Below are 72,089 nucleotides of genomic sequence, written 5' to 3'. Positions count from 1 at the left end.
AAGGCTTTAAGATGTATCTTTGTGAGATACATTGATCAAAGAAAGGGCTAGAGATGCCAACACCCATAAAATGGAATATACACATTTCTCAAAATTGTAATATTTGATGAAGCGTCATCTTGGTGGTTGAAGGATGATGTAGTCTGTTGGATGCAATTATCAAAGAAAGGGCCAGAGATGCCTAGACCCATCAAGTGGAAGGATGCGCGAGCCTCGAAATGTGATCTTTGATAAGGCATCATCATAGTGAGCAAAGGATATAGTCCCTTCAGATTCACAACAAACTTGAAGACTATGTTTAAGAGAGACTCAAAATGGAAGAGCTACAAGCAGTAGAGCTGTCTATTAGTAAACTTGAGAATATGAAGTGCGACAAAAATCAAGGATGATGGATGATCATTCATTCAGTCTAGTGGATTGACAAAACGTGTTATGATATTCCCGAAATCTTTGAAAAATGGATGAAAATTCATCATAGCCGCAATCAAGAGAAGAGATGTGGCTATCAAAATTGGAAGATGATATAAAAGAGTGCTCATCTCATTTATATAGCTGCCGTGAGTTCGAAGGCTAAATCCAAAGTTCATGGATGTGACATAGGAAATGTGTAACATGTAATATTACATGACCAATTATGCGATAGGATGAAGTGTGATAGAACTCAAGAGTGGTGGATGATCATTCATTTGGTGTTGTGGATTCGTAAAAACATGCTAAGATCGATGCTTATGAAACCCTTAGAAAATGAGTCTAAATTTATCACATATATCAAACAAGGAAATGCGACTTGTTGATATATATATATATATATATATATATATATATATATATATATATATATATATATGGATTTTTAATAAAAAATATTATATAATATATAAAAAAAAAGGTTTGCAAAATACTTTTTTCTTGTATTTTGGGAATAGTCCCACATTGGAAAATGAGAAGAAAGTTTTTGAGCATAAATGTGGAGAGTAGAGTATTATAATATTTACCCACATGGTCCAAGGAGTATGGAGCTTGCGTGTTCCAGTGTGTTGCACTGGAACCCCGTGCTTAGGCTTGGGCACGGGCTCGGTGTGAGGGCGTGGGCATGGACATGTAAGGCAGTGTGGCTATAGAGGTGCTAGTGGCACACTTCGTGTTGCAGAGGGTCGCTCCTTCTCAACCTTAAGCGAACCGGCATAAGATGAGTGCGACAGAGAGCTAAAGCAGATGGCTGGCTGGAAGTCTAAAGGACTGAATGAAGTCCCTTAGAATATATAGAGGCTAAAAAAGGAGTTGTTACAAGGAGTTGTAACTGCTCATGCAATTGATTGTTGACCATGCAGAAACTGCTACATGTGGCTAGCCCAACAACTAGAAATGGCTAGCCAGTGTCTCATAACGGTCAAAAACAGTTACATGCAGTAGCCATTACATTACATGCACAACAGCTAGAAACCTCCAATAACGACTAATTTCTCCTAACAGCTAGAAACCGTCAATGGATTTATTTCCCTGAACCATAACTCCCAGCCACCATTTCCTATATAAACTGGGCCTAGATGGGTTTCTAACAATCACAACTTACTCTAGCAGATTTATACAAAATATAGCCACTCCTATAGACCAAAAATTCCAACAAGACAGCAAGGTTCATTTGAACCATTGCTTGAAGATCAGACCAGCAGTATGGTCTAGAACGGTTCATCTGAACCATTTGCAGAAGGACTGACCAGTGCAGTGGTCTTATTCATATTTCTTCTTCTCTTTTTCCATCTAGGATTTTTCTTTTATTTTCCACTAGAAATTGTGTAATAGAGTTCTATTAGTGGATTTTGTGCTTGCTAAACGCAGATCCACATCAGGCTTATCATATCCTAGAAATGATTTGCCTGTAACCTTTCAGCATACTCAATCTAGTTGAGTAGGGGCAAATTATGATTTAAGGACAGCGCTTCATATCCCAATTTCATATCTTCTGTCGACTTTTTATAATTTACAAAAAACCATTATTTTTATATTATTCTCAACAATCTTAAAGCGTAATTTTGATGGAAGCCAATAGTGTATCATCTATCAAGTTGATGAATCAAGACTTGATTTGTCTTGATCAGTTCAATGAAACCAATTTTACCAGATGACAAGAAAAACTCAAGTTTCTTCTTAAATCGCTAAAGATCTTCTACATCTTAGATCCAAATTTGCAGCCGTTGCCTGAAGCATCTGAGAATGACACACCTAAACAGGTTGCTGCCTGCACCAAACGAGCTGAAGACAAACTCATGTGTCGTAGACACGTCCTAAATGTGCTATCCGACCGTCTGTACGATCTGTACACACAAACATCTTCGGCGAAAGAAATCTGGACCACTCTGGAGTTCAAATACAAAGCTGAAGAAGAAGGTAGTAATAAGTTCTTGATAGCCAGATACTTTGACTAAGCACTACTAGCCCAAATCAAAGAATTGCAGCTAATAGTTAACAAAATCAAAGCTATTAAGATTGATCTTCCTGAATCATTCTAAGTTGGGGCTATTATCGCTATGTTACCCCCGATGTGGAAAGATAATAAAAAGAAATTGTTGCATAAGATTGGAGACTACACACTGAAACAAATCTAGAAACATCTTAGAATTGAGGAAGAATCCCGCAACCACAATAAAAAGAATGATAACGGGAATTCCTCGTCCAAAGTACATGCAGTAGAAAATACAAATAATAACAATACTGATTAAGACGATTCCCTAAAATGCAATAAAGGAAAATTCAAGAAAAGCACCCAAAAGAAGAATAAAAAGTTCAAAGGCCCATGCCATGTCCGTGGGAAAAACAGGCACCATGCTCGAGTCTGCCAATATCGCAAATCTAAAAAAGAAGTAAGTGCAGTAGAAGGCGATATTGTGGCGATGATCACTGAGGTGAATACCATCCAAGGAAGGGTTCCCGGTTGGTGGTACGATACTGCCACTACCATACATGTGTGCTACGACAGATCAGCCTTTAAAACTTATGAGGAATTGACCGGTGGTCAAGAAGTCTAAATGCGTAATGAAGTCCGATCGAAGGTTGTCGGCAAAGGAACCGTCGAACTGATATTCACCTCTGGGAAGAAAGTGATTTTAACAAACATCCTACACGACCCAGACATGAGGTGAAACTTAATTTCTAGGAATCTTCTGGGCAAACTATGAATAAGGGTGGTGTACGAGTCAGGAAAACTGATTCTATCTAAGAATGAGAATTTTGTCGGAAAGGGATATGCTTGTAACGATATGGTCAAGTTTTCTTTGAATGAAAGTAGCACTTCTGCATATATAGTTCAATCCGTTGGACTATGGCATGATAGACTAGCCCATGTAGGGTATAATACCTTGAAGTTCATGGCTAAGAATGGTTTAATCTCATACACAGAAAATGAAACTGATAAATGTGACGTGTGCATACGATCCAAAATGACAAAGAAACTTTTTCCAAGTGTCAAGAAATCATCTCAAGTATTGGATCTTGTACATAGTGATATCTGTGAGTTAAACGGCATTCTTACTCGTTGAGGTAAAGGTATTTTATAACCTTTATTGATGATTGCTCTGGATATATGTATGTGTACCTGTTAAAGAGCAAAGATGAAATATTGAACATGTTTAAGGTATATAAATCAGAAGTAGAAAACCAACTAAACAAGAAGATAAAAATTCTTCGTAGCGATAGAGGAGGAGAATACTTCTCTAATGAATTTGATAACTTCTGTGAAGAACATGGACTAATACATTAATGTACTACGCCATATACACCTCAACAAAATGGAATAGCAGAACGGAAGAATAGAACATTAGTTGAGATGGTCAACTCAATGCTAATACGAGCAAAGTTGCCACTTAGTCTATGAGGTGAGGTGCTACTTGCAGTGTGTCATATATTAAACAGAATTTCGTCTAAGAAATATAAAACATTTCCATATGAAACATAAAAAGGTAGAAGATCTAACTTAGGATATCTTAAAGTGTGGGGGTGTCTTGTATATTGCACAATTCCTGATAAAAAAAGAACTAAGTTAGGACCTAGAGCTATTAAGTGCACCTTCGAAGGGTATGCATAGAATAGTAAAACTTATAGACTTCTTGATCTAAAGTCTAATATCATAATAGAATCAAGAGATGTCGAGTTCTTTGAGAACTCACTATCCTTGGAGTCAAAGAATAATGAAATCCAAACTCCTGATAGAGAACCAGATAGTACAGCTCCACAAGTAGTGGAAGCTCTCATTGAACCTCGTAGGAGTCAAAGGACAAGAATAGAGAAGAGTTTAGATGATGATTATATATACTCTCAACGCATCTTTTTCCATTTTGTAGAAGGCGATAGAGAAAATGTTATAAGAAAAATACCTATAGTAATGACTATAGAAGATCCTAAAACATATAAAGAGGTTGTATCCTTTAGAGACTCAGCTTTCTAGAAAGAAGCTATTAATGATGAAATGGAATCTAAAATGTCAAATCAAACATGAGAACTAGTAAACTTACCTCTAAGTTCTAGACCCATAGGTTGTAAGTGGGTATTTAGGAAAAAATATCACCAGAGCTGGGCATGTCTGACCCGATCCGGTTGATCCGACCCGATTAGAACCGAATCGATAGCTTGGATCGATGCAGATCTAGTAGCCATTCAAATCCGACAGTTTTTCGGATCTAGTTCGGATCATGGTAAATCCGAATCGATCCGAACCGAATGGATCCGATTCAGACCGATCTGATCCGAATCGAATGAAAATCAATACTTCTACCTTTTCCTGTGGTATGGTCCACTTGAGCTTTGGATATGCATCAATTTTGGGTTCAACCACTAAAATGATCTGGAAAAATGAATGGACGGTGTGGATAAACCACATGCATTCACAGTGGGCCCCAACAGAGTTTATTCAGTACGATAAAAGAGCCATTTGTTGGTGTACCACACACCAGGTATATAGTTGCTATAGGTACGTGTCGTGTAAAGACAAGTACTGACGCTCCTTGAGCTTCGATTTGTACGAACGGTTCAAAGGAGATCAAAGTTATATGGGCCCACCATAATGTTTATTTTCCATCCAATCTGTTCATAAGGTCACAAAGACTTGAATTAAGAGGAAAAACAAATTTCAAATTGATCCAAAACTTCTGTGGCCCCAAAAAGGGTTTCAATGGTAGACGTTCAATCCCCCACTACTTTTTTCAGTGTGGTCCACTTGATAGTTAGATCTATCTTATTTTTCGTCTCAAGCCTTAAGACGAGCTCGCCAAATGGATGGATGGTTTGGATATAACACATACCTCATGATCCATGATCAGACCTACAAAACTTGCTGACATCAATATAACAATGCACACCTGATACCAGCTGCACTTTCGTGTTGTGGCCTGTGCATGTCTGCACTTTTGTGTACTGCACGTCAAACAGCTGTGGAGATATGTGTCGTGCAAAGACGAACGGAGACACACCTCGAGCTCCGAGTTGTACGAGCGGCTCAAATGAGATCAAAATTACATGAGCCCCACAATGATGTATTTATTATATACATACCGTTTATCCATTTTTCGTGATTATTTTAGAGCATTAAAAAAATGAATCATATCTAAAGCTCAAATGGACCACACCAAAAATAGCAGCGAGGATAATGATTTTCATTGTTAAAAAATTCGATCCTAATCGTACCCAACCCGATCCGACTCGGTTTCACTAACCGAATCGGACTCGATACGGGTTAGGCCAATCGTGTATCGGATCAGTTCGAGTCAGATGTCCCAGACTCGGTCCTGGATCAGATCAAGTTCGGGTCAGCCCATGTAGATTTTGGACCGAATCGAGTTGGACCCAATCCGATCCGACTCGGTCCGATACCCAGCTCTAAATTTCACACTAATGGGACTATCCAAAACTTTAAAGCTCGACTAGTAGCTAAAGATTTTAGACAAAAAGAAGGGATGAATTATTTTGACACATATTCTCTTGTAGCTAAGATAACATTCATTAGGATATTATTCTTCACATCCAACAAATGGATGTAAAGACCGCATTTCTGAATGGTGACCTCAATGAGGAGGTATACATATGGAACAACCTGAAGTACTCATTCTACCAGGAAATGAAAATGAAGTATGTAGATTAATCAAATCTTAGTATAGATTAAAACAAACACTAAAATAATGGCATGAGAAGTTTGATTCCAAAATACTATCTGATGGTTTCATACATAATGTAGCTGATAAATGCATATATTCTAAAGTAGATGGTAACTGTATAATTATTATTTCCTTGTAAGTTGATGACATGTTAATAATTAGTAATAAAATGGAAGGTATGACTGAAACAAAGAGGTTTTTATCTTCCATATTCAAAACGAAGGATCTTGGACAAGTAGATACCATCCTAGGTATCAAAGTTAAAAAACATTGTGGGGGTTATGCTTTGTGTCAATTTCATATGTTAAGAAGATACTAAACAAGTTTAACCATCTAAATATAAAAGAAGCAAAAACCCCATTTGATTCAAGTATCAATCTAAAAGAGAATAATGGAAGAGCAGTTGCACGATTGGAATATGCGAGTGCTATAGGGAGTCTTATGTATATTATGCAATGCAATAGACTTGAAATCGCATATGCTGTGAGTAAACTTAGTATGTTTACTAGTAACCCCAGTACTGAACACTGGAATGCAATCAATAGATTCCTTGGCTACTTAAAAGCAACCAAAGACTTAGGACTATTCTATTCAGAGTTTCCTACTGTATTGGAAGGATATACCGATGCGAGCTGGATATCGAGTGCAGGGGACAACAAGTGTAAGGCCCGTATCCAAGACCGTACCATTCAGTAGGCTCCTGCGGTCCTTTCGGTAGAATTTCAGCAACCCTCGACCCGTATCCGACATCTGTGCGTAATCCTAAGCCGAGTCTTACATACCAAAGTCAGCTTGACCCGAAACTTGTACTCCTGCGACTGCGCCGTTACCGCGGTTCCAATGCCGTGAATCGCGCACCGACCAGATACCCATGTCAGAAGATGTGGGCCCACATTTATTCTCAAGAAACGCCGCGCGTTGCGAATTTCGAGAGAATCTCTATAACATGTCCCATCAATCAATCAATCAATCAATGTCAAGTACAAGTCAAGTACACTCCATACCTCAAGTAATAACACCCATCCCTCTTTCTCCACAAAGTCAACTCTCTCTCCCCTACCTATCCCTCTTTTACAAAAGTTCCAAACAAGACCTTACCTTCCCATTCCCTTCCTTACAACACCCATCCATATCATCCTATCCTCTCTCTCTCTCTCTCTCTCTCTCTCTCTCTCTCTCTCTCTCTCTCTTATTTCTCAAACCTCCCAAGCAACACCCCACGTCCAAGCCTTCCTAAGCTCTCCCAAAATAACAAGTGTGGCCCACCTCTCATCTCTCATCCCCACCATCAAAACTCCATCATCCACCGTCAAAAGTTGAGCATAGGAGCTAAGGAGGCTAAAGGACCAAGAAAGAGGCCAATAGGTGGGTAATCTACTGTTGATTTGCATTTGAGGGCCCACTTATACATGGGACCCATTATGATGTATGTGTTGTAAACATGAGGGGCCCATAGTGGCAGGGCCCATCCATCATTTCTATCTCTCTCTCTCTCTCTATTTTCCTATTGCTGTCCGCCTTGAAGAATGGTTTAGATTCACACCGTGGACAGTGGAAATCCCACCTTAATGTATGATCCATACCATCCAGTGATCAGGCCTGGATGGAGTTAAATACAAATATCACCTTGATCCAACACGTGTGGCCCATTGGATGTGGGACCACCATGATGAAAATATTTTATCCACCGTCCAGGGACTGGAAGGTGGGCATTTAGTGATGTTTATATTATATTATATTATATTATATTATATTGAGAAAGGGAGGTGGGATGGCCCACCTATGTGGGACCCACTGCTGGCATATATGTTGTAACCACACCATCCACTTCCGGACGGTGTTGGATGGCCACACGTGATGCATGGTTTCATTCACGCCAACCACCCATCTGTGGGCTCTACCATGAGATATGTGTTTCATCAAGCCGTCCATCTGCCTTGATGATGGGCCAGCTACAGTAGCAACACCAAACTGCACGTGGAAGTGCCCTCCCAGCCGTCCGTCTATCTGTTGGAACCCACCATAGTGTACGTGTTTCATCTACCATGTACGGCCCCACCATGGTATGTGTGTACCTGCACCGTCCATGCAGTGGCCCACCTTGATGTTTGTGTCCAACCATCCATCCAATTGTGTGGGGCCACCATGATGTATGGGTCTTGCCACACCATCCAGTGCGCTGGACGGGCGAGACCCACTGCTGAAGTATGTGACATATCTAAGCCGTCCATCCATTTGCCAAGCTTGCACCAATGCTGGGAAGGAGAAATAAGGCAGATCCAGATATCAGATGGACCACACCACAGGAAACAGTGAATTGAACGCCCACCATTGAAACCACTTTTGGGATACAGAAGTTTTGGGCTAATATGATATTTGTTTTCCCCCTAAATTTTTAACTATGGGAATCATTATCACCACTGCTATTTGTGGTATGGTCCAGGTGATCTTTTGATCTGATTCATTGTTTGGATAATGCTCTAAAATGATCTCTATAGTTGGATGAATGGTGCGGCCTAAGTAGTGCGGTCTACTTGTTGTATTTGAGAGACCTAATATGACATATTCGGGGCCCATGGGTTGAGGCCCATTGTGATATATTTGGAGCCCATGGGTAGAGGCCCATAGTGATATGTATTAGGCCCATTCGACCGGCCTAATTGATACGACCCACTTGATTCAGCCCATTTGTATCGGCCCATTTTATATGCCCAATTGATTTGGCCCATTTGGTAAGCCCAATTGATTCGACCTTAATTCGGCCTATTTGATTCAGCCCATTCAACCTGGCCTATTCGACTTGGCCCATTCGGCTTGGCATATTTGACTCAGCCCATTCGACTCAGCCTATTCGACTCGGCCCATCGATTCGACCCATTTGTATCGGCCCACTTGATTCGTTCCATTTGATGTAATTGAGGCTCATGATGATGTATATTTGGCCCTTGTGCTAGGCCGTGGGCCCCTATCTGATTGGCTCTTTGAGTGCCATTCCTTGGGAGCAATGTTGGTTAAAGGTCTACATTGATGGGCAGTGATGGTTAGACATCCACATTGTGACATTCCCTTAGGCCTTGTTAGGCCTTTCCTTATCATTTTCTAGTGGGTTAACCCAAACGCTTGGGCCCTATTAATTTTAATTGATCTATCATCGTCCGTCCATCTATGGACCCCGCCTTGCGTCGAGGTTGATTATCGATGCCGATTATCGGTGCCGATTGCCGATATCGGCTACCATTGCCGATTATGAGTTTGTGACAGCATAGCATCGTGATACATGCTCATTCGCATCATCTGTATGTTTGTTATGAGATTTAATTAGCCATTGCATATGCCATAGTGCAGGTGGTTTATGGAACTCCCTGATAGGCGGAGTTATCCCACGTGAGCACGCTGTATGCATAGGATTGATGCATGATTGGACTGCATGACTCATGATCTTTGTATTTGTGTGATTGTGATTACTGTATGCCTTAACGACATTAGGGCCATAACCTCCACAAACACATTGTGGATGGACGGATTTGGATACCGAAAATACTGTTTCTAGAATCGGTGCGCCATAGATGTCCCTGGGTGAAAATCTCTAAACCTAATGGTACCAGAGGATGACTTCAACGTCGAGACCGAGTGGATACATGAGCACGCGAGGGTCGTATACCAGTAGATCGCGTCTCCCACTGTATCGTGGTCGGTTGGAAAGGGGTGTGACCTTACCCGCCTAAGTGAGGGAGAAATTTCTAGGTTGAGTTTGACCAGCTTGAGGAATAAATCCGCTATTAACGAGCCGGGCTTGATATTTGCAGGCGGATAGTGAGGTCTCTTCCACTCTCCCAGTTGTGCATTCGGATAGGGGCGGCAAGCTGACGTAGAGTGTACTAGACCCTGGTAATTATCCAAAATGAGAACTGTACTGATATTTGATGAGTTGTATGAGGATTTAGATGAGGATTGACATGCTTGAGTTGCATCTCGCATCGCATGGTCTTGATATGGCCAATAGCATTCATATCTTGCACCACATAACCTTGGTATGGCTGATTGCATTCATGTACCCATCAGCATGATTCCGCATTACTCTGACATTACATTCTGAGCACATGTACATTACACGCACACTTACACCACCCTCTAAGCTGTCTATAAGCTTATGCATGATTGATGTGTGCAGGTGACTCCAGGACGCAGCCATACTCTCGCCACAGTTAGAGTGTGCATTTGAGCTTCTGGAGTTTCTTTTACTTTCATTATATTGTATTTTCCTTTCATACGTATTGTACTAAAAGTTTTTAATCATAGTGGATTTTGTGATGGTGTTCTTGTGGTTATTGTTTGTGGGTTATGCTTATAGTTATGCTCATTACGAATCAAATCATGTTTGAAATCCTCCTTATAGGATCCTAGGATCAAAACCTAGTAAATGGATGCTGGGAGTCGAGAATGGGGTTCTACGGAGGCTGTTGGAGCTGGATTCAACAGTCGAAAATTTTGTGAGCCCGGTTTCCAAGTTTGGGGCATGACAAAAGTTGATATCAAAGCATAACTTGGGAATAACTTAGAACAACATCACATATCTAGTATGATATTAGGTCAATTAGGTTTCGAGTTTGTAACCTTCTGATTTAGTCCCCTAACGTGCCTTCGGGAGTTTTAAAAGATCGATAGGTGCCTTTGTTCTTTTCTATAGGACATGTCGCGCAAGAGAGTGATTCGATCGACTCCTGCTCCACCACCTGAGGCTCCAGCTTTACCACCTGCGATTTCCGCTCCACCCCCAGAGATCCCTTCTCCTTAAGCAGAGGATATCATTCCTCCACCTAAGACCGATGCAGATTCGACCATACCTGTGAGTGCCTCTCAGTTATAGTAGATGTTGCAGGCTGTGACAGCTGTGCTTCAGGGATAGGGCAGGCATCCAGTTGTTTCACCAGCCCACATAGAGCAGGAACGTGCGAGCGCCCTTCTTCAAGATTTCAGACAGCTTGACCCTCTGCGTTTCCAGGGCGAGTCAGATCCAACTGCAGCTGAGAGGTGGCACTCCGATGTGGAGAAGATTTTTGATACTATGACATGTATGACCCAGCAGCGAGTTTGATTGGCTGTATTTCTTCTCTAGGGAGAGGCCGAGCATTGGTAGACCTCCATTACCCGTGTTGTAGGACCTGATTATGTCTAGACGTGGGAGGATTTTTGTTGAGGGTCAAATATTGCATATCAGACCCAGTTGTTGCATAGAGTTACACACATGATACTGTTTATCGGACTAATTTAATCGTGTTTGTAATGCAGGGTGTGTTTAAGAGCCTGGACTGAAAAAGGGTGGTAAAATGCATGGATTCGACGCTCCAGAAGCACCAAGGCAAGGCACGGACTCTAGAAGACCAAGAACGAAGGAATTACTCATCAGGGACCCAAGAAAATCAAGGAATTGAAGCTCAAGTGGCCTGAAAAGTGTCCATAATGCAAGATCATAGGGTTCTCACCACCTGATCAGTTCGAAACTCCATACGTGGCCTGAGGACCATAAATGAACCGTACACGTGAAATTTCATCCATTGGATCCCTCTGGAAGTGGTCCAATGCATAGATTAGCCCCTTTAATCGTTATGTGGGACCCGCCTGATATCTGGATATGCTTCAAAGTTGGTCTAGACGGTTAAAATGAGATGAGTAAACGGATGGACGGATCAGATTTTACTCATACGTCACCTTGGAACCCAAACACGTGACGTGTGTATACGAGGAGTGTATAGACCGGGCGTGCACCGAATCAAGCCGATCGGGTCAGCGACCTTCTCGCAGGCGGAAACAGCAAACGGACGCTGTTCGTCCGTTTTCGCGTAGTGGGCCCCATCAATTACAGCTCTCGATGATCAGAACCGTCCATACGCTCTGCAAGGTGACCAACATCGTCGCCTAGCTTTTCTTTTTGGCCCATGCACACACACAAAGGCAGAGTACCTGATAAACGTCGGATAGACGGCGGACTAAGCAAGCTTGTGGACCCCACCGATTCTCTTCAAAAAATACTCAATTCCTAAGGGTTTTTCGTCCTGAACCTAGTGGACGGAATGGATTTCTCAAAATACATCACTGTGGGGTCCACCGACCATCACAGCGTTCAAACGTGCAGGCTCTGTTTCGCAACAGAGCCTGCGGTGGATCGTTGTGGGCCATCCTCTGATGGGTTCGGGTCAATCTGAACCGTCTAGTGGATTCCAAAGAGGCTTGAGACCATCACCTAGGTGAAATTTTCCTAGGAAGTAACGTGTAGCGGATTTTGATCGCCGAAACTTATGATGGACGGCGGAATACAGCATCCATCGGGCCATACAAGAACCTGCCAAAATCACCCTGTCCTGACTGGATTTCCACGAGGATACCAATGGACGGCGTGGATCTCGTTGACAGTCCCGATCTTGGGCCTCACCAATCATCAGCGGAAAGCATTTTCTCTTTTTCTACGCGAACGTCTGATCGTGTCCCAGCAGCCCACGAACGCAAAAGAGGCAGAGTTCCACCAGGAGTCTGCTGCGAATGGAGAGGAGCAGAGGCGGACAACTGCATAAGAGGGGGAGGCTTTGGGACGTGGAGAGTATCGGATCAATTGGGAGGGACGTGGCTAGCGGTTTTGGTTGCTGCTGCACGAGCAGGGTCGTGGGCTGGAGGAAAAAGGGGAGGAGAGAGAGAAGCACGTCCTGGGTGTTCTGCTGCTACGTGGAAACAGTGGGGTTCGGCTGCTGCTACGTGGAAACGGTGGTGTTCTACTTCCTTTTTCTTTTATTCCTTTCCTTTAATGTTTTTTTTTCTTTTTTCCTTCTTCTTCTTTTTAGTTGGAATTTAACCTATATCATGCTCGGCTAAACCTTTTAGCTAGGGCTAAGAGGTGAAGCTTGTAAAGTGATGGGAGTCTTTATTTATGCCTTCTTTTGGTTTAAACTGAACTGATGTGGCTTTTTAGTTAATTAAAGGAATGTTTTGTGTCTTTAATGATCTGTTGTGACTGAAATTACAATGGATCTGCAATGGCCTTGAATACTTTCTTTCCAGTTTTATATTCTCAGGAAGCCCTGTTGTTCATCATTGTCCCATGGGCATGGTAGGATGACAGTACCCTTCCTGATCTTCATACATTGTTGATTGGTTGGTAATTAGTTTAACCCTGTTGTTTGCTATGTCTCCTGGGCATGGTTAGATGATGGAATCCATCCTAATTTATATACCTTTCATCTCTTGAGAACCAAATCAAGTAAGTTCAGTTTGAATTCCATCTGCGAGCATACGATCTCCCTGATCTCTACAAGTGGATCCTCTGAATCCCTAGTTCCCTTTCTCAGAATTCCTGAAAGTCTTAGATAATTCTTCCACAATTATTTCTTAAATTCTATTTGGTGTAGATCACATCTTAGTCTAGTTCTAGTTCTACTTGGTTTCAGATAACGTACAGGTATCAGTCCCTGTGGATTCGACCTCGGTCTTACCGAGTTTATTACTACATCACAACCCTGCACTTGGGGTGTGAACAAGTTTTTGGCGCCGTTGCCGGGGACTGATAGTTACGATTTTCTGAAATTAATTAGTTTTAGAATTAGGATAAGATTAGGATTTTATTAACTTTAGTTTTAGATTTTTATTTCTATTTGATTTTTAAAACTAACTTGTTTCCTGTTTTGTAGGATCCTGACATAAAATCTCTAAATTGGTAATTCTTTCCTAAATTCTCTACTTTTTCTTTTTATAAAATTAGGGTTTAGATTTTAGAAACTTTCTAATTCTAGTATCCTCTGTTCTGTAGGAAATAGTTTATTTTTAGAATTTAGGTTATTTAGAAATTGACTTTCTATTTTGGTTCTATTAACTTTCTAATTCTAACACTTTTTGAATCTAATTCTGTTTCTTAATTTATTTTTAGGATTTTTGTTTAGAAACTAACCTTCCTATTTTTTAGGCCTTTAAGATAGAAATCTCTATTTTGGTACACTCCTTCCCTACTCTCTATTTTTCAATTTTTCTTGTAGTAATTTACTTTTTAGTTTAGGCTTTCCTAGTTTCTTTTAGAAATTAATTTACTGTTATTTTTCTTTTAAAGTATCGTTTCTCTCCTTTATAGAATCTAACTTATTTTTGTTTTATTTTGCAGGTCCTTAACTTAGGAGCTTCAATTTGGTAATTCCTTTCCAATTCTCCCTCTCTTTCGTTTTAGATTTTTTTTTCCTTCTTTAGGATTAGGCTTTGAATTGAGGGCTGCGAGTGTTTCATGCCCAAGTGGGCCCGTGACGACACTCGACGTCTCTTGACTGAAGGAGGAGTGGTTGAGGGGTTGACTATCCATCGCAGGATTAGACACCGCTCGAAATCCCCTGAGTTAACTGAGGTTATGGCTGAAGACCAACCTCCTCTACTTCCACCCAGGGTGGAGGATACCCAGGATGAAAATGAGGTGCAACAGGCACCCCCGCCTCGTACTTTACGAGATTTTTTACAACCGGCGGGAGTGAGTACGCCCTCATGCATGATTTTTCCTGAAAACACAGGACAAATGGACATCAAGCCAGGAGTTATCCAACTCCTTCCCAAATTCCATGGACTTGAATCAGAGAGTCCATATTTGCATTTGAAAGAGTTCGATGAAATTATAGCTACATTATGTTTTCCTAATGTATCTGAGGATTAGGGTGAAACTCTTTCCTTTTTCCTTAAAAGAGAAAGCTAAGACGTGGTTACATTCACTGCGTCCTAGATCCATTGGCACATGGAACGACATGCAGAGGGAATTCATAAAAAAATTCTTCCCACATCATAAAACGATTACCCTCAGAAAAGCGATCATGAACTTTGCCCAAAAGGAAGATGAAACATTCTTTCAATGTTGGGAAAGGTTCAAAGACTTGGTCAGTTCATGCCCACAACACGGATTTGAAACGTGGCGCATTACAAATTTTTTCTACGATGGACTGACATCTTCCATGCGCCAAATGGTCGAGACAATGTGTAATGGAGAGTTCATTAATAAAGATATCGACGAGGTATGGGACTACCTCGACAGTTTTGATGAAAAAACACAATCTAGGGACAATTACCCAAAGTCGAACAACACGTCTATGCCTACTCAATTAAAGGAGACAGGTTTATTATATCTCTTGAAAGAAGAAGATGATCTCAAGTGTAAAGTGACTACGCTCATAAGGAAAGTTGAGGCCATGGAAGGAAAGAAGGATAAGGTCAATGAATTTGTTTTTGGCATCTGTTATTGCTACATTCCACAACTGAAAACTGTCCTACAATACCTGCCTTTTGAGGAGTGTTGAATGAACAAGCCAATGCCGTAAATAACTATCAAAGACCTTTTACTGGACCTAACTCCAACACATACAATTCTGGCTGGAAAAATCATCCAAACTTTAGTTGGAGGAATGGACAAACGGCGACTCCTCCGGTTTCTTCAATCAAAATCCAAATCAAGTAAAACCTCAAGAGGAACCGGTTCAAAATCCCATACAAGAGCCGGCTCAGGCAATGCGGGGAATCACAGATTTTATGCAAAGATAGATTCTCGTATGACGGTTATAGAAAAGGGGATGCTTCCCGCACAACCCTCCCCAATCCTAAACCGCAATACGAGAATAATGATCTCAGCTCTTAAATCAGATGGCACATGCTAAATCCATCACCACTCTTAGGAGTGGGAAGATCATTGATAAAACTCTTCCGGTTAGGCCCGAAAAGCCTCAAGAACCAAAAGAGAACAACAATGATGGATCCAGTGATGTCCCACAAAAAGTGGAACCGGAACTTCTAGAGAAGTCAGTTGCTCCATTCCCCCAACGGTTGGTTTCACCAAAACCTCTCTCTAACTCTCAGGATATCCTAGAGGTGTTGAAACAGGTGAAAGTCAACATTCCTCTACTTGATGTCGTTAAACAGATACCTTCATATGCCAAATTCCTAAAAGACTTATGCACGACCAAGCGACGGAAAATTATTCAAAAGAAAATCTTCTTGACTAAGAAAGTGAGTGCCATCCTGAAGCAAGACGTGCCGCAGAAATTCAAGGATCTCGGTAGCCCAACCATATCATGTGTAATCGGGAACCATCGAATTGATCACGCACTTCTTGACTTAGGAGCGAGCGTCAATTTAATTCCCTACTCGGTATACAAACAGTTAGGTTTGGGTGAATTAAAACCCACCCGAACCACACTACAACTTGCTGATCGCTCTGTTCGTGTACCAAGAGGGATAATTGAGGATGTGTTGGTCCAAGTTGATAGATTTTACTACCCTGTAGACTTTATCATCCTGGACACTGAACCCATCAATAACATGAGCACTCAGATTCCTCTCATTCTTGGTCGCCCATTCCTTGCCACGTCAAATGCAATTATCAATTGCAGGAATGGTATCATGACTATGTCTTTTGGAAATTTGACATTGGAGTCAAACATTTTTTTCAATAACGGCAGCAATTCAGAGGATGATGACGATTTCCACGATATTAACATGATTGACTCTTTCGTGGAAGATATGACACCTCTGACCTTATCCTCCGACCATCTAGAGACATGCCTGGCCCACTCCCATGATTTTGATGATGACATGATTAGGGAGACTTGCGCCTTGCTCGATACTGCACCGGTACTTGAAGTTAACCGATGGAGGCCACAATTTGAAGAATTACCACAAACTGATGTAGTGCCCCTACCGTCTAACCTCAAGCCGCCGAAGCTTGACCTAAAACCTTTGCCCTCTGATTTGAAATATGCATATTTAGGTCAAGATGAGACATACCCGGTGGTGATCTCTGCCCACCTGGAGAAAGAACAGGAGAGTATGCTTATATCTACTCTCATTGAGCATAAAGGAGCCCTAGGATGGACGATAGCGGACCTCAAAGGAATCGATCCCTCGATTTGTACTCATCACATATATCTTGAGGATAATGCAAAAACCGCTCGGCAACCACAACGTAGACTAAATCCCAACATGAAGGAAGTGGTTAAGGCCGAGGTTCTTAAACTATTGGATGTGGGTATTATATACCCTATATCTGATAGTCAATGGGTGAGTCCAACTCAAGTGGTCCCTAAGAAGTCCGGAATCACCATCGTAGCCAATGCTAATAATGAACTCGTGCCAACTAGAGTCACTACTGGTTGGAGAATGTGCATTGACTACAGGAAGTTGAATACCGTCACGAGGAAAGACCACTTCCCTTTACCATTCATTGATCAGATCCTGGAAAGGTTAGCTGGTCATTCCTATTACAGTTTTCTTGACGGGTATTCGGGCTACAACCAGATAGAGATAGCCCCTGAAGACCAGGAAAAGACCACATTTACATGTCCCTACGGCACCTTTGCCTATCGAAGGATGCCATTCGGACTATGTAATGCCCCTGCCACCTTTCAGCGATGTATGCTTAGTATTTTTTCTGACATGGTGGGGCAATATCTAGAGGTCTTCATGGACGACTTCTCTGTTTATGGTCCATCTTTCAGCAAGTGCTTGGAAAGTCTTAAATGTGTGCTGAAAAGATGTGAAGAAAAGAACCTGGTACTTAATTGGGAGAAGTGTCATTTCATGGTTCAGAAGGGAATTGTCCTTGGGCATATCATCTCGTCCAAAGGAATCGAGGTAGATAAGGCAAAAATCGATCTTATCTCTAACCTACCTCCACCCAAGAACATCAGAGACGTGCGATCCTTCTTAGGACACGCAGGATTTTACAGGAGATTCATAAAGGACTTTAGTCTTCTCTCTCGCCCTTTATGTAATCTTCTTCAAAAGGATGCTCCGTGCGAGTAGATTGGCGCAATGCCGGGAAGCTTTCACCAAGCTTAAAGGCATGTTAACCACTTGCACCTATCATGCGGCCACCCGACTGGAACCTCCCTTTTGAACTTATGTGCGGCGCTTGATTATGCTCTTGGGGCGGTCTAGGCCGGAGAAAAGATAAGAAGCCCTACGTCATTCACTACGCAAGTAGGACTCTAAATCTGCCCAAGTGAACTACTCGACTACGGAAAAGGAACTCTTAGCCGTAGTGTTCGCCTTGGACAAATTTAGGTCCTACGATCGGATCCAAGATCATTATATATACAGATCATGCGGCATTGAAGTATCTTCTTTCTAAGAATGATTCTAAGCCCCGCTTGATAAGATGGATCCTTCTACTCCAAGAATTTGATTTGGAAATTAAAGATAAAAGGGAGTAGAGAACGTAGTGGCCGATCACCTTTCTCGCCTTAATACCTCGATTCCCTTGAGACAACCCATATCAATGACATGTTCCCTGAGGAACAATTGTTTAGAGTCTCCCATTCACCTTGGTTCGCTAATATTGCTAATTTTCTTATCACAGGTTCTATACTAACACATTGGACTGCGCAAGATAAGAAGAAATTCTTTACCAAGGTGTGCAACTTTTTTTGGGACGATCCATATTTATTTAAATATTGCCCAGATTAAATCTTAAGGAGATGTATGCCAGACGATGAGCATTAGAGTGTCATCTCCTTCTGTCACTCACAGGCCTGTGGTGGTCACTTTTCTGCCATAAAGACCATTGCCAAAATTCTGCAGGGTAGCTTCTATTGGCCCACTATGTTCGAGGACACTCATGAGTTTTGCAAAGCTTGTGAGCGTTGTCAGAAATTGGGAGCGTTGTCCCGTCGAAATATGATGCCTTTGAATCCCATCCTTATCATTGAAGCATTCGATTGCTGGGGCATCGATTTCATGGGACCATTTCCCCAATCATTTGGAAATCTGTATATTTTGCTCGCCGTGGATTATGTCACTAAATGGGTTGAAGCGATTAGTGTCGAAAGAATGACCATCGCACGGTCATTAAATTCCTGAAAGAGAACATCCTTTCTCTATTCGGAACGCCTCGAGCCATCATTAGTGATGGGGGCTCACACTTTTGTAATAGACCATTCGAGAGCCGAATGAAGAAATACGGTATCTCTCATAAGGTGAGCACCCCATACCATCCACAGACAAGTGGACAAGCTGAGATTTCCAATAGGGAGATCAAACACATTTTGGAGAAAACGGTTAACCCAGATCGTAAGGATTGGTCAATCCGATTGACCGATGCTTTATGGGCATACCGTACTGCATTTAAAACCCCTATTGGAATGTCTCCCTTTAGACTTGTCTATGGAAAAGCTTGTCACTTGCCTGTGGAGTTGGAACATAAAGCGTACTGGGCGATCAAAAATCTTAATTTCAATCTGGACAACGCTGGCTCGATACACAAACTTCAATTGAATGAACTTGAAGAAATCCGGAATGATGCGTACGATAATTCGAGAATTTACAAGGACAAGATGAAAGCATTTCATGACCAAAACATTTTGCGAAAATCATTCACGCCCGGTCAGAAGGTCCTTTTGTATAATTCTCGATTACATCTCTTCCCGGGTAAGCTTCGATCTCGTTGGACCGGCCCTTACATTGTTGTTACTGTTTTTCCTCATGGGGCTGTTGAGATAAGAGATCCCGACAATGGCAAGGAATTTAAAGTCAATGGCCATCGATTGAAACCATTTGTTGAGAAATTTGATTCAGAGGACATGTCCATGCCTCTGACTGATCCTGTTTACCAGGACTGATCTCCTAGTCTGATGGAGGTATAGGTAGGTTTATCGCTTTCATAGGATTATGGTAGTTGCTTTGGTCTGGCTGAAGACGTAAACTTAAGCGCTCCTGGGAGGCAACCCAGCTTTTCAACTTATTTCATCGTCCTAGCTAGTTCAATGTTTGTGGGTAACATTACTGCAAACCCTCACGAGACTGCAACTCGTCCACTAGGGGTAACCTAGGGGTTTAAAGGCTTGTTGCATGCGCTAAATGCAATCGAGAGCACCTGCGAAAGTGGTATAGGTAGGATTTTATTTTTGTTAGTGTTATTTTCTCTCTCGTGCTGACTGGATTCCATGCTGCGATCTCTTTGAAAGTCTCTCATGATTCATCATTCAGGTACTATCTTCCCTTCACTTTTTCTTTACTTTTGTTGTTCTATGTGCATTCCATACTCATATCTTTTACATTGAGGACAATGTAGCTTTTAGGTTGGGGGTGGGAGATTAGTTTACCTAATCAGTATTTTCTTGAGCAAAAATTGTGGAAATTTTTAAATTTTTTCTGGACTTTCTGATGAATTCAAAGTGATTGGACGACCATCTTTGATTTAGAATTACAGGATATGGAATGTTGGTGATTTACTGCTCTTGGATTCAGTTGCTCCTTAGATTTCACAGTTAAGTTTAGTATTAATCCATGATTAGAAGTTGTAAACATTGATTGAGTCATGATTTCACATGTCACATCTCACTTACACATTAAGATTTCAGTTTGAAACTGAAGGGTTAATTTGGTGATCAGTAAGCATAGAAGGAACCAACTTGAACAATCACCCGTCATGATAAATTAAAAGGAAAAGATACCGTTGAAAAGGTTAGGCAAAGAATCTTCACTATAGGTTTGCTCCCTATAGGTGAGGACTTAATCCCCTTCTTGTTGTTTTTAGTGTTTAAAGAAATTAAAAAAAAAAAAAAAAAAAAAGAGCTTAAAGAATGAAAAGATGATCTTTGAGGCAAGCTTTGGTTATTATGAATTCTCTTGTTGGTTACCAACGATATCCTGAAATAAAGAATTGAATATTAATGTTGAAAGTTGGGATTACACTTTACACCTGTGGAACTCAATGTTTAGGATTATTCTAATTAAGGGACTAATACTTTGAATTTGGTTATGAAGTTTATCGTGTGTTTGAGTCTAGGAGAGAGTAAGGCCCAACATTCATGAATTGTTGAATTTTAAATATCTAGATTGTGTTCCAAAATCACTTGAGTTCATAGAAATTCTCCTGTAATTCTCAACTTATTTTTCGCATACTTTGCTCGGGACTAGCAAAATGCTGGTTGGGGGTTGTGTTGAGGGTCAAATATTGCATATCAGACCCAGTTGTTGCATAGAGTTACACACATGATACTGTTTATCGGACTAATTTAATCGTGTTTGTAATGCAGGGTGTGTTTAAGAGCCTGGACTGAAAAAGGGTGGTAAAATGCATAGATTCGACGCTCCAGAAGCACCAAGGCAAGGCACGGACTCTAGAAGACCAAGAACGAAGGAATTACACATCAGGGACCCAAGAAAATCACGGAATTGAAGCTCAAGTGGCCTGAAAAGTGTCCATAATGCAAGATCACAGGGTTCTCACCACCTGATCAGTTCGAAACTCCATACGTGGCCTGAGGACCATAAATGAACCGTACATGTGAAATTTCATCCATTGGATCCCTCTGGAAGTGGTCCAATGCATAGATTAGCCCCTTTAATCGTTATGTGGGACCCGCCTGATATCTGGATATGCTTCAAAGTTGGTCTAGACGGTTAAAATGAGATGAGTAAACGGATGGACGGATCAGATTTTACTCATACGTCACCTTGGAACCCAAACACGTGACGTGTGTATACGAGGAGTGTATAGACCGGGCGTGCACCGAATCAAGCCGATCGGGTCAGCGACGCTGACCCGATCCTTCTCGCAGGCGGAAACAGCAAACGGACGCTGTTCGTCCGTTTTCGCGTAGTGGGCCCCATCAATTACAGCTCTCGATGATCAGAACCGTCCATACGCTCTGCAAGGTGACCAACATCGTCGCCTAGCTTTTCTTTTTGGCCCATGCACACACACAAAGGCAGAGTACCTGATAAACGTCGAATAGACGGCGGACTAAGCAAGCTTGTGGACCCCACCGATTCTCTTCAAAAAATACTCAATTCCTAAGGGTTTTTCGTCCTGAACCTAGTGGACGGAATGGATTTCTCAAAATACATCACTGTGGGGTCCACCGACCATCACAGCGTTCAAACGTGCAGGCTCTGTTTCGCAACAGAGCCTGCGGTGGATCGTTGTGGGCCATCCTCTGATGGGTTCGGGTCAATCTGAACCGTCTAGTGGATTCCAAAGAGGCTTGAGACCATCACCTAGGTGAAATTTTCCTAGGAAGTAACGTATAGCGGATTTTGATCGCCGAAACTTATGGTGGATGGCGGAATACAGCATCCATCGGGCCATACAAGAACCTGCCAAAATCACCCTGTCCTGACTGGATTTCCACGAGGATACCAATGGACGGCGTGGATCTCGTTGACAGTCCCGATCTTGGGCCTCACCAATCATCAGCGGAAAGCATTTTCTCTTTTTCTACGCGAACGTCTGATCGTGTCCCAGCAGCCCACGAACGCAAAAGAGGCAGAGTTCCACCAGGAGTCTGCTGCGAATGGAGAGGAGCAGAGGCGGACAACTGCATAAGAGGGGGAGGCTTTGGGACGTGGAGAGGATCGGATCAATTGGGAGGGACGTGGCTGGCGGTTTTGGTTGCTGCTGCACGAGCAGGGTCGTGGGCTGGAGGAAAAAGGGGAGGAGAGAGAGAAGCACGTCCTGGGTGTTCTGCTGCTACGTGGAAACAGTGGGGTTCGGCTGCTGCTACGTGGAAACGGTGGTGTTCTACTTCCTTTTTCTTTTATTCCTTTCCTTTAATGTTTTTTTTTCTTTTTTCCTTCTTCTTCTTTTTAGTTGGAATTTAACCTATATCATGCTCGGCTAAACCTTTTAGCTAGGGCTAAGAGGTGAAGCTTGTAAAGTGATGGGAGTCTTTATTTATGCCTTCTTTTGGTTTAAACTGAACTGATGTGGCTTTTTAGTTAATTAAAGGAATGTTTTGTGTCTTTAATGATCTGTTGTGACTGAAATTACAATGGATCTGCAATGGCCTTGAATACTTTCTTTCCAGTTTTATATTCTCAGGAAGCCCTGTTGTTCATCATTGTCCCATGGGCATGGTAGGATGACAGTACCCTTCCTGATCTTCATACATTGTTGATTGGTTGGTAATTAGTTTAACCCTGTTGTTTGCTATGTCTCCTGGGCATGGTTAGATGATGGAATCCATCCTAATTTATATACCTTTCATCTCTTGAGAACCAAATCAAGTAAGTTCAGTTTGAATTCCATCTGCGAGCATACGATCTCCCTGATCTCTACAAGTGGATCCTCTGAATCCCTAGTTCCCTTTCTCAGAATTCCTGAAAGTCTTAGATAATTCTTCCACAATTATTTCTTAAATTCTATTTGGTGTAGATCACATCTTAGTCTAGTTCTAGTTCTACTTGGTTTCAGATAACGTACAGGTATCAGTCCCTGTGGATTCGACCTCGGTCTTACCGAGTTTATTACTACATCACAACCCTGCACTTGGGGTGTGAACAATTTTATTAATCGATTTGAGCAGCAGTACTTCCCTGACAACATTCATCGTCAAAGAGCACTAGAGTTCGAAACCTTGGTGCAGGGAGACATGTCGGTGGCACAGTACGTGGCTCGTTTTGTGGCGCTATCGAGGTTTATGCCGTATTTGGTTGATGGTGAGGGGCGGAAGGCCCGCCTGCCAGAGCACCAGTAGCACCATCAACACCTCGTATAGCACCACCTCAGAGGCAGCTTTCTGATACCTGCTATGGATGCGGTGGGATAGGACACCATAGGTGGGATTGTCCATGACCTCAGCAGCAGTAGTAGAGAGCACCACAGCAGCCCCCACAGCAGCAGTTGAGAGCACTGCAGTAGCCTCCACAGCAGCAGCGATAGTAGATCCCACCACCGAGGCCCCCTCAACAGCAACATCAGCACCAGCCTCCAAGACCGCAACAGTAGATGCAGCAGTTTCGAGTGCCTCAGCGACATCAGCAGCAACAGCATCCTCCAAGGGGACAAGCACCTCCCCAGCCAGCTCAAGCTACATTCTATGCGGCTCAACAGGACCCGCAGTCATCTGGGTGAGTCGTTAAGGGTATACTTCCAGTCTCTGCATGTATTGCTCAAGTACTATTTGATTCCGGTGCTTCGCACTCATTTATGTCTGAGATTTTTTACCGATCAACTGGATTACCGATAGAATCTGCTAGTGAGGGATTGATCATATCAATGCTCTTGGGTAAGACCACAGTATTGGGCCATTTTTGTTCATCTTGCCCCGTGTTAGTGGAAGAGATTTTCTTGCCCGCCGAGTTGTATGTGCTGCCGATGTCAGATTTTGACGTTATCTTGGGCATGGATTGACTTGCCGAGTACCACGCCATCTTGGACTGTTCCACGAGGACATTCACATTCTACGTACCATGCTTGCTGCAGTTTCAGTTCGTTGCAGATCCCCGAGGAGAGTCGTTATCTTGCTTGATGTCCTTCGCCGTTGAGGGGGCTGTTGTCGCTTGTATTAATCAGTGGCTGATTGTCTGTGACTTCCCCCATGTATTTCAGGAGATTTTAGGATTGCCACCACGCCGTCATATTGAGTTTCAGATCGATCTTATGCCTGGTACCGCGCCTATCTCGAAGGCCCCATACCATATGACACTGATGGAGTTGCGTGAGCTACAGTGACAGTTGGACGAGTTGTATGAGTTGAGATTCATCCGTCCAAGCAGTTCTCCATGGGGAGTGTCGGTACTCTTCGTCAGGAAGAAGGATGGCTCGTTGAGGCTCTGCGTGGATTACCATAAGCTTAACCGGGTCACGATCAAGAATAAGTACGCGCTCCTGAGGATAGATGATTTATTTGATCAGCTGCAGGGTGCACAGTTCTTTCGAAGATTGACCTATATTCCGGTTATCATCAGATTTGAGTCCAAGAGGAGGACATCCCGAAGAAGGCTTTGAGGACGCGTTATGGTCATTTTGAGTTTCAGGTCATGTCCTTCGAACTGACCAATGCACCCACGGTCTTCATGTAGTTGATGAACGAGGTCTTCCGTCCATATCTCGATTAGTTTGTTGTGGTCTTCATCAATGATATTCTGATATATTCGAGGACCCGTGAGGATCATATGCAGCATTTGGAGATCCCATTGTAAACCCTCCGTGCCCACCAGCTGTATACGAAGCTGGAGAAGTACGAGTTTTGGCAGGAGAAGGTGAGGTTCCTCGGTCACGTGGTGACGAGGGAGAGTGTCGCAGTGAACCCCTTAAAGGTTGAGGCAGTGCATCAGTGGGGCCAGCCCACGACTGCGTCCAAGATCCGTAGTTTTCTTAGTTTAGCGGGATACTATCGGCATTTCATTGAGGGCTTCTCCTGTATTGCAGCCCCGTTGACCAGGTTGACTCGGAAGGGCGCAGATTTTGTTTGGACTGACGCATGTGAGAAGGCATTCGAAAAGCTGAAGGACCGTCTGACATCTGCTCTTGTCCTCACTCTTCCCTCAGGGAGTGATGGATTTATTATATTTACCGATGCCTCACATATTAGTTTAGGTACTATCCTGATGCAGCACGGCAAGCCTGTTGCCTTCGCGTCTCGTCAACTCAAGGTCTATGAGTTAAACCACCCCATGTATGATTTGGAGCTGGCAGCAGTCGTCTTCGCGCTTAAGGTGTGGAGGCACTATCTCTATGGGGTCAGGTTCGAGCTCTTCTCCGACCACAAGAGCTTGAAGTACTTGTTCTCTCAGTCCGAGCTGAACATGAGGCAGAGACACTGAATGGAGCTCTTGAAGGACTATGATTTTGACCTGTAGTACCACCCAGGCAAGGCAAATGTGGTGGCAGATGCCCTCAGCCGTCAGCCATGAGGCCCAGTGGCACATAAGATGATTCAGGAGTGGAGGATGCTTGAGGATATAGCAGAGTACAACTTCGATTTTGGTCTGCAGTCTTCTATCGTTCAGTTATCAAGCCTATCGATTCAACCCTCTCTTGTTACAAGGGTGATCAAGGCTCAGCAGACAGACAAGTCGTTACAGGATTACTGAGCAGAGGCAACATTTGAGAGTCAGACAGATTGGCAGATTGGTTCTGATGGTGGACTTCGCTTCAGAGGCCGATTATATATCCCAGATATTCCTGAGTTATGCAGAGATCTTATGACTAAAGCACATCGATCGCGGTTTTCTATCCACCCTGGCTCGACGAAGATGTATCGTAATATAAGAAGACAGTATTTTCGGGCGAGGATGAAACCCCAGATCACCAGTTTTGTGGCCGAGTGTGACACATGCCAGCGTGTCAAGGCCGATCATCAGAGACCCCCTAGTCCATTGCAGCCGTTGAGCGTCCCGACGTAGAAGTGGGAGCACGTATCTGCAGATTTTATCATGGACTTGTCGAGAACTCAGCATGGTCATGACGCCATCTGGGTCGTCGTTGATCGTCTAAAAAAGTAAGCACATTTTCTTGCGATTCGTGCGACTTGGCCTTTAGACCGGCTTACGAGGTTATTTATCGAGGAGATTGTAAGACTACACGGCGTTTCAGTCTCGATCATTTCTTACCGAGACCCGAGGTTCATGTCTCAGTTTTGGAGGAGCTTTTAGAGAGCGATGGGCATTGATTTGTAGCTAAGCACCACGTATCATCCACAGACCGATGGCCAAACCAAGAGGGTCAACCAGATCCTTGAAGATATGCTTCAAGCCTGTGCTATTGACTTCGGGGGTAGCTGGGATGAGCACCCGCGATTGGCTGAGTTCACATACAACAACAGCTATCAGGCGACCATTGGTATGGCTCCTTTTGAGGCATTATATGGCTGACCATGCAGATCTCTTGGTTGTTGGACTGAGGTCGGAGAGCTGTGTCTCCTAGGTCCCGAGCTTGTGCAGTAGACGTTATAGGCTATCAATATTATCAGGCAGAGGATACGCACAGCTCAGAGCCCCCAGAAGAGTTTTGCTGATCGTCGGCGTCGTCCCTTGGAGTTCGCAGTAGGGGACAGATTGTATCTCAAGGTCTCACCCATGAAGGGCGTAGTTCGATTTGGAGCGAAGGACAAGCTTGCCCCGAGATTCATAGGACCTTTTGAGATCACTGGGCGCGTTGGTGTCGTGGCCTGTTGGCTTGCCTTGCCATCTCAGTTGTCTGGCGTCCACAAGATTTTCTATGACTCTATACTAAGGAAGTGTGGGTTAGACATCGTTCCTGTTATTGATTGGCAGCCGTTGGAGGTTCGTGAGAACGCTTCTTATATTGAGCAGCCAGTTCGTATCCTTGATCGGAAGGAGCAGGTCTTCCGGACCAAGGTCATTCCCTTGGTGAAAGTTCAGTGGGGTCACCATTCTGTTAATGAGGCATCTTGGGAGCGCGAGGCCGAGATTTGAGAGTGCTATCCCCATCTCTTTGATGATTGATTTTATGTTATATTTTATATGTTGTCTCCGATTTTATATGATGATGTTATGTTTCCTCTTTCCTTATGAGCTACGTCTAGTTGCGTTGATTTTGTAAATTTCGAGGATAAAATTTTTATTTAGAGGGAAGAGTTGTAAGGCTCGTATCCTAGATTGTACCATTCCTACGCTTCCGCGGTCCTTCCGGTCGAATTCTAGCAACCCTCGACCTGTATAAGACCTTTGCGCGCGATCCTAAGTCGAGTCCTGCATACCAAAGTCGGCTCGACCCGAAACTTGTACTCCTACGACCGCGTCGTCGCCGCGGTTCCAACGCTCCAACTCGCACACTGATCCGATACCCAGGTCAGAAGATGTGGACCCGCATTTAGTCTGAAGAAACGTCGCGCGTTGTAAATTCCGATAGAATCTCTACAACATGTCCCATCAATCAATCAATCAATCAATGTCAAGTATAAATCAAGTACACTCCATACCTCAAGTACCAACACCCATCTCTCTTTCTCCACAAAGTTAACTCTCTCTCCCCTACCCATCCCTCTTTTACAAAAGTTTAAAACAAGACCTTACCTCTCCAATCCCTTCCTTACAACACCCATCCATATCATTTCATCCTCTCTCTCTCTCTCTCTCTCTCTCTCATTTCTCAAACCTCCCAAGCAACACTCCACGTCCAAGCCTTCCCAAGCTCTCTCAAAACAATAAGTGTGGCTCACCCTCTCATCTCTCATCCCCACCATCAAAACTCCATCATCCACCGTCAAAAGTTGAGCGTAGGAGCCAAGGAGGCTAAAGGACTAAGAAAGAGGCCGATAGGTGGGTGATCTACCATCGATTTGCATTTGAGGGCCCTCTTATACGTGGGACCCATTATGATGTATATGTTGTAAACATGAGGGTCCCATAGTGGCAGGGTCCCTCCATCATCGTGTCTCTCTCTCTCTCTCTCTCTCTCTCTCTCTCTCTCTCTATTTTCCTATTGCGGTCCGCCTTGAAGAACGATTTAGATCCACACCGTGGACGGTGGAAATTTCACCTTAATGTATGATCCATACCATCCAGTGATCAGGCCTGGATGGAGGTAAATACAAATATCACCTTGATCCAACACGTGTGGCCCATTGGATGTGGGACCACTATGATGAAAGTATTTTATCCACCGTCCAGGGACTGGACGGTGGAGACCCACCTCTCTGTTCATAACCACGCCACCCGTCCAGGGCTGGACGCTGGACTGGACAATAATAATAATAATAATTATAATAATAATAATAATTTAATATATATATATATGGCATATAGATATTGTGGTGGCCACACGTGTGGACCCACCACGTTTTATGCGTTAGATCTCCACTGTCCAGAACGTCCAGAGAGTCTGGACGGTGGGCATTTAGTGATGTTTATATTATATTATATTATATTATATTATATTGAGAAAGGGAGGTGGGATGGCCCACCTATGTGGGACCCACTGCTGGCATATGTGTTGTATCCACACCGTCCACTTCCGGACGATGTTGGATGGCCACACGTGATGCATGGTTTCATCCACGCCAACCACTCATCTGTGGGCTCTACCATGAGATATGTGTTTCATCAAGCCGTCCATCTGCCTTGATGATGGGCCAGCTGCAGCAGCAGCACCCTACTGCACATGGAAGCTCCCTCCCAGCCGTCCGTCTATCTGGTGGAACCCCCCATAGTGTACGTGTTTCATCTGCCATGTACGGCCCCACCATGGTACGTGTGTACCTGCACTGTCCGTGCAGTGGCCCACCTTGATGTTTGTGTCTAGCCGTCCATCCAATTGTGTGGGGCCACCATGATGTATGGGTCTTGTCACACCAACCACTGCGCTGGACGGGCGAGACCCACCGTTGATGTATGTGACATATCTAAGTCGTCCATCCATTTGGCTAGCTTGCACCAATGCTTGGGAAGGAGAAATAAGGCAGATCCAGATATTAGATGGACCACACCACATAAAACAATGAATTGAACGCCCACCATTGAAACCACTTTTGGGTTACAGAAGTTTTGGGCTAATATGATATTTGTTTTCCCTTTAAATTTTTAACTATGGGAATCATTATCACCACTGCTATTTGTGGTATGGTCCAGGTGATCCTTTGATCTGATTCATTGTTTGGATAATGCTCTAAAATGATCTTTATAGTTGGATGAATGGTGCGGCCCAAGTAGTGCGGTCTACTTTTTGTACTTAAGAGACCTAATATGACGTATTCGGGGCCCATGGGTTGAGGCCCATTGTGATCTATTTGGAGCCCATGGGTAGAGGCCCATAGTGATATGTATTAGACCCATTTGATTGGCCCAATTGATACGGCCCACTTAATTCGGCCCATTTTATAGGCCTAATTGATTTGGCCCATTTGATAGGCCCAAGTGATTCAACCTTGATTCGGCCCATTTGATTCAACCCATTCGACCCGGCCTATTCGACTTGGCCCATTCGGCTTGGCATATTTGACTCGGCCCATTCGACTCGGCCCATTCGACCCGACTCATTCGACTCGGCCTATTTGACTCGGCCCATCGATTCGACCCATTTGTATCGGCCCACTTGATTCGTCCCCTTTGATATAATTGAGGCCCATGATGATGCATATTAGGCCCTTGTGCTAGGCCATGGGCCACTATCCGATTGGCTCAATGAGTGTCATTCCTTGGGAGCAATGTTAGTTAAAGGTCTACATTGATGGGCAATGATGGTTGGACGTCCACATTGTAACCTTCCCTTAGGCCTTGTTAGGCCCTTCCTTATCATTCTCTAGTGGGTTAACCCAAATGCTTGGGCCCCATTGATTTTAATTGATCTATCATCGGCCGCCCATCTATGGATCTCGCCTTGCGTCGAGGTTGATTATCGATGCCGATTGCCGATACCAAATACCGTTACCGATTATGAGTTTGTGACAACATAGCATCATGATACATGCCCATTCACATCATCTGTATGTTTGTTATGAGATGTGGTTGGTCATTGCATATGTCATAGTACAGGTGGTTTATGGAACTCCCTGATAGGCAGAGTTATCCCACATGAGCGTGCAGTATGCGTAGGATTGATGCATGATTGGACTGCATGACTCATGTACTTTGCATTTGTGTGATTGTGATTACTGTATGCCTTAACGACATCAGGGCCATAACCTCCACAAACACATCATGGATGGACGGATTTGGATACCGAAAATACTGTTTCTAGAATTGGTGCGCCATAGATGTCTCTAGGTGAAAATCCCTAAACCCGATGGTACCAGAGGATGACTCCAACGTCGAGACCGAGTGGATACATGAGCGCGCGAGGGCCGTATACCAGTAGATCGCGTCTCCCACTGTGTCGTGGTCGGTTGGAAAGGGGTGTGACCTTACCCGCCTAAGTGAGGGAGAAATTTCTAGGTTGAGTTTGACCAGCTTGAGGAATGAATCCGCTATTAACGAGCTGGGCCCGATATTGGCAGGTGGATAGTGAGGTCTCTTCCACTCTCTCAGTTGTGTGTTCGGATAGAGGTGGCAAGCTGACGTAGAGTGTACTAGACCCCGGTAATTATCCAAAATGAGAACTGTACTGATATTTGATGAGCTGTATGAGGATTTGGATGAGAATTAGCATGCTTAAGTTGTATCTCGCATCGCATGGTCTTGATATGGCCGATATCATTCATATCTTGCACCGCATAGCCTTGGTACGGTTGATTGCATTCATGTACCTATTAGCATGATTTTACATTACTCTGACATTGCATTCTGAGCACATGCATATTACGCACACACTTACACCACCCTCTAAGCTTTCTATAAGCTTATGCACGATTGATGTGTGCAGGTGACGTAAGGATGCAGCCATAGTCTCACCGCAGTTGGAGTGTGCAGTCGAGCTTCTAGAGTTTTTGTTACTTTCATTATATTGTATTTCCTTTTCATACACAATGTACTCAAAGTTTTTGATCATAGTGGATTTTGTGATGGTGTTCTTGTGGTTATTGTTCGTGGGTTATGCTTATGGTTATGCTCATTACGAATCAAATCATATTTGAAATCCTCCTTGTAGGATCCCAGGATCGAAACTTGGTAAATGGGTTCTGGGAGTCGAGAATGGGGTTCTACAGAGGCTGTCAGCGTCAGATTCGGCAATTAGAAATTTTGTGAGCCCAGTTTCCAAGTTTGGGGCATGACAACAAGTCCACAAAAGGGTGGGTATTCACCCTAAGAGGTGCAGTTGTATCTTGGGGATCCAAAAAATAGACCTGCATAACGTACTCAATTATGAAGTCTGAATTTATAGCCCTGGTTGCAACAGGTAAAGAGGCTGAGTGGCTAAGGGATCTTTTATTATAAATCTCTTTTTGTATAAATCCTATATCGGCTGCGTCACTACATTGTGATAGTGAAGCCACATTAGCTAGAACCTATAGCGGTACATATAATGGTAAGTCTAGACATATAAATCTTCGACATGATTATGTCAGACAATTGATTCGAGATGGAATCATTGTTATTTCCTATGTAAAATCAATCAACAACCTAGCAGACTCTTTTACTAAACCTCTACCGAAAGAGATAGTAAAAGCAGCATCTAGAGGGATGAGATTGAAACTCTTCAACCAAAATTCCACCAATGATGGTAACCTAATCTAAAATCAGAAAATCTCTAATTTCGGGTTTAATGGGTAAAAACAAGTTATTGATATGTAGAAAGTTTTCAGCACTAAATTATTTAACGCCTCATCTATAATAAATAATTATTAAGAGTTACGAAAGAGGGTTGAGTTGTAGAACTCTTAATGGAATCTAGTCTAAAGGACATTTTTATTAAAGTAACAAAGACACTGAAAAGATTTCACCAATGTAAACGTAGAAATTGTGCCGTCTCTCATAAGAGTTGGAGTTTTTCTCTCAGGATCATTCATGAAGTAGGATGAGCACATAGCCATAAATGGTGCTAAGCAAGATTGTGGGAACTCTAAAATACTCATAGTGAATATGCTTGTGGTTTCTCCGGCTCTATTTTCTATGAATAACTTGTTCAACGCTATGGCTACCAGTTATTTCAATAGATTTTTGAGATACTTATACTAAGAGAAGATTCAAATTGAAAGATATCTTTCTTTATACATATAAGCTGTTTTTATTCTGGCAGAAATATTTTTTCCGAAAAAATATATTTTAAAAAAAATCAAGTGAGGGATTATTGATATATATATTGATTTTTAATATATTTTTAATATATATATATATATATATATATATATATATATATATATATATATAAAGGTTTGCAAAATACCTTTTTCTTGTGTTTTACAAATAGTCCCACATTGGAAAAGGAGAAGAAAGTTTTTTACTATAAATGTGGAGAGTGGAGTATTATAATATTTTCCCACATGGTCCAATGAGTATGGAGCTAGTGTGTTCCAATGCGTAGCACTAGAACACCCGCACGCGCGCTCACACTCATGCTCGGGCTCAGGCATGGGCACGGGCTCGGTGCGAGGGCATGGGCATGTGAGGCAATGTGGCTGTAGAGGCGCTAGTGGTACACTTTGCACTTCGCACTATAACGGTTCATCTGAACCATTTGCAGAAGAACTAACTAGTGCAATGGTCTTGTTCATATTTCTTCTTCTCTTTTTCTGTCTGGGATTTTTTCTTTTATTTTCTGCCAAAAATTGTGTAATAGAGTTATATTAGTAGATTTTCGTGTTTGCTGAACGCAGATCCATATTAGGCTCGTCGTATTCTAGAAGCGATTTGCTTGTGACCTTTCAAAATACTCAATCTAATTGAGTAGGGGCAAATTATGCTTTAAGGACAGCGTTCCTTACATGTTTCTGCCTGTCCTAATTTCATATCTTTTGTCAGCTTTTTATAATTTATAGAAAACCATTATTTTCGTATTATTCTCAACATGACTATCATGCACAATTGAAAGATGGTATAGAAGAGATCTCATCCGTGTAGATCGTTGCTCGTTGGAAGGCTAAATCCTAAGCATTTGGATGGAGTGTACACCCTAGTAAATGAGTTCGAAGACTTGAAAGAATTAAAAAATAAAAAATAAAAAATAAAAAAATCTAGTCCTTTTTGAAGCTGCAAAAGGTATTAAAGAGTGGAAATTTTATATTTTCTCTATTCATGAGGAGATCACTGTCCTAAACCAAAAATAAAACTTGAAAACTTTCAGTATGTTCACCAAGTGTTAAACCTGCAACATGCAAATGAGTGTACGTATGAGGTGACGCAATGGTCCGATGGAACCATTGACTGGTACAAAATACAACTGGTATAATGGGGTTTCCACAACAATGAGAGTTGATTTTGTTGTGAAAATCGTTGTTGGACGTATGTGGATTGTAATTGCAGCAGGCAAAGAGTAGAAAGTAGAGAGTCTGGTAGATGGATGTAGAGAGTTTGAAGCGTTGGAAATCTAGAGAGATAAATATTAGTGCTGGAAAAGCAGATTGTCAAAATACTAGTTTGAACCGACTTTTGTGTGCTAGCAATACCAATAACGATGGCGCTTTGTTTGATTGATGCACACGTTACTTAGATGCAGATTAACCTAGAGAAACCAAGTTGTGAGGCACACTTCAGTTGGATGAAATAATCCAAAACTCACGCTATTGGATTGGCCAAAAGTCACGCTAGTGGACAATCCTAGCCGTTCAATTGGTGGGAATCGAATGCGTAAACATGTAATGAAAAAGGTCCAAACTTTTGAATCCCACAGGCTCAGACATTTTACTGACCACTAATCAAAAGTTGCTTTGGGTGGGATATCTTCCTAGGGCCAGAATCGTGTACAACTGTTTAAGGTCGGCGCAGAAAACATCCATACTCTGTGGGGCCCACCATGTTGTATAAGTAAATCTATTCCGTCCATCAGGTGGTAATCCTCATTTGAACAGTACACTCAAAAGATCAGCCCGATGGAAAAACTCAGATGGGCCACACCAACTGGAGCAATGTAAATTTCTTGTAAAACGTACAAGTTCACGTGGTATGGGATTCCTGCCACGCTGATTTGATTTTTGTATATATTGACTTCATCCCATCATGCTGAGTTTCGCCTGACTAACGGATTTGCTGAATTTCGCCCCCAGAATTATAGATCTGACTGAGATTTTTGCCCCCAAGGACATCGAATCCATGAATGAGGACAGAATTTTGGATGGAGTCGATGTCACACATGCAATGCCACGTCAACAATGGACAATCCATCACCATCTTGCAAACGGTGACCAACCATTAATGTAGTCTACCCCACTTTTCAAAAATATTATTAACAGCAAATATCGCCGTTGATCCTTTGTTCAAGGATGAAGTCGAAATCCAGCAATCAGAGCTTTCACTGAGTGCTACAAAGCATACATGCGCACAAATCCGGACTGTCCAATTTACTGGGCCCCATTGCGGATGGATCATAGTCTAAATATCACACTAAACGGACGGTCCAAAATCGGGGACCCTATCATGTTGGAGAATTTGCGGCACCTGCAGGCACTGGAACTTACCAAATGCCCCTGCCATGGGAAGGAGAAGATGGTTGATTGGTGGTAATGCTAGCTGCAGCTGCATAGGTGCCAATTCATTGATCTAGACCGTTCATTAAGTCAAACAAACATTTCATGGGCTACCGTGTAACATCCAATCGATCTGACTAATATTAACCATTTGATCAATGGCCTTTGATATGGACAGTCAAGATTATATATATATATATATATATATATATATATATATAGGTCCGATCAACATATTTGATCCATCTATTTGTTAAGGCCCATCATGGGTTGCATATGATTCTAAAGAATAACTTTTGTTAGGCAATCGTAACCATCCCATGGCTTGGAAAAAATGGATGGCTATGGAAAATACAGATGATAAATCAAGGATTGATAAGATAATCTGATCAGTGCTATTTTTGCATGTAAGTTATTCAGGCTCACGTGGATGGACCATGCCCCCAAATCCCCTCCACAGGACAATCTTAACCACTCAATTGTAGGTCTGAAGAAAACATCTCTCCATCCAATATCACGTCCTTCTTTCCATTTACCCAGCTGCTGCCCTTTTTTTTCACCTTCCAGCCACTGCTGACCACTCATGTAAAAAGTTAGTTATGGAATGTCGAAGCCATGAGATTTTTGGGGCATCATTCATCCATGGTTGGCCTTTCCATCAGATAATTGATCCGAACCACTACGCCATGAGATCCACTTGGAGAAACTCAGGGCATGAAATATCATAGATAAAAGAATTAGCAATCTCAAATTCATAATATGTAAATTGACATGCAACAACCTCGCGCAACAACAAGGCACGCAAAGCCCATTGAACTAGCATATTACGTTTGTATGCACTGGCTCTCACGTGCTCAAGTCCTGCCTGCAATTACTCACTGTTCGAGTGAAGAACAATACACACACCCAAGATATTTCTGTTTTTTTTTTCCCCTCATACCTCAGAAGGAAAACTGTTGAGAAACCAAATTGGATAGGGAAACAACAATGCCAAACCGAGAGCTTTCGGACGTTCTCTTCTACAGCTCACTCTTGCTTTTCCAACTCCCCCATTCTTTCGATGATTGCCTGTCAGATTTGCAAAACAGTAATGATAAGGATTAGTATTCCATTCTTTGAAATGCATTGGTATTATGTGAAATGGATTCCTCTTTTTCCTTTTTTTCTTTTTTGTTTTTATGAAATGCAAGGGCATTCTCTCTCTGGATATTTTTGAAAGAGGGGTACTTGTAGTAATATAGCACATATAAACTTGACTCATGAGACTGGGAAATGTGTGGCTATTCATCCGGACAGACCAACCGATAGGCCACCCCATGGATGGGCCAATGTTCAGAAGTCGCAATAATCAGGTCTTTCAACCATTCCATCAATGGTCTTTTTTTCTGGGCCAATAGTCAAGAAGGATCAACTCAAAACTTTTAAGACTCCTGTTTGCATTTATCTTTACCTTTTGATCCAAGTCTTCTACTTGTTTTTCCGAAGTATCTGTACTTGTGCAAACATAATGAGAAATATGCAACAAAAATCCTAGTTTTATAAGGATGAATTTAGCTAGTCAGAAATCCATTTTCCTTAATTTCCATTTGATTTGGGGTGTAAAACAAGTAAAACTTGTTAAATGCACTAGTTCTCTTACCAAAGACAGCATGTTGTCCACTACTTGGAAACTTCTATCAAGAGGCTTGAGTCCGATGTGCGCCCAGTGCCATTAAGTAAATGGCATCACCCTAACTACTAAGAATGGTGAATCTTTTGGTCCATCCAAATGAACCAGATCAAAGTCCACCTAATGGATGGCCAATGTTCAAAATTTGCAGCGGTTGGCTGCTTCTAACCATTTCATCTAAAGACTTATTTTTGGACCATTGCTCTAGACTTTTCTATTAGGCCAGAAATGAGTGATGAATCAGATATTATAAACTTTCAAACTGGGACTTTTCATTTTTGCTCCTCCAAGAAGTGATCCACGAATTGGATGGTTTGGATCCATTGCCGAAGTACCCCAATCGAGGATTTGTAGAGCTCATAACACCTTTTAAACATTATAATATGCATACCAGATCCAAACTTCTCAAACTGAGATTAAACATGAGCAGGCCTACTAAAGGCTGCATTTGCATGTAGAAGTTGACCATCATTGCCATGAGGAATGCACACACTATTCATGCAAGAACAGATTGAAGAAGTGACCATGGCAGATGTGCCAATGTGGCACGTGTGTGCGAGATCTGGGTTAATAAATAGGTGAGGCTGACCATTAACACACCATATCCCATAAATCAGGCTAATCCGCATGTCGAGTGGGCCACACCAGTATGAGGAAAATGGACATAAAATCAGGAATGGTGTTGTTAGATATACATGTGGCCTATATGGGTCCCTACTCATGGCTCGGTAGTAGACAGGGTGCGTTTCAACACTGAGGTCATGGGTTCGAGTACGCATGTGGTGTGTGGGTGTGAGTCTATGTGTAAAAATGTCAAGAGTTGAGAATCTTGGGACTAGTCCCACTTTGCTCAGAGTGAGTAACCAGTCCCAAATTGTGACTACTTCAAGTCAGAAGCCAAAATTTTGAGATCTTTTAACTTCCGAACTCAGTTATTGCAACCTAAGTCAATTGTAGATCCAAAGTCCAAACACACCTAAGGGCCTGTTTGGTAGCAAAGACACAACCTTGCAGGTATAATATTAAATGTCCTTGGTTTCTCTAGCATTTTGTGGCATAAACCAAGCAAATTGAAGAGAGATGTGCCCAACAATATGACCGTTGGGGAGAGAACCGTGTCCCAAAAAACATGGAAAAGTTGTGCCCCCTGCCCCAGACACCATACCATGCTGGTGGATTGATGGACTATGATCTATTGGTATACATGCACCGCATGTACAGCCGTCCATCTTCAAGCACCCCACATGAGCCGCCAATATCACACCATGTGCTACGTGACAATGTGCTAATGTTGGAAATAATAGAAAACTTGAAAAAGGCATACCTTCTTGCTTGTTTCCTGCAGCTCCCCAGCAAGAATGAATTCATCAAGAATTAGATACACCTTTACATATAAAAAACAGAACCATGGTGAGCAATGACGGTAACCATATCAGTAATAACAATGTGTATTTCTTTAATGGAAATGGAAGTAATAAAATATTGACCAATAGACATTAACTAATAGCTAAAAGATTAGATCGCAAATAAGAATCTAAAACCAAGAGCAAAAGCCACTGGAAAGAAGAATTTCCAAGAAAAGGTTACTTGGATTGCAGGTTGCTCCGGTATGTGGTACAGGACCAGGTATGCAGTATGTTATTTCCTCCAATTAGTATGCAAAGGGTAGGACTGTCTCAGTCACTCCAGTACATGTACCAAGTATATGTAATATAGTTTTATATATGAATCGATATTGTAAATTATGTACGAAATGACAAATACAATTATTATTATTATTACTGCATAGTGCTATATCATATGCATGGTATTGCCTAAATCAATGAATGAATAGCCACATCCAAAATATAAACTTACAGTACAACTCAATCAACAGTAAAAGTACAAAAGCATAATTCCGGATTTCCAAAAATAATGATCCAGACTGCTAATGACCCAAAATTCAGAATGCACCATCGAAACAGAAAACGTAGCAAGTTGGCAACTTACATAGTACTAGTCCAAGAGCTAGGTTTGGGATTGCCAATGTCCATATAACTAGATGGATAACATGCCACTCAATGTCACCATCATCATCAAAGCCTTATGGCCCTTATCCCAAGTTAACTGGGGTCAGCTACACGAATCCTGTAACGCCATTCCACTCTATCACTGACCATATCCTCAGTTCAGCTATGGATCCTCAAGTCTTTTCTTACTATTTCCACCCACGTCCTTTTGGCCCTACCCCTTGCTTAACGTGCCTTAAAAAAATGTCACTTAATGCATGTATTGTTGTATCTGTTAGCTCATATGCTAAAACAACCTTGGAAGACAGACGCTAAGCTGCACACAAGCTTTGTTCGTAAAACCTAAGAGCTTTTTTTCATATACAACTAAATAGGAACCCCAGCACAAGGTGCCGAAATCATGCTTGTTTTGATCTACCGTAGAGCAGCACGTTTGCCTTGAAGGCAAATGAACCTCCTGGGAGATGGATGCCCACCCATTTCCAGCATCTCCACTGAAGATGTCACATACATCTAGAACAAATCATGACTGCTGACCAGGTGGGCAAGCATGTAGGATGGCCAATGGCCCAAAAAATCATGTTGATCTCAAATTTTTTTATGGGCAGCACTTATTAAATAAGAACAGAAGAGAAAATTTCCCAAAGCTAATAAAGACAGCCTAGAACCCTCCTTAGCAAGGGAGAGGATGGCAGGGTTTACATTTGGATGAACAGAGGAAGAAATTGCAATTTTCACCATTAAATGTGAACCACTTACCATTCCTTATCTTTTTTCTTGACAATCCATTGTCAGTCCATTAATATGATGACTAAGATACTTGATTACTGTGACTTTGAGTTATTAACTCCTGTGGTACCCCATCAGATTAACAGATCTGATTGCCCTAAAAGTGGTGCCATGTGTAAGGATATCAAAGAGATGAGGCTTGCAACTGCAGCAAAAAGACCTGAAATGAATATTTGGATATCAATGTCCCACTTAGGGTGGCAAATGGGTTGGCTTGGCCTGGCCTGGCACGATGGGCTGGGTTTGGGCAGAGCCTCAAAACCCTTGTCTTGGATCCAGGCCTGAGTTTTTAGGCCTAATAATTATATGGGCTAGAGACTTAGGCTTGCATCTGCCCAAAATCCTGACAAATCGATCTCAACCAGCCCAACTTACTGAACAGCAGTGCACCTAGTATTTCGACTGTGTGCAGCCCCAACCTAAGCCTGACCTGGGCTAGGATGGGCCTGGACTCAGGTCGATAGTTTATAGGCTGGACTTGGATATGCATTGGCCTGGCCCAGCCAATTTGCCACCCCCAGTAACAGTAGATGGATTTATCAATTGCAAACCATATACTCTTGAGGTAAAGGGGAACAGTTCAGCTTGACTAGTGACTTCTTCCTTTCAGAAGTAGGGAACTCCTATATAGCATTTACAAATTCAGTAATGTGTGCACTATTTGTTGCAGACATGCGATACAATAGAATAGCACGACCCCCCCAGTGATAGCAGCATGGTTCTGAATATCGGTATCGGCAGGCATAACAGCCCAGCTGGAAAACAATATGATGTAGGCATCACCTATCGGTATCAGCCCCATATTGGACCATATTAGTTCGATGAATCAGAAATCCATAAACGACAATATTCAACTAAAAGATCTACTTAAAGGAGCAAATAAAAAGGATTAAATGACTGCTTATGAAAACCACTGACAGGACAAAAATCTACTTAATAGCAGCTACTAGTCAGCTGGACACGTGGCACAGGTGCCAAGTGTCAAAGTGTCTGGCATGGGAAGCTCCAAAAATCTAAGCACAAGGACACTTCCGAACACATAAAATAATAATTTAATAAATAAATAAAATTAACAATTAAGTGAAAAATAAAATAAAGCGATGAAGAAAGGAAATTGGAAAATATTCACATAGTTCCAATAAAATCCAATTACTTGTAATCTAACATAACAATTAATTGCAGAAACAAAATCAAAAAAAAGAAAAAGAAAAAGAACATTCACATTGTTCCAATAAAATCCAATTCCTTGTAATCCAAAGTAACAAATAATTGATCAACAAAGCATAGAAAATCTTGCATAACCATCTCAAAAAATAGTAGTTTGTGTGAACATCACTTGCTCACCTAAAAAGTTAGAGAACCCCAACAAAGAAGAAAAAAAACAAAATGGAGGCAAGCTTGGGGGTTAGGAGTGAGAGGAAGCCCTTGTGACTCATGGTACTTATAATTAACAACGACGGAGGCAAGCTTGGGGGTTAGGAGTGAGAGGAAGCCCTTGTGACTCATGGTACTTATAATTAACAACGACAAAAATCTAGAGAGTGAGAGGAAGTCCTCACCCAAACTATCTAGAAGAGGTGGAGGAAGCTACACCGAGCATCCCTAGCCTATGCAGTGAAAGAATATATGCATCGCAACTTGCCAAGGTGCCATCCGCATATGCAGTGTAAGAATATATGCATCACAACTTGCCAAGGTGCCATCCACAAATTGGAGGTCTAATGTGGACAACAGAGATGGTCCCCAATATATATAGAACTGCAAGCAGTAAGTTGAGGTTCTTTGGCTTCAAAAAATTCCAGGGCCTTTAATCACCACCATGAATAAGAAGGGGAATAAGCTTTGATGATTCTCCACTTTATGCCTGAACATCCTACTATTTTCTTCCCACATACACCACAAGATAGAATAGGAAAAAAATATAAATACTACACATCCTCTGATGTCAAAAGGACCGCATTAACATCCACTGATCAAATTCTTAATCTTTTCCATGAATCACCAAGCAATCCAAAAATTAAGAGAAAACATCTAAGCATGCAATTGAACCATCAAAGGAGAAACAATTAAACATTTCTATTTAAGCAAGCCTTTCTTTCTATTTTTAATAAAGAAGAGAACCCTTTGGCATCTTTCCTTTCTGGCAGTGTTGTGGTCTTTATGGAAAGAAGATAACATTTGTACTTTTAACAACAGGTTGGAGTCCACCGATGCAATGTTCCAAAGGGAAAAGGGTAGAGTTATTTCTTGGGCTTTGGGAATCAATAATTTGTGTGATGTAAGAGGGATGATCTTATGGGCGATTGGGTTGGCATCATGTAACTTCATGGGTTTGCGGCATGCCGGGATGATCCTTCATCATCATTCTTGTTTTTTCTTTTTATTTCAGAGGAAACAATTTATTAGCATGCCCGCGAAGCGGGGAAAGAATACAAAGCTACGAAGAAGAATAGAAAAGATTAAAAGCAGCTCTAGCTGCATCTACATGAGGGACTCAATCCAATAAAAGATTGATGATCTTCCAGATGAGGTCGTCGACTGATGCAGGACAATTAACCACTTGCTCTAAAAGCTCGAACTGTTAGAGTATGGCGAATTAATCCATTTATCTCATAGCCCAGGCTCCACATCTCATGGGTTAGGACCTTGGCCAAACCCCCCTCGTGGGCCCCAAATCACATGGGCTGCCTGCCCCGAGTGTGTCCCCGCATCCCACAAGCTACCCCACTCGAGCCCGGTGTGAAACGCGCATTAATCACCCCCGATGAGGAGTCTCGAACACGAGACCTCCCCCGTAGTCCTCAAATCATGTGGGTCACCCACCTCGAGTGTGTCCCCACATCCCACGGGCTACCCCACTCGAGCCCGGTGTGAAAATATTCATGCATTAATTACCCCCGGTGAGGAGTCTCGAACACGAGACCTCCCGCTCTGATATCAATTTGATGCAGGACAATTAACCACTTGCTCTAAAAGCTCGAATTGTTAGAGTATGGTGAATTAATCCCTTTATCTCATAGCCCAGGCCCCACATCTCATGGGTTAGGACCTCGGCCGTACCCCTCTTGTGGGCCCCAAATCACATGGGCCGTCCGCCTCGAGTGTGTCCCCGCATCCCACAAGCTACCTCACTCAAGCCCGATGTAAAATAAACATTAATCACCCCCGATGAGGAGTCTCAAACATGAGACCTCCCCCGTGGGCCCCAAATCACATGGGTCACCCACCTCGAGTGTGTCCCCGCATCCCACGGGCTAACCCACTCGAGCCCGGTGTGAAAATGTCCCTGCATTATCGACTGAGGTGCATCTATTCCAGAAACATAAACATAGGTCGTTCCGTTCCTTCCAAATGGCCCAAAAAATAGCCATGATGAACAGCCGCCAAGCTGTTTCCCAACTTTTCTAAACTCCACCGCCATGCCAAGCCCAAAGAAGAACATCTACCGACTTTAGCATAACCCAGGCTTAATGCATAGTGGAGAAGAAAAAATCCCACACTCCCTTCATATTGCTCGTAATCTTTTTCTATTTTTTTGTAATAAACTGCTAAATATTCAAGAAAAAGGAGATTAAATGTGAATATTTTGTTGCCCAATTGCATCAAACATCTTTGCTCCCAGCTTTGTCACATTTTTCATGCATATTGGGATGGATTTATAGCTAGCGTCAACCAATGTTCGAAATATTGGTATCGCGTTACGTATCGCACCCTTGGGATATAGATACGTATTGATTATCACATGGTATATGTCGGTTGTATCACATAATGTATTGTTGTTGTTAGAAACATGGAGAAACATTGGGAAATTGGTCATATTTTTCAATGAAACTTCAATGATTGTTTAAAAACACATCAATGCACACTTATAAATCAAAACATGACAAAAAACAAGTGCGCATAATAGGTTTTCTTTGTATGGGGTCTTAATCTATGTGTTGTCTAACTAAATTGATGTAAGTATATTCAAAGTCTATTCATATAATTTATAAATGTAAGACGACTTGTGGAAACACAAGCAATACATTAAAAAGCAAAAGAAGAATCACTACATCAGGTTACATACATGTTTGATTTTATGTTTGGACACAATGATTGCAACTGATTTGCGCGAAATTGGGAAATTTTGTTTTTTTTTTTCAATTTTCTGCAACTAGGCCCATGTCCTCCGAATCTTGAAAGCGAAGCTTCCAATCCATGATTTTTCATGCAAAACATGAAAAATCATGGATTTGTAACAATTGGACACTGATTTAACATGATTTACAAAAGAAAAAATAAAGGATCAAAAAAAAAAAAAAATGCTCACTGGATCGAACATATGGGATATATCCCACTACTTGTGCGTATCGTATCGCACATCTAGGATACAAGATACATCGGCTGATATCATCAATATTTAAAACACTGGCATCGACAACCATGTAAATAAGTCAATATGTCTCAACATAGAGAAAAACATAAATCACTTAATTTAGAGTTTCAACTAGATGGGAAAAAAACACTAATCAACACAAAATGAACATACTGTATAACATAGATCCAAATTAATCAACCACTTGGATGTATGATTGCACCATATGGTTATATACAGGTGCAAAGAATACCATTAGCATTGAGGTATTAAGGCATTCCTTGACCAATTTTAGAGACACGATAATACTGTATGATTGTACCATATGGTTATAAACAGGTGCCAAGAATACCATTAGCATTGAGGTATTAAGGCATTCCTTGACCAATTTTAGAGACACTATAATACAGCAATATATCATCAATGAATGCAAAAGGTAAAAAGGGACAGGTCAGCACTATAATCCTAAAAACAATCAACAAAGAGTTGTTTTGAAACACCCCTGATAGTCTTATAACCAATAATAGTGCCATATGCATTCGCATTTAAGGGTAGCAAGACCTAGGAACTCAACAGAAGAAATCTAGCTGTCAATTGCAGACCATGTTACTAGAAACCACAAGGCTGCAGTCATCAGCTAAAACCTGATATTCAGGTTCCAAGGAAACGGCTATATATAGGTTTAGAAATACAAGGATAAGGAAAATTTCACCAGTGAGTGGCTTATTACAGCTGGTATCAGCGCTCTAGACAAGTTTTATATATCTGGAGAGCAAGTGAGCAAGTGATGGAGGTACCTATGGAGCTTATCTTGTAGGTATTAATGAGGAAAGGGTCCCCCTTTCCCAATATCATCAAGGACATGCATCGGGGTGCTGTCAAAATAAGGATAGCAGATGAGGGATCCTCCTTTTCCAGGACTTACATTCTAAATTTTCCCAGATTCTTAAATCATGTACGATGAGTTACTCAAAATTTATATGAACTGTATCAATTGGCTTGTGACCATTGTTTGTAGAATACCTTAATGTAATTACACATATGGGATGAAGCCGATCTTTGCCACACTTATATCATGAGAAACTTCGAGTTTAAAGTATCCACAATACCTGATCATTATTCATACTTGACACCCATACTCATGAAATATAATCAATACGTCCAGAAAGACAGAATTTGAAGAGCAGAGGAAAACTAGATGAGATCGTGGAGAGTAGACTCTTCTTATCGGTTCGCATCAAACATATATACTTTGCAAGAAACAAAGCTAAATGATAGAGTGTTCGTGTTCAAGGAATTAGTGAATGCAATGACCATAAAGATTAGAAAACCTATCGGTTCACATCAAACATATATTCTTTGCTAGAAATAACTAAAGCAAAATGATAGAACGTTTGTGTTCTAGGAATTAGTGAATGCAATGACCATAAAGATTAGAAAACCCAGAAATTTTCAAAGTCAGATATGCAGCTGAAATAATTTGTATTCTAGAAATTTGATCAGATACAATCAATTATCATTCCAAAAAAAAAAAAAAATGATGCATAAAAGCTACTAAGTGAGAACTCCTGACAAAGAAACTGAAAGATAAAGATCGTAAGTGCACCAACCTTGTGGAAATTAAATACTAAATCTAGCTCACACACATTGCTGAAGAAATGATCCAATATCTCAACAAATAAATGGATGCATTCCAGGTAAGCCAATTCATTATCTGTGATGTCAACACACATCGAGAAAAACAATCCAGCATATCGCCTGTAGATAACCTTGTGTGTACGGAACTGCAAGAATAAAATGTTGAAACAATGAAAATTGCCTAAAAGAAATGCCCACAAGATCGTATTGATAAACCAAAAGATATGCCAACAAAATTGTTAGATATTATTAGGCAATAACCACTTGGTAAATGATAGCATCATCTCCTGTAAAAGAAAATGATGCATTACAGCTAAAGAATTCCTAAAATATAAGTTACTGCATGAGATTCCTCTGTTGCCTCGCATTGAGAAAACTATGTCATTGTTTTCCAGATATCGAGAAAGGTGAGCATGAACACTTTTCTGCTCCTGGCTGGCTGGAGGCTGCATGCACTTTGAAATCTGATACATTCTGATACATCTAATTAATGGCCATCAGAAAGGCCAGAGTCATCTACAATCTGTTTAAGGTAACCCACACAACACCTGAGCTCTGTGAGCCCAACATGTCGCATATGTGACACATCCACTCTGTCCTTTAAGTGATAACCCTTATGTTCACTGTATCTCTAAACATAAGCAATTTTTTTATTGATTTCATTAATTTTATTTGTCTATGAGTGGTAATTATAGACTTTATTTTGTTGATTTATTTTGATAGTTTCCTCTATTACTTTAATGATGTTATTTGATGGTTAGTTGTTACATTTAAAGCATTAGTTACCTAGTTGCAAGTGTTAACCCGACCCAACCTGATCTGCCCACCCAACCAGCCCAATCTAACCCAACTCAAACAAAATTCCATAGGGTTGACCATCCAGTACCTTGGATTGGGTTGGGTTGGGTTGGGTTGGGCCTTGGGTATCTACACTTGAGGTTGGGTTGGGTGGGGTGGGCATGTGTTGACACTCGAGTTACACCCTTACCTGTATTGGTGCCAATACAGCACATATCAGCCAGCCTATACGGAGCCAATACAACCATTTTTTAATCAGACCAGTTCAAACCCAAATCGTGTAACAAGGGTGGCTAATATGGATGTGACATGACCAATATAGCCCATCATAACCAATTTTCAAAAACATGCATGACATATAAATAAACATACATACAAACATAAGCACATGCACATGTACATACATATGATCAACATATCCTTGTCCCAACTCCCAACTAGGTAAAGTCAACATTACGAATATTGCTTCGCCAATCATTTCCAAGGCTCTAACCTTGATCAATGAATGACCATTCATACCCTTCTCGCCAAACTCAATCCAAGTCCTTTCAGATCATCCTTTCATCCACTTTCCATATCTTCAAGTCTAATCAATGTTCTCCTCATTAGAGTCGTCTCCTGTTTTTGTTGCACATGACTAAACCATCTGAATCTACTCGCCAGCATTTTATCTCTTATTGGAACTACTCCTAGGTAGTTATGTTGCTTAAGGCAACCTGATTATTAGTTTTATCCTTTCTTATCTTCCCACACATTCTTCTCAACATTACTCAATCTCTACCGATGTTGAGCAGTTTACCCAAATAGTATAGCCAATCAAATAGTTGTTGATAGTGAAGGCTGCATATTGCACTATGGTCTTTCAAAGCACCATATTGGCGAAAGATATTAGGATCTCTCTCTCTCTCTCTCTCTCTCTCTGAGAAATCTATTGATCATTAACTAAATTCTCACCTACTTACTAAAGTGGCATACAAAATACTCCACCTTGATTATATTACGGTTAATTCTTGGGCTTCTAGTCTCTAGAGACTTCCAAACCTCCAACTTAGCATTTGCCTCATCTCTGATCTCATGAACCTTACCTAGATTAATGGTTGATTTATCTATAACGAGGTATGGGCTTAAGACCAACTTCAAATGAAGACTCATTGTGATGTAAGACAATTAACCACTTGCTCTAAAATCTCGAACTAATAGAGCATGATGAATTAATCCCTTTTATCTCCTAGCCCAGGCCCCAAATCCATAGGTTAGGTCCAATGTTGTCAAATCGCATATGCGATCGCGTGTGATTGCAAATGCCTGTGTCCATATGCGATCACACAATCGCATATGCGATTGCACATTATATATATATATATATATATATATATATATATATATATATTCAAAAAATTTAAAAAAGAAAAAAGAAAAATAGGGAGCAATTAATAAAAAAATGAATAAATTATTATATGCCCTTGGCCCTTGCAATACATTTGATGGGGACATCACACGCACACACACGTCCCCCTACGCACGTACACAAGGAGGAGGAGGGCCCCACCATTGATTTGGATCGATGACGATGTCCAAGGAGGGCCTCCTAGTTAGAGGATTGCGTTTTGGCTCGTTGGAGTGAACCCGATAATCGTGTGAATCCTACCATGGGTTCTCATAATCATGACCCACTATTCTAATTAATCTAGTACTTTGAGTTTTGCTTATTATTGTTATTAGGAGTATCATGGACGGTTTAGATTGCTTTGATTAATTGTTATTTTTTATTACTTCGTCGCCAAGTAATAGGTTGCGCACATGGCGCGAGTTTTGGGGTATAGGGTTTTATTATAAATAGACACCCCTTGTAGTCTTTTTATTCATTGAAGATTAATAAGATTTTTGCGTTTTTCTGTTCCTCTAAATTTCTGAGTTGTGGAGATTCAATTGGGTATGAAACCCTCCTTTCCTCAAAGGGCTGACTACCGTGGTGCGAACACCTATCCGGATTCGCCCCCACCTTCTTCCATCCATATTTCTCCTCCTACAATCATCTACGTTTCAAATCCATCCTCTATTGCAGCCGTTTTTCTTTCTACAGCAGATTTCCAAAATTTGGCCCTACAGGAGGGCTGAAACTTCGACGGAGCACCACGCACAAACCGTGCATTGGATCGAGCTGAAATTTGGGAGTTTTGGAGTCCACCCTTGGCCGACCAGGGCCAAGCTGGATTTTTTCTTAATAGTGGGCCCCACACACGTGCAGCCAGGATCACACGCACCTGCGTCTGGGCCATTGCTGTTGTCCACACGTGCAGTACTTCTCTAGTTCGTCTCTCTCCTCTCTTTCACTCCTCTTTCACCCAAAATCCCTAAACCTAACTCTTAATGATTCAAATCTCCAAATTTATGCCTTTTCTTCAACCTTAGGGTTCCCCGAATTGAAATTTTTGAATCCCTTGGATTGGGAAAATTATTTCTGTGCAAGTGTAGATGAATTTACCCTCTTTTAATTCTTGTTTGGTCTATAATTTTAATTGATCCAGCCCTAACATGTGTAAGCCTGAATCCCCATAAGATTCCCCTTAATTGAGTGTTTGAACTTTTGTGTGGGATATAGAATTTTATGTAATTGTTTCTGAACTAGTGTGATCTAAAGCCTGAAAATCTTGCACATCATACTTGAATTTCATGTCTTACATCAAATTTGGTATTAGAGTTCAAGGTTTTTTTATAGGGGAAAGCATTACATGTTTAGGGTTTAGTTTATTTGTGTCCATTATGCATTAAGTATCATCATATAGAGTTGTTAGAGGTCCATAATTTCTGATATAGGCTGCTGAATTTTCTGCTATTAGAAAATCCGCATATCTCTTTGCTGGATTTTTTGTTGACAGATTTTTTGGACAAATAGGTTGCTGGAAATTGAGTAATATTGTGTCGTTTTCTCCATATAGAGTCTTATAGGAGCATTTAGTCCTATCTAAGTATATAGTCATAGTAGGTCCTTAGATTGAGTTAGTGGTTGTATGCCCACACGTACGGGTTGTAGTTTTGGCTTGCACCCTACACTAAACATGGAGCAATTGCAAGAGTCAATGAACAAGCTGACCCAGCAGTTAAGCGCTTGGAACAACATATGGACCAACGCTTTAGGCAGTTTAATGTGTGCGTTACCCAACTAAAGGCCTTCGCCTAGACAAACCCCACCATTGGGGAAGATGCCCAATCTCAGGCAGGTGGTCAAGAGGTTAGACCAAAGAATGGAGGTGGCCAAAGAATTAGTCATAGGCACGGACCCGTGCACCCACCCCGCGAGGTACGTCATGATCAATATAACCCAGATGCGCAACTCCTCAAAGGAGTTAGAGTAGATGTCCCTACGTTTGATGGCCACTTAGACCCTAAAGCCTTTTTAGACTGGCTGGCGGATATAGACCATTATTTTGAGTGGTATGACATGTCGGATGCTCATCGAGTCCGATTCGCCAAGATGAAGCTTGTGGGCCAGGCAAATAGGTTTTAGGCTACTGTAGAGCAAAAGAAAGAAAGAGCAAGGGAGCTCCCAATAGTCCATTGGGGAGAAATGAAAGAAACACTTACGGAAAAGTACTTCCCTTTCTCTTATTGCTTACGGTTGATTGAGGAATGACAGTCTCTTCGACAAGCTACCATGAGTGTGGCGGAATACATTAAGAAGTTCGAAGAGTACTTGACCAAGTGTGAAGTTGATGAGGATCCCGTACTCACCCTTGTTCGATGTAAAACAAGCCTCTATATTGACATTAGGAGAGAATTGCTCGCCAAAGATATAAACACGATTGAACAGTTGTATCAAGTAGTGTTGGAAGTTGAGCAATACCTCAAAGCATTTGTGGGAAGGCGATTTGAGTTTCGTAATTCTAGCGCTAAGGCCAACCCTTCTGGGGCTAAGCCTAACGCTGGATACCAAAGCAAACCTTCCAGTAATTTTCAACCTAGACCCAAGGATGATAAGGGTAAAGAAGTTATCGGGTCTAGCTCACGTAAGAGTGAAGCAATAAGGTGTTTTATGTGTCAAGAGTTTGGTCACTTTGCCCACCAATGCGGCACAAGAGAAGGCACCAAGGTGCTCCTTATTGATGGGTAAATAGAAGTAGTGCCGCTAGAGAGTGACGGTGAAGAGGAAGAATATGAGCCAATAGAAACCCCTAGTGATGAGAAAGAGGGAGCGTAAGAGTCTATGACCCTCGCAGTTGTGCGATGTGCCCTTGCTTAAGCCAAGAACACTGACGATTTGCGCCGCAATACGATCTTCTATACTTATGAAAAATGTGGGGAAAAGAGTCGTAAGATGATCGTGGATAGTGGTAAGTAATTGTGTCAACGTGGCATCAACTAGCACTGTGAGCCGTTTGGGCTTGAAGCTTGAAGCTCATCCTCAACCCTATAGGGTGTCCTGGGTTGATGAAACTTTCATTACAGTCTCGCACCGTTGTCTTGTTCCTTTTCAATTTGGATCATATAAAGACACTTTGGTATTATGTTGTTCCCATGGATGCGGGTCATATCATTCTAGGTAGACCGTGGCTATATGATAGGGATGTTACTATATTTGGCCGTTCAAATGTGTGTACATTCTGGTTTGAGAGCAAGAAAGTCAAGCTAAATCTACTTCCACCTAAGAACACTATTGGAAAGGAGTCCACCACACAGTGGCGTGAGCGGTTCAAAAGAATTGAAGGAGTAGAAGTCCAAGTTCAAGTCTCTCCATATTCTAAATGCCAAAGACTTTGAGCGTGAAACTGAGGTGGACTCGAGGTATACGCCCCTGTGGCTAGGGAAAGTGTACTAGAGACTAGCGTAGAGTTACCCACTGAGACCATTCAGGTAATGCATGAATTTCATGATGTCTTTCCTGATGATCTACCGAATGAGTTTCCCCCTATGAGGGATATACAACATGCCATTGATTTAGTCCCTGGGGCAACTCTTCCAAACCTCCCTCATTACAAAATGAACCCAAAGGAGCATGCAGAGTTGAAGATACAGATTGATGAGCTCCTAGAAAAGGGTTTCATTCGAAAGAGCATGAACCTGTGTGCCGTGCCCGCCCTTTTTACACCTAAGAAGGATGACACATGGAGGATGTGTGTTGATAATAGGGCTATCAACAAAATCACAGTCAAGTATCGGTTTCTCATACCGCGTCTTGATGACATGTTGGATATGATGGCCAATGCTACTATCTTTTCGAAAATTGACCTCAAAAGTGGATATCACCAAATCCGTGTACACCCTGGTGATGAGTGGAAGACGGCCTTCAAGACGAAGGACGGGCTATACGAGTGGCTAGTTATGCGTTTTGGGCTGACTAACGCTTCAGCGTGTGATAACCCAAGTGTTAAGGCCCTTCATGGGGAAGTTCCTGATCGTATACTTTGATGATATCTTGATTTATAGCATGACCAGGGAACAACACCTCAACCATTTGAGGCAGGTTTGTGGGATCCTTATAGCCGAGAAATTGTACGCCAACCTAAAGAAGTGTGTGTTTTTGTTTAGTAGTGTTATCTTCTTAGGTTTTTTGTGTCAACTGAGAGTGTATCGGCAGATCCCGAAAAGGTCAAGGCCATCGTCAATTGGCCTGAACCCTGCAATATTAATGAGGTGCGCAGCTTTCATGGTTTAACCACCTTCTATATGCGGTTCATTCGAGGCTTCAGTTCCATCATGGCTCCCATCACGGATTACATATAAAAAAAAAAAAAAGGATAGTTTTAATGGACAAAGACAGCCTCGAAGGCCTTCAAGGAGATAGAGGTCAAGATGACCGAAGCTCCAGTTATGCGACTTCCGGATTTTTGAAGGCTTTTGAAGTTACATGTGACGCGTCAAGAGTCGGTATAGGAGTACTTAGTAAGGAAGGGCACATGTCGCCTTTTTTAGTGAAAAACTGAATGAGGCAAAATAAAAGTATTCCACCTATGACAAAGAGTTCTATGCAATAATACAATCACTATGCCATTGGCGTCATTACCTATTGCCGTAAGAATGTCTTATTCTCAGATCACGAAGCCTTGAAATATCTGAACTCTCAGAACAAAATAAACCCTAGGCACGCCAAGTGGGTTCAATTCCTTCAAGAGTACACTTTTGTTCTTAAGCACAAGGCCAGTGTAGAGAATAAGTTTGCCGACGCGTTGAGTCGTCGAGTCGCATTACTTAATTCGATGAGTGTCGAAGTCACGGGCCTCGAGCGCATCAAAGAAGATTATTCTAAGTGTCCAGATTTTGGAGTTGTGTACGCGTCATTGTTAGAGAGTCCGTTAGGAGCTAGCAGTGAGTACTTAATTTTATACGGATATTTGTTTAGGAGTGACCGTTGTGCATACCGCGCACCTCCCTCCGCAATTTTCTTGTCTCGGAGTTACATTCAGGAGGAGTCACAGGCCAATTCGGTCAAGACAAGACCATTGCCCTAGTGGAGGATAGGTTTCATTGGCCAAGCCTCAAACGAGACGTGGCCAAAATTATAGGGCAATGTCGTACTTGTCAACTGGCAAAACAAAAAAAAAAAAAACAAAACAAAACAAAATACAGAATTATACACACCTTTGCCAGTTCCATTCATCCCTTAGCAGGAAATCAGTATGGACTTCATGCTTGGACTCCCCAGGACCATTCAGAAACACGATTCCATATTTGTTGTTGTGAGCCGTTTTTCTAAAATAACCCAGTCCATTCCTTATTTTAAGACCTCCGATGCATCTCATGTTGCCAAGCTGTTCTTTGGTGAGGTCGTCAACCTGCATGGGTTAACCAAAAACCATAGTGTCTAACCGTGACCTGCGATTTATGAGTTACTTTTGGAAGACACTGACACATGATGAATACTAGGCTCCAATTTTCTTTTGCCCACCACCCTCAGATTGATGATCAAACTAAGGTGGTCAATAGGAGCATAGGGAGTTTGCTCAAATGTTTAGTAGGGGAGCACACTAGGACGTGGGACACCGTATTACTTATAGCCGAGTTTATATTCAATAGTTTTGTCAATAGGTCCGAAGTTGTTACTGGTGATAATCTTGTCCCTATGTCATTGTCCCATAGGCCATCAGAGTCTGCAGAGTCCTTTGCGCATCACATTCATGAGTTACTTTTGGAAGACACTGGCACATGATGAATAATAGGCTCCAATTTTCTTTTGCCCACCACCCTCAGACCGATGGTCAGACTAAGGTGGTCAATAGGAGCCTAGGGAGTTTGCTCAAACGTTTAGTAGGGGAGCACACTAAGACGTGGGACACCGTATTACCTATAGTCGAGTTTACATTTAATAGTTCTGTCAATAGGTCCACTAGTCCAAGTCCTTTTGAAGTTGGTACTGGTTATAAGCCTAGGAAGCCTATTGATCTTGTCCCTATGTCAGTCCCATAGGCCATCAGAGTCTGCAGAGTCCTTTGCACATCACATTCATTCATTGCATCAAGAAATCAGGCGAAAGATCATTACTAGTAATGAACATTACAAATTTTCTACAGACCAGCATAAACGTTTCAAGGAATTCAATGTAGAGGACTGTGATGTTCCGCATTAGGCCCGAGCAGTATCTTCAGGGAACCCGTTCGTAAATTACATGTGCATAGTGCTGGATCCTTCAAAATTATAAAACAAAACAGTCTCAATGCGTATGTGGTAGATCTTCCACCTTCCATGGGAATTAGTTCTACATTCAATGTGGAGGATCTAATTACCTTTCAAGGGACCACTGATACTTTGTCCAGCCCTTTGCCCAACCATCCTACTTCTCCAGACCTGTCCCTTGATCCATGTCCCTTGATCCATTCCCACACCCAGAGAGGAATAGAGGATATTCTGGACCATCATATGGTATCAACGTCGGACGGCGGATTTCAGAAATACCTGGTTAAGTGGAAGTCACGCCCAACTTCAGACAATACGTGGCTCACTGAGGAGCTTCAGAGACTTGATCCTGACATCTTAGAGCGATTCAGGAGTTTTATTTCGCCACTGGCGAAATAAAACTCCTGAACCTGGCGAAATCTTCGCAACCGGGGAGAGTAGATAGGGACATCACGCGCACACGCATGCCCTCCCTACGCACGTACGCAAGGACCCCACCATTAATCTAGATCGATGACGACGTTTAGGGAGGGCCTCCTAGTTAGAGGATTGCATTTCGGCTTGTTGGAGTGAACCCGATAGTCATGTGAATCCCACCATGAGTTCTCATGATCATGGCCCACTATTCTAAATAATCTAGTACTTTGGGTTTTGCTTATTATTGTTATTAGGAATATCATGGACGGTTTAGATTGCTTTAATTAGTTGTTATTTTTTATTACTTCGTCGCCAAGTAATAGGTTGCGCACATGGCGCGAGTTTTGGGGTATAGAGTTTTATTATAAATAGGCATCCCTTGTAGTCTTTTTATTTATTGAAGATTAATAAAAATTTTGCATTTTTCTGCTCCTCTAAATTTCTAAGTTGTGGAGATTCAATTGGGTGTGAAATCCTCCCTTCCTCGAAGAGCTGACTATCGTAGTACGAAGCCATACCTATCCCAATTCGCCCTCACCTTCTTCCATCCATATTTCTCTCCTCTTACAATCATCTACGCTTCAAATCTATCCTCTATTGCGGCTGTTTTTCTCTCTACAACAGATTTCTAGAATCTGGTCCTGTAGGAGGGCTGAAACTACGGCGGAGCACCACGCACAAACCGTGCATCGGATCGAGATGAAATTTGGGGGTTTTGAAGTCCACCCCTGGCCGACCAGGGGCAAGCTGGCCTTTTTCTAAATAGTGGTCCACATGTGCGGTACTTCTCTGGTTTGTCTCTCTCCTCTTTAACTCCTCTTTCACCCAAAATCCCTAAACATAACCCTTAATTATTCAAATCCCTAATTTTATGCCCTTTCTTCAACTTTATGGTTCCCGAATTGAAATTTCTGAATCCCTTGGATTGGGGGAATTATTTTTGTGCAAGTGTGGATGAATTTACCCTCTTTTGATTCTTGTTTGGTTTATAATTTTGATTGATCCAGCCCTAGCATGTGTAAGCCTGGATCCTCATAAAATTCCCCTCAATTGAGTGTTTGAACTTTTGTGTGGTATGTGGAATTTTGTGTAATTGTTTCTGGACTAGTGTGATCTAAAGCCTGAAAATCTTGCACATCATACTTGAATTTCATGTCCCGCATCAACATTTAATTTAAGTAAACTAAAACTAATTACATAATGAATTAAATATTAAGTGTCAAGTGAGTAATCATTCATCAACAATTCTACATTCTACAATATAGCTAACTTAACAAATATGAAATATTAACATTCAACTTACACTACTACATGCCATCAACAATCAACAATCAACATCAAGACACTTAGTAAATAAAATGAAGAAGTTATTTATTTATTATTCATCTAATCATATACCATATACATTGATCTATTTGCCATTGTCGCAGATCACCACCAATACCACCATCATCCAAGTCATCTCCTTCTTCCACATATACTTCTTCTTCTTTTGTTTCTTCATCATCTATATGTACTAATACTTCATCAACATCCAATGGTTGATGATCTTCAATAGCTTCATCATTATTACCATCTCCTCAATTTCTTCAACGGGTTGACGACTGCTACTCGCCCCCCAGCTCCCCCCCATCCTTCGCCTTCGAGTGGTACCTTCTATAGGTGTCGATCCGTATGCTACATCTTCAACTTGCACCCATGTAAGGTCCTCTCCAGCAAATACCAGGTCCTCCCAAGGTGTCCCGTATCGGTATCGGTTGGCGTAACGGTGACCTCCAAAACCGATACGGATACGGGGGCGTAACGGCCAGTAACGATACAATTTTTTTTTGCCAAAAAAATATGAAAAAATATGGATTAAATCCGGAATATTCTAAGCATTCCAAATATGCATTCATTTAAAAATTGGAACATGTTTATGGTGGTGTAACGGTCCACTCTTTGGTGAGAAGTTGTATCGGACTATCTGATGAATTTATGAACCAGATAACCTAAATTTGACTACAAAATTCATATATTTAATTTTCTAACTATCTACTATCAATGATAGATATATTAGAATGAATGTAATATGAAAATATCTTACATTTAGGTGTTTGCAATTATTTTTGAGGGCCAAAATTCATGCGTAAATAGAAAAAAAAATATAAAATGGCACCCCAAATTTGTAAAATGCACATTAACATGTTCTACTATGATTAACACATCATATGGCATCATTAAAACAGCAAAAGAATCATTAAAAAATGATTTTTCGAATTTTCAAAAAAAGGGCCGAAATAAATGCGTAAATAGAAAAAATATAAAAATATATATAAAATGGCACCCCAAATATGTAAAATGCACATTAACATGTTCTACTATGATTAACACATCATATGGCATCATTAAAACAGTAAAAGAATCATTAAAAATTGATTTTTCGAATTTTCAAAAAAAAGGGCCGAAATAAATGCGTAAATAGAAAAAAATATAAAAAAAAATATAAAATGGCAACCCAAATCTATAAAATGCATATTAACATGTTCTACTATGATTAACACATCATATGGCATCATTAAAACAGCAAAAGAATCATTAAAAAATGATTTTTCGAATTTTCAAAAAAAGGGCCAAAATAAATGCGTAAATAGAAAAAAATATAAAAAATATATAAAATGGCACCCCAAATCTGTAAAATGCACATTAACATGTTCTACTATGATTAACACATCATACGACGTCATTAAAACAGCAAAAGAATCATTAAAAAATGATTTTTCGAATTTTCAAAAAAAGGGCCAAAATAAATGCGTAAATAGAAAAAAAAATATTAAAAAAATATAAAATGGCACCCCAAATCTGTAAAATGCAGATTAACATGTTCTACTATGATTAACACATCAAATGGCATGATTAAAACAGCAAAACAACCATTAAAAATTGATATTTCGAATTTTAAAAAAAAGGGGCCAAAATTCATGCGTAAATAGAAAAAAATATTAAAAAATTATTAAATGGCACCCCAAATCTGTAAAATGCACATTAACATGTTCTACTATGATTAACACATCATATGACATGATTAAAACAGCAAAATATATTAAAAAAAGTATAAATACCTATTTTTGACGAATTTCTGAAAAATGGCCCACCGAGCTTTAATTCAAATAAATCTGTAATGTAATGTGTTTTTATCTTAAATACCTAGCCAAGGTTGGTCGAAATTAGTAGTAGGAGTGAGAAACAGTTTGGAAGCAAGAGGTTTCAAAAAAAACAGCAAAAACAAAGCTAAAAATGAAAAAAAAAAAAAAAAAAAAGTTACCGTTACAGCCGTTATACCCCATAACGGGCCCGTATCTGCTGATACGGGTACAAAATCAGGTATCGACCGATACGACCCCGAAACGCGTAATGGTTCCCACCGTTACCGTTACGTATCGGCCGTTACAACGGCCGATACGTAACCATTTTGGCACACCTTGGGTCCTCCGTCTCTACGAGCCACTCGTTATCTGCATCCAACTCATCTAAGCAGATATGGTCAAAGGAACCAGGCTTTTCTTTCCTAGATTGGAATGGTTCTAGCAATTTTTTATTATATTTAATGAAAACCAAGTCTTTGAGCTTTTTTGGTTCAACGCGATTCCTTTTCTTGGTATGAATCTGCATGAAAGAAAGCGTATTTGGCATTAGCTATTTAGGACCTAGGTTAGACACTTTGTAGAAAAACTATTTGTAAGACACTAAGACTGACATTCATAGTACATTATCACAATATCACTTACTGGGTAATTTTATTGTCCAATGCCTTGTTACGATATCCCTTAAGAATATCCCCTCACTTTTTGTATAGAAGTCGAGCAAATTTGAGATCTTGTCATGTTCTTCTCTATCTGGAATCATTCTTTCCAAGACATCAATAAATCCAACCATATGCATAGTAAGTACTTCTGCTGAATGAGCATAAGTGAATAAACAGGTTGGGTTAAGGATGTAAATAGCCGAATACAATGGAGATAACATTTGGCTCCCCTATCTTCTATCTATAATATCTAAAATTGGCTTGTAATCACAATCTCTATAGTTAAAATGGTCCATGATCTTATTTTTCACCCTCTCCATCGGATCATATATGTAGCCCATTGCAGGCTTCTCATCCCTGTCCACCAATCGCAACACAGCGACTAAGGGCTCGAATACTTTTAGCGCCTTTACTACTTGTGTCCAAAAACTTTGTGAATGGATTGTTGGTTGAACTGTTTCCCTTCAGCCTTCTTTGACCAAGGCCCACTTGTAAAATTGGCCGACACTACGAAGCTTCTAAGTTCTGATTTTTTTGCATGTAATCTTTATAGTGTTAAAAAGGCTATAGCGAAACAGGTGATTGCTGGATGTATCAAGTTACCCCCAATGAGTTTTCTCATTCAACTGAGAAGAAGGGCGTGTTTGTACATAGAGACCGTGATTCTTTTAGCCCTTGCAATCACATTTATAAATAACCTACCTATATCTTCTAACATAAGATTAACACAATGGGCCGCATAGGGGGTCCAAAATAAACATCGCCTCTTCTCTATAAGAAGACGACCGGCCATCACATACAAGGCTGCGTTGTCTGTAATTACTTGTATAACATATTCCTCAACTATTTCTTCAACTCCATTATCTAGTAAGTTAAACAAATATTCTCCTGTGTGTGAATGGTCCGATGCATCCACGGACTTCAAGAATATTGTCCTAGTTGGACAATTTACCAAAAAGTTAATGAGAGACTGACCGGATCTATCGGTCCATCCATCAGCCATTAGTGAACACCCATATGTTTTCCGCGATTCCTTATATTCAATTATAAAGGATCGTGTATATAACTTTGGTTTTTAGACATGTCTCCCTCATTTTATGATATGAAGGAGGTTTAAGTCCAGGTCCAAATTGACCTATAGCCTCAACCATTACTTTAAAGCTTCTCAATTTAACGGCATTGAAAGCAATGCCAGTTTGGTAAAACCACTTAGCAATATATTGAAGAGCAGTTTTCCTTTCTTTTTATACCAGTTCTCTAAATTTGTTTGAGCCGGCCCTTTGCCTCGACCCCTTTGGTCGATCACATCCTTAGGGTGTGGTCTACACCATCTATCCATAGGCTCATGCCCTCGAGGTCTTTTCGAGGCCATTTGTTATACTTGTTGTCTAAGCCGACCTGTTAAAGTAGGGGGAGTGGGACTAGCTTCATTTACATTAACTACGTTTATATCTTCATACGCGTCTTGTTCTAAATATTCCTCTTGACATAGGGCACTATCGCATCTCTTTCTTGACTGTTTTTCCATATACTCCATATACTCCATGATCTCCTTTCGGATTTCTGAAGTAATTTTGTCACATGTCTTTGCATTTGACCCCGGTAAGTGTGCAAGGTGTTGCTTGTGCCTTGCAATACCACCGGAACCCACATACCCACATAACTCACACACTATGTGAGTCTTATCCGAAACACTACTATATTGCCCATACTTCCAACCTGGGTCATTTGACTTGGGTTTCAAAGAGGAGGATTGGAAAGAAGACGTTATGTTGGTGCTTTGGCGGTGTGTGTGCATTGATTACTAGTATAAAAAGTAAACTAAAAACTTAAGTAAAATTACCAAAAGTAAGAGACTAAAGACTAAAGAGTAAAGAGATGAGAGAGACTAAAGAGATGGGACTTAGGGGAGGGAGGGAGAGAGAGAGGGAGAGAGAGAGAGTTACACACACTTACACACTTACACTAGTACAGACTAAAAAGGGAGAGGGAAAAGAAAAGGGGAGAGAGAGAGAGAGAGAGAGAGAGAGAGAGTTATACTTACAACTATAAGTTACACTTGTAGAGTTGTAGTAAAAGAGAGGGGGGAGAGAGAGAGAGATTTACACACAAACACAACAATTACAAATTTACAAAAAAAAAAAAAAAATCTTCACTTCTTGATCTTGTCTTCACTTTTGCTTTGGGCCTTAACCCTTGAGTCTTGAATAGTGGAATATTGTAGACTTGTAACAAGTTGTGTTGTTGTACACTTGTAAACTTATAAGTAACTTGTAAGTTGTAACTTATAAAACAAAGTAACAAACTAAAATAAATAAATGTTAGAAGTTAGAACTTACAACTTAGAACTTGGATATGAATATGTATATGATTATGAAACTTTAAGAGATGATGAGAATATGAGATAAGAAAGATAGAAACTAGAATATGAGATAAGAAAGAGAGATAGAAACTAGAAAGAGAGATACAAAGAGTCTAAGAGAGATAGAAACTAAAAAGAGAAATAGATACAAGAAAGAGAGATAGAAAGAGAGAGATAGAAACTAGAAAGAGAGATAGAAAGAGAGTTGTGTGAATATGATTATGAATTTATGATATTTAATTCTTTATAACTCGAAAAAATTAGAAACTAGAAAGAGAGTTCAATGGATGGAGCTTGGTTGTCTTGCTCTTGAATCTTGATTCGTGAATCCTTGTAGATGTACTTGTCTCTTCCCTTGATTGAAACTTCAATCTTGAAAGAAATATGGATGGAGGAGTGGAGCTTAGGGCTTGGAATTATGTAAGAGAGAGTGTAAAGACTAAAGAGAGCAAAATAGAGATAGAAAGAGAGTTTGAGCTTTGAGTGCATGTAGGAGTGCTTAGAATCCCTTTTTATAGAAGAAAAATCGAGATTTAAAAAACAAAAATAAAATAAAAATCAACAGTCAAAAAACGGTCAAATTTCTAACCGTTGGCACATATGCGATCGCATATAATCGCACATGTGGCATATGCGATCACATATGCCACTATCGCATATGTGATCTGAGCACATGTGTGCGCATATGTGAATGTGCGATCGCACAAGACAAACCGAACCTTCCTCGTGAGCCCCAAATCCATGGGTTTTGCCCCCTCGTGGGCTCCAAATCCATGGGCTCCGCCTCACACAAGTCACCCGCTTCACACAGGCCCCAAATCCATGGGTTATGCAGGCCCCCCAACCCGAGTGTGCCCCTGCATCCCACAGGCCACCCCACTCGAGCCCGGTGTGAAAATGCCCCTGCATTACATTGCTAATGGGAACTCACTGTTTCACGGTAGGCAATTCTAACTCTTGTGATGACACTATTCAATGTTGTCAACATATCCCTCCCAAACGCCCTTCCTCCCCATCACCTGGTAACAAGCTTCCCTATATGCTTTGTTGTGTGCTTTCTCAGGGTTTTTGAAATCCATGAACAGAATCTGCCTCCATATCTATACTTTTCCATCAAGTATCAGGACATCTTAATGCATCCAAACACGATATGTGATTGTCTGAAGGTGAAAAGATGAGGTTATGTGCAATCCAGTTCCCAAACAAGCCATCCCAAATGCATATGAGGAAGGGCCACTAAAATAGTGTACGTACTTGTGATATAGTGCACATCAAAATGCCCCCTCGCTACCTTTATAGCCAGCCATCATCTGGCCACTACGGTTTTGTAGAAAGGAATGCTAAAGTGAACTCAAACAAATCCATATCTGTATGTAGAGGAGGATAAAGTGAGTAATCTACGGACTATTATGAGATGTTTTGAAGCAGTGTCGGGTTTGAGAGTTAATATGGCAAAAACTAAAATGTTTGGGGTAAACATGGAGGAAGATGAAATTCAGAAATATGCTGAATTTTTCCATTATTCGACGGGTTCCCTCCCTACCACTTTTGTCAGATTACCGGTATGCATTGGAACACCTCCAATTGCTTTATGGGATAAGGTCATAGACAGATTTCGTTCCTATCTTGCTAGATGGAAATGCAAATATTTATCATTAGGAGATCGGCTAACTCTCATAAAGGTGGCACTGTCAAATCTTCTTCTTTATTTTATGTTTCTTTTTACATGCCCAACATCTCTATTTTGGCCACTTTAGAAAGAATTAGACAAGATTTTCTTTAGCATGGGAAGGAAGATAAGAAAAAATTTCATCTGGTCAACTGGAAGGAAGTTTGAAAGCATATTCAAGAAGGATGGGCAGGCGTAAAAGATCTTAAATGCATGAATCGGGCTCTATTAGGTAAATGGACCTGGAGATTAGGAACCGAAAATGGAATATTATGGAACAAGTTGGTCAAAAGCAAGTATGGTCGTTCAGAAGGGGGTTGGTGGACAGAATTCTTCCAAATACAAAGCTTCGGCCCTCTGGAGAGGAATTTTGTCCATTAAGGACGAGGTTGTTAAAGGTATGGGTATCGCAATTGGCAATGGCGAGCGTACTCATTTTTGGGAAGACATTTGGAAGGGCAAGGAAGCTTTTTGCAATGCGTTCCCACGTATCTACCGCTTGGCCCAGAATCAGTCCGTCACAGTGAACACTTGTTACACGGTTATTGGAGGAGTAGTGGTTTGGAATCCGGAATGTAGAAGACATCTTCGGGACCGAGAGATTGACGAATATGTATCGCTCCTCAATCGTATTCACAGCAGCAATCCAGATCAATCTTTGGAAGATACTTTAGTGTGGCAGCTCGACAAATCAGGAATTTTCTAAGTAAAATCCCTTTATAGTCATATTGCAAAGAATTTTCCTTCTATCGAAGAGGAATCAGCCTATCAGATTGGGAAATATCAGGTTCCTCCAAAGACAGCTACTTTTGGCTGGTTGGTTTGTAAGAAAAAGGCCCTGACAGTGGACAATCTGAGGAAGAGGGGCACATACATCACTAATATCTGCCTATGTTGCATGGAAAAGGAAGAAATAGTGGACTATCTCTTTATCCACTATCCTTTCACATATCGGATATGGACTGAAATTCTGCTCCGCTTTAAGATTCAATGGACTTTTCCAGACCCTGTTCGAGGATCGCAGCAGGCATGGCATGGTATAAGGTGTGGAAAGCATAGGTCAAAGCTTTGGAGAATATCCCTTTTGGCCGTATGGTGGGCTGTGTGGCAAGAAAGAAATGGGAGGTGTTTTAATGACATGTCTAAATCTTTAAAGGCTACTGTCAATAGGGTGATTCACTTTATAGTTGAGTGGGCTTATGCTATTGATAAGCTAAAGCGTTGCAATCTTCTTTTTCTAGGGGAGTAGCTGAGTCGCTATCTCAGCTCTTCGGCTCTCCGTTTGTGTTGTTTTTCTGCCTTTGTTTCAATAAAATTATCTGTTACTTGTCAAAAAAAAAAAAGTGGCAGTGTGGCACATGTGTGAGAGATCCAAGCTGCCCAATAGGCAGGCCTAGCCACCTAGATGCCACGTCTCAAAACATTCAATGGGCGACACATCTATGTCAAATGGAGACCAAATCAACAATGTCTTTGGTACACATCTGGCCCACCTGATGATCAAATTACCCTGAAAGAGTGAAAGTACCTTTAGCATTCCTCTTTTGTACAGACAAAAGAGATTTCACATATGATACTTGCCCTGAATCTCAGCACAGTATACGTGGGTTTTCAATTCTGACAAGTGGGACCCATGTTCGGTACTCCAGATGGACTTGTGTCGCACCATGTCCGGACCATGCCTCAGAATTATTAACCTCTCATACATCACCAGGTGCTAGACAGTTAAGAAGAGAAATACAACTACTGTCCACATTCAATGGAATATTGGAGATTTTTGGGACACTCTCATCCACCTTGGGACTCAACGGACCAATTGTACGGATCACTGCAAAGATATTTCTACAGCTGTGATTCCGATATGCAACGGAATCCAAATTAGAATTCGTGGGTTTTGAGGAATCGAAATGAGAATTAAAATGAGATAATTACGCACCTCGACGAAGTTCGTGAACTTGGGATCTCTGTTTACTACCAACCGATGAACCTGCAGGATCCAAACCTAAATAATTCGAGTGCGAAAGACTTCGGTTGCGGATGGAAAGGGCAAAGTCGGAATAGGAATTATAAAGGGGAGGGAGATTGATCTGACCTCGTATTCGACCTTGTGCTTCTCGGATTCTTCGAGAGGGACGTAGTACTTGGCGAGTCGGGTCTTGCCTTGCCTGTTCTGAAGCAATATGAATCGGATCTGACATCTCAAAAACGAGAATTAGAGGAGGATTTTGGGGACTTTGTTGTGGAATTCGAAAAGAGAGGAGAGCGATAGATATTTTTACCATGTTGGAGAGAGAGAGAGAGAGAGAGAGTGGAAATGGCAGCCAGAGAGAGACGATCTGGGAGATCCCACTTCCTTCCGGGGGGCGAGGAGCGACTTTCACTGAGGAACGACTTCGGACGGAGATTGCGTCCAGTAGGGAGCTGGACGCCCCCGGTCCAGCACCGCGCACGCGGATCCAGGTGCCGGACGCGGATTTCCTGCGAAAGACTTTAGCAGGAAGTTCCTGCGCAAGATTGTGTGTGGGTCCTGCTTAGTTGTTTGCGTGAAATCTAACCCCTCTATCCGTTTTTTAAGCTCATTTTATGACGTGGGATCAAAAAAATCTCAGGTGGACCACATAGCTATTGGGTTGGTGTAGACAGCTGCATGGGATGGTGCATATAGCTGCCCAGCCCATTGAAAAGGGACGCAGATTGGCTTAGTCTCCCACCGCCAATAGCTACTGGGCTGGTGCAGGTAGCTGGCGCCTTACCATTTGCGTGTTAAAGTGGGTCCCATCACGCCTATGGAGGTAAGTGAAATGATATTAACAAACCGCATTAGAGCCCACCCGAGTATCTGCTCGAGACCAGAAAAAACATCAGAATTCTCTCCCACCTCTCCCTGTCTCAAATCCAACAAAAACCCAAAATTCTCTCCCAATCTCTCTCTCTCAAATCTAACAAAAACCGGTGTCTCTGTTGTATCTTATGGTGTGCTAACCCCAACGCATGAATCAGAGCTCGAATCCAAAGCCTCTCTCAAGCACACCATAGGAGCCCTCCATTGTTCGAGAGAAACCCAAACACTCCACATCAGGTCTCTCTCTCTCTCTCTCTCTCTCTCTCTCTCTCTCTCTCTCTCTCTCTCTCATTTGCAACAGCCTGAGGATTTGGAGATTTCTCATTTTCGAACGTGGATTTGGTCATTTTTCAACTTCGTATATCGATTTTTAGAATTTGGGGATTTTCCAACCTAAATGTGGAATGATTTGGGGAATTTAGCATCTTCTTTGGGATGCCTAATCTAGACTTGGTAAGGAGCAAGGAGTTTGAAAGCACTAGGGATGCATGGTTCGACTTCACATCCATATTCGACGAATAATGGAGGGCTCGGCCGAACATAGATTACAATTTGTTTAGAGACCAAATTCGTTGTTAGACTTGAATATGCTTGAAAACTAGCCTACCCTTTTGGCAACGAAAAGCGAACTTTTCCAATTTTTCTTATTGGTGCAGTTCTGTGAGCAGAAGATTTACTGAGAGTGTCTTGAAAGCTGAAAATTCAAGTGCATTAGACTCCTGAAATAGCTACCAAGTCTTGCAAGTTTTTGATGGGCCTGTTTGGTTGACCTTTGGTTGGCAGAAGGGGCACGGCGTGTTTTCACCCAAATCAGCAGCTATACTACATTACAGCTTCAACTGGAAACTCAACGAATGCTGAGTTAGGGTTGAAAGCAATGTATGGCTCAATCCAGTAATGGTTTAACATGCCTCCCCAAATGCCAATATGGGTGTCCATTCAGCAAAGAAAATCCAAACAGTTTGCAATTTGTGGTAGGCCATAAACAGAATAAGTTTATTAAAGAAACAAAACAGAATGACTGTACCTTATCATTCTTGGAGCCAAAATGCATTTACGACAGCTCAAGAACATCAGCATGGTGACCCCTCAAGAGCAGCCGGGCCCAGCTGTAGACACATTGGTTGGATAAGGTCTCATTAGAATTGGAAATCAACATCAGTCGAAAAGTAATGTTGATTTTCGACAATGAGAGCTAATATATATCTGATCCAATTCAGTTGTGAAAGGAATGTTACAAATGCAATGTGTGGTGACTAAAATGCCGGCCGTAACATTACTAGTGATATGTGGCTGAGAAATCCAAATGAATGGAAAATTCTACTTATTAGAAAAGTTCCAAAAGAAACCTAAATTTTCAATGACATACAATGAGGTTGCTCTGATGAGTATAGCACATGGAGGAGATCGGGACTGTTCTTTGTGTGGGCCGCACGGCGGGTGTGCCCCACCTTGATCGTCCATTGAATGTGGACCGTCTGTCAGCATTTTATAACTACCTATTTGCTGTATACGTATGGTCTATTTGGTTTTTTTTGGTTTGCCAGGTACATGTGTTAGGCCCACTAGATGAAGAGCGGAGATTGCCTGCACATGTGGCTATCATGAAGGGTTAGGATTCCACCCATTTTGGTCAAATGCCAAACAATGGAGATTGATTTTTTGGCAGAAACAAGAAGAAAACTTTAATTGATGATGTTAATTATGAGATTAGTAAGAGATTATCTAGGATTTGTATTTGACAAAAGAAATTGAATTAAAGAAAAATGAAATAAAATAGAAAACAATGATTTTTTAAAGAAACCATACCTTTTGAGAGAGGATAGAAATGGAACTCCAAAACAAATGAATTCAGAAAAAAAATATTAAATTGGATCAATACAATCGAATAAAACAAATGGAAAAAGCTTAGCATAAAAAAAAATTCAAGTATGAACGTTTTAGTCCATCTCTCACTCCTCGAATGAAGAAACTAAAGTGCCCATCATTAATAGAAAATATTTTATTTTTATTCAATGCCTATGATAAGTAAAACGAACATGATTCAAAACATAGGTTCATGAATGAATATAAATTGAAGAAGAATAGATGAGGAGCTATTTTTAATTTTTTAATTTTTTTTTTCAAGATGCATTGGAATGCAACCTATGTAACAATACATCCGCAAAAGGATATACCTTCGCAACTTTAATTATTGCATAGGAGTTTCTTCATTGATTCAAATCATTTATATGGTTAGCTCAAATGCAGAATACTGGAAAAAAATCATATTGAAATATCTTGATCCTTTGACTATTCAAAGGTTAAGAAGACCATCCATGTTCAAAATGAAAAGAGTCAGATGTTGCAAGAATCAGCAATAGCAAATGACATGTATAAAACCAAAAGAAAAAAAAAAAAGGACAGAAGAAAGACAGGCAAAATAACAAAGCTTCTAGGAATAGTGTAAATGTTAAAGATGAAATACAAAAATATTGTATCCAATGTAACAAGGATAGTTTCTTTTTTAAGGGAATTCCATGTCTAAATAAAACCATGAATAACATTGTCCATGATTCAACTTGTCAAAAAAAGAAGGAAAAAAACATTGCCCATGATTCTTGCCATCATTTACATCCCATCCAGTAACATTCTTCATGAGATTTGAACTAACCCGGGTATATTTTTCATATCCCATGTTTGTCTGATACTACTTTTCTAACAGCTTCAGTCCTACATGCATAGATTTTGAGTTTATGCTAGAAGCTACCATTTTCATCTATAAACATATACCTTAATCTGCAACTGATGCTACTAAGACTTCAATAGAAAAGAAAAATATGCCCATGATGCATGCGAAAGAAGTGCCCAGCTCATCAAGCTCACCCAATCTACACCATTCTATTGCATATTTTCACACTCAAAGTCGTCGTCCTCCTTGTTATCAGAGCCTCAATCACACTACGGGCATTTCTTTGTGGCTTAACTTCTAAGCCATTTTTTAAAACCTGCATTGAAGTGGAATACATTCAGAAAGTGCAATTGTTACCCAAAATTATAAGAGGAAAACAAGAAGGGATGTCTACAAATGATGGGGTTCTATAATACTTGCAATATATAACTCAGCTAATCTAGACACAAAAGCAAATGGGAAATGAAATGCAATCAATCAACCTTTACAAACCACAAATTTTAAAATATCATCAAAATGTGGGGAAAAAACACCAAACAAATTTGATTCCGTAGTTATGAAGGAATAAGATAACCAGGGTATCTTCTAAATATCATAATCGACAACCAATTCATGTAGATGCATAAAGCCATATGCATGTCTTTAAAGGAACGAAGTGTTGAATGACATGTAGCTCTAATTCATGTGGCACATGACTAAGGAAGTGTACCCATCATGTTTATAAAAGACCCACTGAGGCAATGATCATATCACATATTCGGATATGCTCGATAAGAATGTCACTTACAATTCTTCTAAAATGAGAGATTTTCCTAGAAACGTTCGGAGCTTTTATGGTAGTTGCAAAGATACCAAATATCCAAAAATCGAACCAATATTTGAGCGAATTGGAACCGATGGATTAGGGCCTGATCATGATCTAGTGAGACCGGTTCCACCAGTTTTATGAACATTCATGGTCACAATAGGGGATCTTTAGAGATGGCTCTAATTAAGCCGCAATTAGATGCAATGAGCCCTTAAAATGATTTTTGATCTATGAAAATTGTTATAGCTGTGCTGACAAGAGATCTGAAAACGGTTTTAGATTTATAAAACTCTCTTGCGGGAAGACAACATAAAATGTTGTGACTATGAAGGATCCTTGACCAACAAGGAAACCCAATGAGAGTTTTGCTGCCTCTACAAGCCATAGAAGGAGAATGCGATGAAGAGCTTTGTACTCATGCAAAACACAATCTATGTAGTATTTATCTTTAACTTTCTTTTATCCTAGCATAGTTTAGCCTAGCTCTAACTTAAATTGCTATTGTCTAGTGCTATCGCTATAGTACTGTAGGAGTAGAATAAATGTTTACGACCTTTCCATTCTTCAATTCCGAACGACTGAGTTCTTACGTAGAATATCAAATACCCTGGTCACATTTTGCTGACCATCCGCCTTGATCATTTATTCATATGGATGCGTCAAGTATTTATTTTTTATTTTATTTTATTCTCTAATTTATTTGACATGTTGTCGATTGTAATGAGCATCATTTGCAAATCAATAAAATTAGTATTGTTTTAGCCTCATTTTGTTTTATTTGTCCATCTTTGTTCATTTGAGAAATACATTGGCTACAATTACTTTTGAGAAATACATTGGCTACAATTACTAATGAAAGAAGTCCTAAACATAAGGTAAAATGAATCCAACAAGGACTAAATGCTACCCTTCTGTAAATCCCATGATCGCTAATACAATCAGTAGTTGAGAGGGTGGCTGGATCTTAGAATCTGGTCTTAATTGGTCCATCTTAGCATGGGACACTAGCGTTCAATCAAACATTGAGTCGAGTACAACTTTGACACTCATGCACTTATCGCGCACATTAACCCTCGTTCACACATTTGGCCTATTGTTTGCTTGAATTGCACAAACAATTATTATCACGCTTCGAAATTCAGGGGTTGGGTACGTCCTCAATCCCCGAGTTTTCAAGTATCACTTATAAATGTAGAAGCGTAGTTTAAATTTATAAGTCGCATAGATCGAGTTAATAGGAAAGAACTAAACCAAAGCAACGTAAACATATTTGAAAGTAAAGTATAACATACGTACAATCATTTGTCAAACTGCCACATAGTCCACATAGAAGAGGACTCAAATATATACACGTTTAAAAATAAGTGTAACTGACTATTCCTCCATTCTCTCAACTCTAAAAAAGAAATGCATAACCACCTACTCGATGGACTACAACTGCTCATCAAAAAACTAAACGTAGAACCCACTGAAGAAATGATCCACGTATACATCCTTACTATAAACTTTCTCTATGGCACCTGTGGCATGAGTCTTTAGTTGGTGTTTTGGAACACCATCCCAGGAGAGAGTGAGTGATCAACTCAGTGTTACCAATCCTTAAGTTACACATGTTATCAATCAAGTATAGGTAATAAAACATAACATCACAAACATTCTTCTAGTCTGGTTGATTTATGCAATGCTTGCTATGGGAATACAAAATGGTAGGGTTGCCAAACTTGCCACCCAAAATAGATATAGTAGGGTTACCAAACGCACCACTCTACATAAATATGGTGGGGTTACCAAACGCACTACCCTAGTAGAATGTAAGCATGATTAGGCAACCTTTATTAGTACATATACAACCAATGATATTGACGAAGCCAAAACACCACAACTTTATCTTAAGTCAATACGCATGAATCACTTGGCTCATCACCAGTTTTCTCTTGTCCTTTCAGGGTTCATCACCCAGTGTCTATAAATAAACGAATTTATAACTACAATGTTTGCCAAAGACGTTAGATTAATACGGTATGGGTTGTCACATAAATAAATGATAGTAGGCTCGTCACCTTTATCGGTGCTCAAGACTCTCTGTAAGATTACCAAATTAGTACATGTCAAAGACAATGCACACACAATGTCCCATACCACCGTGCACGACCCATGAGCTGCAATGAGTAATCTCGTCTAGGTTGTAGACAGCTTATGAATTGTGATTTCAGTCAATGGTAATTGTGGTATTTTAGATTTCATAGGGTGTTAACAATAAATGATGTGACGTTGATGATCTTTGCATTACTCTAACTTGATGGATTGAGCGAACAATGACGAGATAGGCCTTAGGTATATAACACAACCCGAGTGGCCCAAGCTAGTGCTAGTCAGTCGAGTTTTATCTTAAATTGGCCAAAACGAGTCCGTAATGACCAAACCCTAGGCAACGGTCATTGAAATTCCATTTGCAGAGACAATCTCAAAACAATTGAAGTCATAACATCCTAAACAGGAATATGAGCACAAAAGAATCATAATATCATTAAAAAAAAAAAATGGTTCAGGCAATTAACCAAACACTTAGCATACACAACATACATCTTGATGTTTTCACAGAAATAAACTCAAAGACATAACACACTCATACAAGTCATCACTCATGTAATCAAATTGACACACATAGCATATATATGAATCATAGCCATACTAAAATCCTAACATTTGAAAAAGGAAAATTTTTCCATATAACACAACATTCATTAAGTGAAACTATCATGGGCTGATAGATGCTATTTTAGAAGAATGGTCCTCACTTGCAAGGGTGAATTCACTTGTTAATGATGTTTATGACAGATGGATTTAAGAAGACCCTAACTTTCTTGCCTAATTTCAACACAAATCCTAATTAAATTCAAGAAAATCCAAATTAGGTCATAATTATTGTAATAGAATGTTATCCTACCTTCGATTACTGTTAAGCGTCAACCAATTTCAAGAAACGGCAATAGAATCGACAAAATTTGGCAAAATTCCTTTTTTCAAAACCCTGAAGTCCTAAAATTTCGGATTTTCAAACTTTAGAAATGAATATTTTTATTTATAGTTTTTCCAAGAATCAATTGAGGTCAGTCACACAATTCACATTCCTTGGTCTCAATTTAAGTTGTGTGATTTGAGGTATAGTCTTATACATCTAATTTGGAAAAAAATGTCAAGTCCACTAAGATGAACATATTCAAATAGTTTCGCAATTGTTGGCTCGCTGACGAATGTGTAGAGTTCTTCTTTTAGACATTTCAGATATTTTTCAGAACTATTTGGGGAATAGCATTTTGCAGGTCTCTATAAGAAGTTTGTAGTGGCCATTTCTACTCATAAGACATAGACATAGTTTACATAGTGCATTTATTTGTAACTTAAGGGTGTTTAATCGTAATTATATGGTGACACTCGTGCATATGCTTTAATCGTGCACATTGACACTCCCACGGATACTTTAATAGCATACGGTTAACTTTTCAGGATGGTTATCCATTGAAACATGGATGATCTAGATCAGACACGCCAACAATTCTGATTTGACATAAACTTACGGTTTACTTGACTATAAATGCCCTGATATTACCACTGCAATCTTCGCAATAGAAAACATCATACTTTTTGGTTTTCATTTTTGCCATAAAATAACATTTTGTGTTAATCTATGTCATTTAAAAAATAAAATTTTGAAATAAACCTTATCCTAATGGATACAACATCGTAGAGGGGTGTGAGGTATGGATATCCCTACACCTGCCC

The 72,089-nt window shown here is 40.9% G+C and overlaps 1 protein-coding gene and 1 non-coding gene across 2 annotated transcripts; both read right to left on the bottom strand.

Moving 5' to 3' along the window:
• Positions 1-14,953: 14,953 nt before the first annotated feature.
• On the bottom strand, positions 14,954-15,060 carry LOC131217718 (small nucleolar RNA R71). The gene has a single exon (XR_009157309.1). It is a non-coding gene; the product is annotated as a small nucleolar RNA R71 (small nucleolar RNA).
• Positions 15,061-35,585: 20,525 nt separating this feature from the next.
• On the bottom strand, positions 35,586-64,444 carry LOC131216883 (AP-2 complex subunit sigma). The gene is made up of 6 exons (XM_058211482.1): positions 64,265-64,444; positions 64,078-64,176; positions 63,922-63,972; positions 45,320-45,493; positions 37,882-37,941; positions 35,586-35,956 (listed from the first exon to the last, which is right to left on the bottom strand). Exons 1-6 carry the CDS (start codon positions 64,265-64,267, stop codon positions 35,915-35,917), a joined length of 429 nt encoding a protein of 142 aa, XP_058067465.1. The 5' UTR covers positions 64,268-64,444; the 3' UTR covers positions 35,586-35,914.
• Positions 64,445-72,089: the final 7,645 nt, after the last annotated feature.

Source organism: Magnolia sinica, chromosome 10, assembly GCF_029962835.1.
Source record: "Magnolia sinica isolate HGM2019 chromosome 10, MsV1, whole genome shotgun sequence".
In the NCBI taxonomy this organism is placed as follows: Eukaryota; Viridiplantae; Streptophyta; class Magnoliopsida; order Magnoliales; family Magnoliaceae; genus Magnolia; species Magnolia sinica.
Note: the sequence above shows the minus strand (reverse complement) of the source record. Positions and strands in the feature narration are given on the sequence as shown.

Coding starts and splice junctions, on each gene's coding strand:
- LOC131216883 (XM_058211482.1), bottom strand. Junction 63,973..64,077: donor AGCACAAGGTCGAATACGAG/GTCAGATCAATC, acceptor TGGATCCTGCAG/GTTCATCGGTTGGTAGTAAA. Junction 35,957..37,881: donor TGCAGGAAACAAGCAAGAAG/GTATGCCTTTTT, acceptor CAAATCTGACAG/GCAATCATCGAAAGAATGGG.